Raw genomic sequence first — 67,125 nt, forward strand, 5'->3', positions numbered from 1 at the left:
TCTGTGTACTCTTGCTCTGAGCCCCACCCCCTGGGTCTGTGTACTCTTGCTCTGTCGTACAAAATGATAGAGAAAATATTAATTTCTTAAAAGACACAAACACTCGACCTGACCTGACCCAGTATCAAAGAATATGCCACACTGGGTGGATGGGTTGTAAACAAGAGTGTATCTTGTTTAAACTCCACCCCCTTGATGTGGCACATGACACATGGTGTTGTCTGGTCGAGTCTTCGTGTCTTTTAAGAAATTGATATTTTTCTATATCTTTTTGTATAGTCTTGTTTATTAGGTGATATGGGACACGCCACGCAGTCACACCAACACACTTTATTTTGAAATCATTTTGTATACTGTGATGTATACAAAGTGAAGTGAATGTCACATTTCACGCATTCACAACAATCCCGAAATTAGAAGCCTGAATAAATGAATTTTATTTTCCATTTCATTTTGTATGCCAGAGTATATAAGATAGATATGTCAAAAGTGCAGCGTGTAGAGACCCCAGGGGGCGTGCTGTCACAGTGCTGACTGGATAGGCACTGTGACAACACACCCCCTGGGGGTCTGTACACTCTGCACTTTTGACATATTTCATCTTATAAACTCTGGCATACAAAATGAGATGGTGTCACATTTCAATCTGGGCACTCTGAAAATAAAGACAAACAGGTTCTGAAAATATTCTTTTGAATTTTCATTTCGTAACGTTATTTCATCTTTATTGCAATCAACTGTGCAAATCTACAAGAAGTCCATGAAGCAATCTGCATTTCCACTAAACATTTGATGCTTGAGCAGGTCTTTGAGATTGAGCGATTGAGCGATTTTCAAGTCTTGAGATGAAGCTGTCGTTATTAGAGGGCAAGTCATGTTATTCATCTAAGTGTCTCGAGGCAATGGTGAATACCGTTATAGGACATGCATCACAAAGCACGTCGCCAGCTATTTTGTTGGTTTCTTGGGAAGAGAAAATTAAAACCAAAAGAATATAGGGTCTAAATTCATTTATTGGAGAGCCTCCATTCAGTTTTATGGTTTAAGATATTAGTAGATTTATATCGTCTGTCAGGAAATGCCAAAATGATTGTGGATCTATCTAAATATTATCTAACTTTACTTGATGTACAAATGGTTTTAACAGCAGTTCCACCCGAAAGTATATAAAATTGCAATTAAAAGCGAAACTTGTTCGCAGTCATTTGCCTTCTAGGACCAGATTCTATCAGAAAGAAATAACTAAAGTTATCTGGGATGAAGCAAAGAAACAGCCAGTCCCCAAAAAGACAGCCAAGTCACTAAAAACTTTAGATGCATTACCCGGGATCGTAAAAGTCGTCCCCACCGTGCTGACCAATGTGAAGTGCGGGAGGGGAGGCCCCGGCCGTCGAAGATGGCTCTATGGTCAGCTCTAGTAATGGGTTGTTTGAGCGTGGATTAGTCTCGTTGGTTGTATGCCCCACTAAGGCAATGGGATGCTCGGCATTCTGGGTCGTAGACTGGACAAGTAACCTGTAGAAGTATTATTAACTAGAGACATAACATGATATCAATTATAAACTTTTCCGCAATCTACATCTCACTACACTGATCAGAATCGGTATTACTTTTCACTTGTTTTTTTAGTTTTACTTTTTCAAATAAAAAAGAAAACCAAACGGAAGTCGAGGATATAGATGATACGGTGGCACACGGCATGTAGTAGCATAACAATTTTCTATAATTTCTGTCCCAAATATGGAATTCAAAAACCAAAGGCAACGAGAGCTTACAACCAATACATTATCACCGCTTAAAACCGTATTCTGCTAAAATGATGTCCACTTGAGCTAACTGCTAGATTCTATAAATAGTTACGGAGCCTGTACAAGAGATAAAAGAGATAAAGTGGCATATTGGACACGCCCTATACCGTAACACAAGTGACACAATATATTGCAAGCATAGATTTAAAAGACACAGACTAAACTACTAATGGCCCATTCGTGGCGTGTACAGGTGAACTGGTGTCTGCTGCCGGGGATAGCTCCGTGGTCGGTCCAGCAGGTGTCCGAGCTTGGATTGGTCTCATTGGCTGCACGTCCCCCATAGAGGTTGTTGGGACACTCGGCATGGTGGGCTTGTCGACTAGCATTCACCTTTGATACGACAGGTATAAAAGTATAAGTAACCAGTTAATACAGTTTCCACACAAACAATGTTACAATTATAACATAACTTGTAAACATAAAAAAGCATTGGATGCACACATTGTGTGTAGTTTTTTCCTCACTAAGACAATACATCTATACAGTCTACAGATATTTCGTGAAGCAAATAGATAGATAAAGAAATAGAGTGCTAAATGTGTTTTACTTATGTTTGCTTTGAATGCCGGTACAAACGAGCCAAAGTAGACAGCTGCCCAACTCCTGGGAGAGATGATGTCCACGAAACGGCCGTGTGGTCCTCCCCGCTCCTCACCGGTATGATGTCGGATGCCTTGCTGCAGGGAAAAATGACTCGTTCCTCAGCATGCACGACTCCTCCATGTAGCACAGACTCTCCTCCAGCGGTGATACAGGCTGGTCTCTATCCACGCTGTCCCCTTTAATACTTTTCACTGACTCTACCCCCTAGCCAATGACAGGAGTAAAAACTCTCTTCAACGCCCAAATGAGAAAATCCCTCGTTTTCATTGGTGCTCACAAAATCAGCAGTTTCTCAATATATCCTGTCACGCGACCCAAAGTGGGTGCGGTTAACATTCCTAGTCAAGGGATTCCAATCATAAGTCTAATTTTATTCAAATGCATGCGAATTCCTGCCAACTGATGTTATGTGGGGCAGACTATACTAGAAACAATACAAAAGGGGCAAAATGTCCATTGCCATTGACAAAATACCGTGTCTTCATTGGTGCTACGAACAAAATCAGCTGTTTCTTAGGGTAGGCCTGGCCTATCACACGAACCAAAGTGGGTGCGGTTAACATTCTTAGTCAAATGATTCCTTTCAAAAGCTGAAGTATATTCGAATACACGCGAATTCTCGCTAACTGATGCTGTGTGAGGCAAACTACTACGAACATCACAAAATAGGCAACCTGACCACTCGTTCGACGCCTTATCGAGAGAATGCCGTGCTTTCATTGGTGCCAACAAAGTCAGCAGTTTCTCAAAGTAGGCGTAGCCTATCACACGACCCAAACTTGGTACGGTTAACATTCTTAGTCAGTTGATTCCTTTCAAAACCTGAATCGTATTCAAATGCATGCAAACTCCCACCACCTGGTGCTATGTGAGGCAAGCTACTACTAACATTACAAAAGGGGCAACGTGACCACTCCCTGCCTCATGAACAAAATGCCATGTCTTCATTGGTGCTATCGAAATCACGCAGTTTCTAAAAAAAAAAAGAAGTCGCACAAGGATCCAAACTGGAGGAGGTTAACATTAATGTGCTTGCTTTCAAAACATGAATCGTATTCAAATACATGCAAACTCCCGCCACCTGATGCTATGTGAGGCAGGCTCCTATCTACGGACGGTACGAAGGGGCAACCTGATCACTCGCTGCCCTAATGACAAAAAATACCGTGTCTTCATTAGTGCTATCGCAATTAGCACTTTCTCAAAGTCACCCAAGTATCCAAACTGGGCGAGGTTATCATTTTTAGTCAAGTGTTTCCTTTCAAAATCTGGATCGTATTTAAATGCATGCAAACTCCCGCCACCTGATGCTATGTGAGGCAAGGCACTATGAACAATACAGAAGGAACAAGATGTCCTCTGGGTGCCCTATATGGACAATTCCCCGTGTCTTCATTGGTGCGATCGAAATCGGCCGTTCTTGAAAGATGCCTATCACGACGTCCGTCTGAGAGGTGTTATTTAAACAATCTATCCTTTCTTTTTTATACCCCAGATTGCTCCGTATCGTTCAGATGTTACACGCTCTATCGCAGGTTTTATACTGAATTGCTTTGACCATGGACATTCATCACCCGTTAATTACAGTTTCTGTCAAAAGCGTTACAATGATATTTTAAACATGCTTTCCTACTTGGATCCCATCATAACCGCCGACAGCCTAACTGAAGGAAAACAGGGAGGCGTTATAGAGTGGCTTGGAACATGAAACACCAAAGCCAGAAAAATGCTACTTTTTAAATTGTCATCCTACACATCTAGGGCCTACGCATAAATTTGCAAAATCGCGAAGAGATGTCACTTCTTTTCTAGTAACCACTTGCCTGCGCCACCAAATTGAGTGCAGATAACATTTTCTAGTTAAGTGAATGCTTTCAAAAGCTGAATTTTATTCAAATGTATGCAAACTCTGACTGCCTGTTGTTATGTGAGGCAAGCAACGGTGAGCATTACAAAGGAGGAAAACAAGCAAACAAGTCTCTTCCTTGAAGACAAATTCCTTGTCGTCTCCAGTGCTAACAACCAGAGATTCAGCAGATTTCATACACTATATTACGCAATCAAAACAGCTTGTGCTTTACATGGGGCCTGTCATATGAATCCTGCAAACTGTGAGAAATTCAATTCTATTATTACTCAAGCAATTATCTGCGCCTGTTGCCTTTGAGACCAACTTCTGTAGACATAACCAAAGGAGCAAGATGTGTAGACCTACTCCCTGCCCTCATGACGAAATCCTTTTCTTCACCAATGCAAATTGAATCAGCAGTCCCCTCCCCCAGCTCCTATTATATTTTTTATGTATTTAGTCGTAATACTGGTCTTAGCAGCCATATTGGAATTCAAACTGGCGGGCAAACCGTTCGTCAGACAGATCACATTATTCCATTTCCTATATAACCAAGCGTGTTATAATATTTATGTGCAACCAATTTCAGCGACATTCGTCATTTAGAACTTAAGATAGGGATTTTCAACTTTTTGGTCGAGGCGGCATACTGAAATTCAAAATGGCGGCCATTCGATATGTTTGTCAGACATTTCAAATCCATCCGTCACATGAATTTGAAGTTAGCATGTCCAAAAGCCCTTGTGTACGAAATATTAATGCCACAAGTCATTTAGAAGCCAAGACAAGAATCTTTAAGCCCGAATTGTTTCTTCATGGCGGCCATGAATTGGAATTCAGGATGGCGGCCGACCCAGTGGTCATGTCTCTTTGATCCTGCATTTTTTTTTTAAATCAGCGCCCCCAAAATACCTCTAGAAACAAAATGTACTCATTAAGATGCACATAATCAGGTGTTGGCGACGATCATATATTATACATCAAAGAAAGACTGCAGTGAACAGTCCATGCATATTAGGTCCATGGTAGGGCCAGCCTCCGGCAAGCTTTGCAACTTTTGTGAATCATAAGCATGCATGATATCTTAATACATTACCTGTCTATTCATATTAACAAAGAAATTAAAACAGCGAACATTTATGCAGGAGAGGAATATGAGCTTTTACGGATTCATCATCTCATCTGATTTGTCTATGGTTGTTCATTATGACTTAGCTGGGAAATCATGAAAAAAAAGCCCTGATTTCCAAATTTTCCATAATTTAAAAAACATACATCGTTAACGTGATGTTTGATGTCATTATTTTACTTATCAAAAGTCATGTTGAACGAAGACTCGATTTTCCTGTAAACGAACTATTGGGCCTATAATGCAAATGCATGTGGACTTTGCGTTGATTCATGATACCCTCGACGGCATGTGCAATGACCAAACGAATGTCTAAATACATGTCATATGTTTCATAATAGTCTTCTATTATTTTTCTTATACGCTCATAACCCCCCCCCCCCCCACAAAACCAAGATGCTACCAGTGGCCTTAGTCAGTCAATTAGGTACTAATGATTAATGAAAGAAATTGGAATGCAGCTTCCCCTAGCCTAACTGTCATGCTTCCATGTTCAAAAGACATTGCAGTTGAACACCCAAGTTATGTTCCCTATACTGTGAAGATGCATTCCAATGTCTTTTGTTAATCAAGTAGTTCCTGAATTTGGGAGCGTTGTGAATGTCTGGGGGGCTGAGAAAATAGAGGTACATTTTCTGTACTGTATACAACAGTTTCGTAATCAAAACGTCACTCTGTTATGGCGATCGCGTCTAAAATAACAGCTAATGCTCTCCACTACTATACCCCCCCCCCCCCCCCAAAAAAAAAAAAAAAGTGTTGGAGAAGGAGTGGAGTCTCTTCGCAATTTGTGCGAATAGCATATGGGTTCTATAGCAAGACAAACCCTAACGCTTACATCAGCATTTCACTGGCTTTGATGATCCATGCTCCACGCCGCTCTTCCATAGTGTTTGGATATGGAGACCAAAGTAGAGGTTCTTGATTTAAGGGATTTTTAACTGTATTTCAGAGGAAATTTTGAAATCTTGTATGCAACTTGGTGGTAATCGTGTATGGAATAATATTTTTTTCTTTTTCAAATCTCCTTGTTATTAATACCTCCGGACTGAATATTAATATCTCATAAAAAAGGTAATATTTAACAATCTTGCGTATATTTAGTGCATAATATTGTTTGCCGGGTTTAACACTCAATTATCAAATTTTTCGAATTTAGTATTTGGCAGTTGCGTGTTTCTGCCTGTTTAGTCGCATTTTACAGTTAAAGAAGTACATATTTTACTACATTCCTTCGTGTGTCCTATATAGATTTATATTCTTTGCACATTGTACAATTGCTGCTGAAAATATTAATGGGGGAAGCGCATTGCTACTGGCTAGGATGTTGTATTTTAGGAATGATGCATACTTAAACAGGAGTGCTGTCTTAGGTGAAAGCAATTTATCAACACCTGCGGTAGAGTGCATAACTTCTCGGCGGCATGGAACATGGGCAAAAGAAAAAATTCTCGTTTCTTCTCCTCTGACACCCCCATGCTACTGTCAATGACGGGTAATCAAATCCCGGCTCGCAAAGTAATGCGTAACTTGCCAAAGCGGGTAACGTTTCTTTATTCAATGGAAGCCTTTCGACCGTCGAATATCATGCAAATAATGCATGTAAAGCTCGGGGCTGTTGCTCTGCTGTACAGGGATTCGCAGAGATACGCCGAAGCTGACTTTTATTTTGAACATGTCAACAACAACAACAACAACAACAACAACAACAACAACAACAACACCTGCTCCAGTTTATCTCTGCGAAACTAGCTACTGGAAATAAAGAACGTCAAACTTGGTTTATTGTTATGAACCATTCTTTAGCATTAGCAACGGATCCGAACGCATCTCCATATTTAGGTGATACGCTATCAGCGTATCACCTATTGTGATTGTCAAAATCTCTCTTTATTTCTTTTTATTCTTCTTTCTTTCTGGACAATTTTGTGTCATCAATATCTCAAGAATGACATTACGGAATAACATGACATTTTCAGGGAACATGTCTCATGACAAAATCTAGCCACAATAAGGTTTTCATGACAGTAACATATCTATGACGTCATCTAGGCGCCATTTTGTGATTTTCGGACCATGTTACATGATCGATCATAACTTCATATCTAAAGGTCATGTCTGTATCATTTTCGGCGGACATTAAGTTCAGGTCACGCTCTATCATACATTTTAATGCTAATTACCTAAGACATTATTACGCGCGCGTACGCGCGCGTCAAACTTTTAAAAGGCTCAAAACAACTTACCAATGGGAAATCTCGAAGTTTCAGACAATTTTAAGCGTTTCGCGCGTTCGCGTCCGTCCGCACATTTTCGCGCGTAGTGCGCGTAAGCAAACTGAAAATGCACATTTTTTGACAGATTTGGATTCCTGATACATTAAGTAACAATATCCATTGATTTCCGATCAATTTTGACCTATAACAAAGGAATGCGTTGGCGTCAAAGTTGAAATTTCGTGTGCGCGTCTTTGTGCAAATATAGCGAAAAACATGTCTTTGTTTATTTCGCCATAGCTCTTTAAAACGTCTGGTTACCCTATGTTTTTATTGCATATTACAAAAACATATGAATTGGAAATAACGTTTCAAGTATTAATATTTCCATAATTACATTATGACGTCATCATATCATCATCTGAAATCAAAAAAGTGGAATTAATTTTTTTGAGGTACTGTTTCTGACATTCATTTGCTCGTATCTCTGTTGTTTAAGCTCAATATTATCCCAAATTCAGATATGTTGTACTTTGAACATTTGCCTTTTAAGTCCATGTCATGGTTTTGAAATTTAATGACGTCATCATACTTTAAATTGTGATTAAAGGTAAAGACGCAAAATCGGACAAGTTTACGTGTTATGTCTATGGGAGGGGATCTTTTTTAAAACCATGCATTGACTTGACAACGTTTAAGCACCTTTATCTCAGCTGATTCTGCTTCATTTCCTCTGAAACTTAAGTATGTTGTAGCTGAGACAATAAGCTGCAATAATCATGCATTTTCTTCTTCGAAATCTCCTCATCAGGTTGACAATTTTGCAGTTTAAAACTGAAAATGAGAATGGAATGTGGACAAAACGATTTCCGATTCAGCTTTCACATACATAAGTTTACGTTCCTCATATTTTCTCGCCGAGACGTATGGCCGAGTGGTTAAAGGCGACGTCTCAGAGACGTGAGGTTGCGGGTTCGAACCCCACAAGATCACGAAACAAAATACTTAGCTATTTTACTTTTTTTCTTCAATTTTGTATTACATATTCGTCCATTTAGAAATCACGTTCGTATATAAACGCACCTATACACACACACAGACACACAGACACACAGACACACACCATATCCCTCTTTTTTGTGTTGGAGACCACATTGCTTCGACTGCTGCAAAATTTTGCAGGCTCACTTTGTCTAACCGATCGTAGTATGTAATGACGACGACGGAGGTGTTGTACTTTGAACATTTGTCTTTCAAGACCATGTCATTGTTTTGTACTTTGATGACGTCATCACACTGGAAATTGTGATTAAAGGCAAGGTATCAAAACCAGCCGATTATAGGCTTTATGTCTACGGCGCGTATTTTTCCCAAGTTGCCAGAAATGGCATAGCGACATCAGTCGTTACAAGGCCGCATTTCCGTCTAGCAATGCAATACATGTTCACGCGGCCACGATTGTTGAGTGGGCATTGACTTTTTCCCCCTGTAATATCCATACATTTCTTTTTTGCCTTACGATTTCCGGGGATGTCCCGTGGCCGAGTGGTTAGAGAAACGGTTTTGCATGTACGCTCAATATAACATCAAGGTGCCTATATCACATTCTTTTCTTTGTCGATCACAGATGACCGACACCTGATCACCCCAAGCGTATCACCTAACTCGTCAGCGTGACGAGTTTCATATCTCGTTTAAATTCGTTTGGGCATTCGTTATCTCGATATGCCTTTAGAGAAGGAGCGAAATCTCTTAGCACTTTGTGCAATTTTTTCGTAGATTTATTGCATGACAATTCTTTTGTTTCTTGAATGCTTACAGACATTCCACTGTCTTTGACTGTGCTCTAAGCCGCTCTTTTACGGAGTTTGAATATATCATGGAGACATCCGTTCAAAAGAAATGTGGAAATCCTGTGTGGGACTTGGGGGTAATATGGCAGAGAACAAATCCCTTCAGTTTTTCTTCATAAAAAAAATCGATCAACTACCTTGCGCACAAAATGGCTTCGTTTGGGAAGTTTAGAACTTGAATGTGAAATCTTTCTGATTATGAAATGTAATTGGCTAAAGCATGACCCGATTTATACTTAAGTATCATGTTACAGTTAACAATCCGAAGTATGCCTAAATTTTTTTAACTGATTTTTGTTCACGTGTCGTGTTCTCTATCCACATTGCTGCCGAAGGTATTGAAAGGGGCTTCGAACTGCTGCTCGTTCGGTTTGCTGTGATTGAGGAACTATGCATATTTAAACAGGAACGCTGTGTTTCGTCGAAGCAAATCATCAACACCTGCGATAGATCTCATAGGCGTTTTCACATCAGCCCGATAAAAATCCAAGCTCGAAATATTTTCCGCGATTGCGAATTAGAGCGCTATTTCATTTCTTATTCACATCAGCCCGAAGAGGGGGTATAGCCCGAATAGTTCAAAAATTTAAAATAGCTAATTCGACAGCTGAGTATGTGCAAACAGCATCAATAATGTGTGTGCCGTCTCAAAAATTCCTCATGAGTTGTGTGCAGTTTGCCTCGATCGATCGGGTCACACACGCTAGGCATGATGGGATTCATCGCGCCAATTTCTCGAGTCGTTTTCACATTATCAAATAGCGCGCTACTATCCCGCTATTTCAGAAATTTCCCGAGTTGGAGTCGAGAAATTTTCTCCATCAGAGCGATACAATTAGCGCGCTAATTTGTGTTCACATTATCAAAAGCGCGCTATTTCGCTATCGGGAAAATTTCCCAAGTCAGAAAATAGCGCGCTATTTCGAAACATCGGGCTGATGTGAAAACGCCTAATTCTTCCCTGCACGGAGCGACATTCGTCAAATAGAACTTAAGATAGGGATTTCAACTTTTCGTCGAGGCGGCATGCACACTGAAATTCGAAACGGCTGCCTTTCGATATGTTTGTCAGACATTTCAAATCCATCCGTCACTTGAATTTGAAGTTAACATGTCCAAAAGCCCTTGTGCATTAAATATTATTGCCACAAGTCATTTAGAAGCCAAGACAAAATTTTTTAAGCCCTAATTGTTTCTTCATGGCAGCCATGATATTGGAATTCAGGATGGGGGCCGATCCAGTGGTCATGTCTCTTGGATCCGGCAATTTTTTTTTCTTTAAATCAGCGCCCCCAAAATACCTCTAGAAACAAAATTTCATACTCTCCGCCGATGCAAGCATCTCGACCAATCTTTACAGCTACATATCTGCGCTACTACCAGTCTTATTATATACATACCAACAGCATGCATGAATTCCTGAATCTATAATGCCTAACAAACATGCTATGTTTGGTACTTTTCCAGACAGAGTCTGCAATAAACATTTGAATCAAACACACCATTTCTAATTGTCCATTTTTCATTTGCTATTCGTCCATTTATACTACAGTGTATAAGGGTTTGGAATAAATCGTTCCACAGTATATAAGTGACTAATTACTGTACTTGCTTCGTTCAAATAGCTAACGAATCAGCGATTCCGTTAGATTTTCCATTACTCAGCCTAAACTGCACGTATATGGTATAACCCCCTGTCAGATAAACCCTTGCAATGTCGAATGTCATAAAAGACTCTATACGGAGAATAGATTCTTTGATATCATGCGAAATCAGTGCTCACTATAATTCTCGGTTGCCAGTATGTGAGGCACTCGTATAGACCTATTCGGTTTGGGTACTGTTTTTCTGGTAATTTCTAACCGGGGGCTTCAAGTATGCCTGACAAAAGATAATTCATGCACTGACATTGCAACCCACCTGACTCATCTCATAACCCATTGAAAGTGCTTTTGTTCTTCTTTGGAAGCCCCCAGTTACGGCTGCCATTTAAGCTACAGTGCTCTGAAGTCAGATTTATCCATACTATTACCATGTGAGGCGGCTTGCCCTCGGGAGTGCTAACATCGCTATAAACTATCTGTTACGAATAATGTGGTATTGTTAGGCAGAACAGTAAGGCCAAACAAGCAGATATTGGTAGAAGTTGAATCCAGAAATTAAGAATGGAAAGCTTATGACTATCGAAGTTTATTGCATTTTCCAAAACTGCAACGGCCGTCTCAAGCACATTAGTAATATGTGACGAGGACATTGTCATTGCGTCACAATTGATATCTGACTTGTTTGTTCATAAATAAATAAAAATATCTAATAAAAGTGTGGGGTTTTTTTTTCAATATGGACAGGGAGGTATCACCTCCCTGTCCATATTCGCAAACAACATTGTAAAGCCGAATGCCCCGTCCTACTAATTGACGCAGACTTATGGAAACTGAGGCAAACTGATGCAAACTAATGCAAACTCAATGCAAACTACTAGTTAATGCAAACTAACGCAAATTACTAATTAATGCAAACTAATACAAACCGTTAGCGGTGAAAATTAGGGAGAATTACAGCACCTGGACCTGGCTCTTTGTAGGCCACTTAGTCGTCTCGAAACAGACATCGATCAAGTAAACCGGGCTTACTTCGTTCCTTCGGGTGTTCGCGTTCGCGTCGGGTGGTCGCGTTACCCAACATTTCGTAGATTAGGTGCCCTAATATACGAAGGGTCGGGTAAGGAGGGGTAAAATAATCACAATTTAATACAGAATGATCCTTGACATAAGGCTGATCGTTTAACGCGACTATACGTAAAAAAGAGTCATTCAAGTGACGAAGTATCGGGTGAATCAGGGGCGGCGAAACCAGTGAATAAATCAAAGTAAAAGACATTAAACAGGCCACAAAATAGCACAAAAATGGCAATAACAAATAAAAGACTATAAAATATCCTCAGAAACATAATTCTATTTCTAAATAAAACAATAGCATTACAGGATGGAGAATATGAATATTTAAACTTGCGATCAAAACAGCAAATCTAAAGCGTTGAAATAATTAAGAGTTTTATTGCAAAACGCGCGCTAACTCCATTCTTGTTAATTTGATTGATTGATTGATTGATTGATTGACTGATTATTGTCCACTCTGGAAATTCTTTGTACATCGGATATCACAGCAAAATAAACATTAAATACATCACAGGTATACACCACAGATATATCACAGAATACGAATGAAACTAACTCATACTAACATGCAATTATAGCATATGCAGGACTCCACACTAATTTTTATCTTTGGCGGCCCGATCAATTGAATTTTTAGTTTTTGGTGGCTCGAAAGTAAAATCTGGTGGACCGAAAAAAAAATCAAGAAAAACTTAATCGGTCCTACTAAACATAATATTATAGAAAAAGAAATATTAAGTATTACTGAAGTGATACAGATACCCATGGCATGTCTGAAATAAATGAATAAAAAATTCAATCATATTAGCAAATGGGCTTATAGATTATTATAAAAGTTGATGCCTATATTAAGTGGTGAAAACTTACATTTGAAATGATAAAGTGGGAGCATTGCAGATATTGGTAAACATTCGACATTTTGTTTTGCCATTGTAAAGATCCGAAAGTTACCGTTATTCACTTCTGCTTGTAAAAGCAATCATCCAACACTTACTAGTATTTTAACACCTTACGGCAGCCGAATGCTGTACAGTTAATCATTTCAAATGTAAAAGCAAATAACTGAAATTTCATTTTAGCATCATACGGAGCTGAATGTTATCCTCATTCATTCCCGCACGTGAAAACAAATAGGGCCTATCCACTTTTTATTTTAGCGTCTGAGTCGATTGATATCATTGATTATTTCCAGATGTAAAAGCAACATTTTGTTATTCATTTTAGCATCGTCCGGAGCAGAACATTACCGTAATTTCCAGATTTAAGAGCAAACATCCAACATTTGTTTTATTATCGTACGGAGCCGAATGTTATTGCTGTCTACTTCCGAAAGTGAATTGAATCATCTGACGATTATTTTAGCATCGCACGAAACCGAATGTTACTGTTTTTCATTTTTGAACTTCAAGGCAGACATCAGACTTTTATTTTACCATCAAACGCCGCTGAATGTTACTGTTATTTCGAAATGTAATAGCAATATCCGACATTTATTTTAGCATTGTAAGGAGAAGAATGTTACTGCTATTCCGAATAAAACGTCAAAGCAAACATTCGACATTCATTTCAGCGTCTTCCGGAGCCGAATGTTGTCCTTATTCATTTTCAAGCGAAAAATCAAATATCTGACACTAATTTTAGCACCCTACGAAGCTGAATCTTACCGTTATTCATTTCTAAAAGTACAAGCAAACATCCGACATTAATTTTATTTTAGTATCATACGGAGTGGAATATTACCGTTATTCATTTCCAAAATAAAAGCAAGCATCTGATATTTATTTTGGCATCTTACGGAGCCGATTGTTACTGCTGTCCATTTCCAAAAGTAAAAGGCAAACATCCGATTTTTTTTTTTTTATTTTTTTTTTTTTTTGGTGGCTCGATCGGGACACCGGTAACTAGATTCTGATCATATCAGAAAAGAATTCCATCTTTTCAGCCAAACAACACAAGTATTCGCAGTGATCTGAAAGAATGTCTCCATAAATGATACTATGTGGTTTTGTACAATAAAGGACGTTTATCCTGAAATAGGTCCCCACTCCATTCACCGCCATTCAGTTACACGTATATAATTTGTATTTCGTCATAGTGCAGCCGGTGACTGCTATTTTCAAATTCTTATTGTAACAAACAACATTCCACTCGTCTACCTCAAAAAATTTGTTGCGAAAGCCTCCAAATCCAAAATGGCGTCCAAGATGGCCGCCATATTTACTGAATTTGCTATTTGAAAGATAGAATTTGATAGAAACATCAGATTTCAACAAATGTGATGTCATATGAAAGAGAATGAAATTTCCTACAAGTTGATACCATTTTTGTGGGAGATTGTGATAACTGGATTGAGATTTTAAGGAAAAATACTCATTTTTGATATTTTTCTGAAATAAGGAAAATCATGAAAATGCTCGATTCAGCATAAATCAGAAAAAGACTGAAGGATTATCTTGAAACATTTTAAAGAATTTTGCTTAACATATTATTAATATTTGGAGAAAATTAGGGGTCAGTACCATATGCGGTTCAGGAGTTATAATGTCTCAAACTTGAAAACTCACTATGTAAAAATTTCCACTTTAGCTGTGACAAGACCTTGTTTGTCGTAAAGAGAGTCTGCATGCGCCAAGACTACTACACGCACCACTGGCACTGACGCTTGCAGCAGTGCCCGTGGTGCGTGTAGTAGTCTTGGTGCGCGCAGACTTTTTTTTGACAAACAAGAGTTTGTGCCTGCAAACTAACTTTTTGTACCAAGTGGTAGCTCAGGTGACGCTGATCGTTATTATTTCAAAGTAGATTGTTCTGATAAGTTTTTATGCCTCCGCCAACGAAGTGGCCGGAGGCATTATGTGCGGTGTCGGGTCGTCCGTCCGTCCGTCCGTACGTACGTCCGGACGTCCGTCCCTTTTTGTTTTTGTCGATATCTCAAGAACCGTGTGGTGGTTTTACATCAAACTTGGTATGAGGGTATATCCTGGGGGATAATACTTTGCTTAGATTTTAGGGTCATGGGTTCAAAGGTCAAAGGTCATAGGTTATTTTGTGAAAAAAGGTTGAAATTTCATGTTTTTCTCCATATCTCGCAAATGGTTAAAGGTATCTTCATGGAACTTAGTATATGCTTGTACCGATGGGCAGTGATTATCTAGGAAAGTTGGGGGTCATGGGTCAAAGGTCGGGGGTCAAAGGTCAAGGTCAACTCCTCAAAATATCACTACTTATATTTATGCAATGCCTGAAGGGTTTTTTTTTAACTTGATGTATGCATGTACAGTACTCTCCGCGTAATCGGGTATCGCTTAAACGGGTACTCCGTTTAATTGGGTAGTAAATTCAAAATCAGTTCCGATGCACATCAAAACTACCTGATAATCGGAATGCCTCTCCGCATAAACGGGTAAATAATTGTCTTCTAATCTAATTTCTACCCACATTTCATCTCAGAAATAACACTTTAGGAAATTAGGAATGTCAAATTTTCCTCGGCTAATCGCATTCTCTGCTCAATTTGCAGAGAAGACCGATCAATTTGGGAGTGATTAAACATGAAAACATATGTACCAGTATATACCGACTTGTCACACCTAAACGAACATTACACATGTAGCTGGCACTCACAACTGCATAGACAGGAATTGAACACACTTGCGCTCATCCCTTGCTCCGCAGCAACATTCACAATACGAGAAGCTTGCAACGAAAATCAGGCCGTGCACCAGCTGCATAATTTTGCTTTTCCCCGGACACTTCTCGACAAGTAACCGACGTTCTACGTGACTGGTGTATACGCAAAGAGATGTGTTCATTTCGGAAAACGCCTGCATGTTAGCGAAGAGTCTATAGACAAACGACAAAGTTCTCTGAAGATTTATTTGTCCATAAAAAGAGTGTAAATTATTGTTCGTGACTGAGAAAGTAAGGTATGTATAATGTGCCGTGCAAGCACGCGTGTTAAGCATACAGTGTAGGTGTTTGGTGCAGTGTAAAAGGCATGTATACTTACATATTGTGTGTGTCAATTATTGTGAGGGAGACGTGTTCTTCTGTTAATCGGGTACTCCGCTTAATCGGGTAAGAAACGCTCTGCTCGAGCCTACCCGATTATGCGGAGAGTACTGTATTACCAAATATATATTCTGTGGGAAGTTTTTGCCAAAAGGTCAAAAGTCAAAAGGTCAAAGTCAAGTGAAAGTGCTTAATTGCACTTTTTCCTCCATATCTCGAAAGTAACTCACGGTATCATCATGAAACTTAGATATTTATGCATGTTCTACATGACAGTGATTCCCTATGGAACTGTGAGGTCAAAGGTCAAAGGCCACGTTTAGATAATGCTATTTTACCATTTGATACTGAAATTATACTTTTTCTCAATACCTTGAAAATTACTCAATGCATAAACTTATAAAAGGGTCAAAAGTCAAGTAAAAATCATCAGTTCCCCAAATACCTGCACTCCGACGTTTTAATCATTCATCCAATTGAACCTAGTTCTAGGAAAGTGAACATTCAGCACATTTGTGGCAAACCTGTCATTTTAATATTTTGCCAATTGTGTGAAACTGTCATCACACATTGTCAAGACATTGTACTATATACTTATTGGGAGAACCATGCATTATGGCGGAGGCATACCAGTCGCCGTAGCGACATTTCTAGTTTTTTTATACTAAGCTGTCAACAATTATCAATGTTATGGTTTCTTGAAAAGAAATGGTGATATCTCCGTATGTTTTAGGCTTCATTTTATATATATATATATATATATATATATATATATATATATGCTTCTGTACCAAAGATATGCTTTTGTACTTGTATGTTACTCTGCTGTTGTAGAAACGTGAATGATGATGGCATATGTGTAATAATATCTGATCCGTACATGTCCTTGAAAGCCCTTCTGATCCGAGCATCCCCCCCCCCCCCCGAAAAATCCGACATGGCGGCAATTTCTCAAAGTTGCTTTTAAATGTGTTGTGCGAAATTACTTTTCAGTATATTGTTCAAATAACACTGTCCAAAATGATTATTCATGCTGTATATTCATATTTCTGAGGGGTCCACATTCTACAAGACTTGTCTTTTTAGTGGGTCCCTCCATTTTTCGAATTATCCACAATGTTTACTTACTTCAAATCACTCGAGTTTTATGATAATCTGTAATGATTGTAAGGTGCTACAATTATTGTATTCTTTTCATCCTACATAGTTTTGAGCACCTGATTTTCTGTTACCAAAAAAAGAAGAAGTGATGTTTATATGTTCTTGTCAAAAAATGATTTCCATTATTAACTCCTCCAAAAATGAAACTTCAACTCGATTTTTTTTCGGAGTAGAATATCACTGGTTTTAAAAATATCTCCATAAAAACCCATGACGGTTTGAAATATCACTATAAATGTTCAAAATATATAAAAACTATAAATAGCTGGCACAACAGACAAAATTGTACCAAAATTAGAATAATACATTTAATTTGGCGCAATAAACTATGTCAGCTTTGATGGCCTGCAATCTTGAAGTTTTTGAGTGATTGATCCAAATTTTGTTTTAAACTTTCTTTAGCATGGCTGTTTCAAGCTTCTACCTCTATTTGAAAGACATTTTTTGCTTCATCTCATCTGCTCCAGAACAATCTACTTTGAAATGATAGCGATCGGCGTCACCTGAGCTACCACTTGGTATGAAAAGTTAGTTTGCAGGCACAAACTCTTGTTTGTCAAAAAAGTCTGCGCACACCAAGACTACTACACGCACCACTGGCACTGCTACAAGCGTCAGTGCCAGTGGTGAGTGTAGTAGTCTTGGCGCGTGCAGACTCTCTTTACGACAAACAAGGTCTTGTCACAGCTAAAGTGGAAATTTTTACATAGTGAGTTTTCAAGTTTGAGACATTATAACTCCTGAACCGCATATGGTACTGACCCCTAATTTTCTCCAAATATTAATAATATGTTAAGCAAAATTCTTTAAAATGTTTCAAGATAATCCTTCAGTCTTTTTTTGATTTATGCTGAATCAAGCATTTCATTGATTTTCCTTATTTCAGAAAAATATCAAAAAATGAGTATTTTTCCTTAAAATCTCAATCCAGTTATCACAATCTCCCACAAAAATGGTATCAACTTGTAGGAAATTTCATTCTCTTTCATATGACATCACATTTGTTGAAATCTGATGTTTCTATCAAATTCTATCTTTCAAATAGCAAATTCAGTAAATATGGCGGCCATCTTGGACGCCATTTTGGATTTGGAGGCTTTCGCAACAAATTTTTTGAGGTAGACCAGTGGTATGTTGTTTGTTACAATAGAAATTCGAAAATAAGCATGGTCTACTTAGTCTGTAGAGAGAGTGGAACTCACTCGTTAAGTAAGCAAGTTTTGGGGGTTTGGCCCTCCGGTTATTATGACATTTATTAATTTCGGGAGCTGCGTCTGGCGGCCATGTTGGATTTTCGCAATAAAAAAGAAACTGATTCTAATTTTAATCCACTGAATCTTATTTCTCTTACCATTTATCATCAAATAGAGTTAAAAAAAAACCATCCCCAGACAAATCTTAACCACAGAAGGCACTTTTTAGGTCCTCTGGCGGCCATCTTGGATTCAGGACAGATTTCAAGATGGCGCAGAAGCTTATTTTGTTAAGGTCTAAAGTACCAGAATCAAGTGAGAAAACCTTGACTGGAAAAAAAAAGCAGTTTTTGCCTGGCTCTGTCCTGTCTATAAATTCAACTCGCGCATTGCCTTATACAGGGAAAGATGAGAATGTTATTTTTTTGCAATAAAAAAAAATCATTAAAAATCAGTCAAGTGAAAAATTGCCACCTTTTGTGGTGTATGACATTGCTTGAGGACAGGAGCTTCTGCAGGCCATGAAGAAGTTGAATGAATCAGGATTTTTGTATTTTTAATGAATTTTTATTAATATACCCAGGGCTGCCAACATTGGAAACTAGTTGAGAGTGAGACTCCCATAGGGCAATGCTGTAATTTAGGAGTCAAAGTGAGTGAGATCAATATAAATACATGCAAATGAAATAAAGTTTTATAGTGAGAAATGACCAAAATGAGTGAGTCTCCGGTTACGTCACTCTCAATGAGTGAGAGTTCAATTCAATTCAATTCAATAGAACATTTATTTCCAGATCAATTCGTGTATAAACAGCAGTAACAATTCAGTAATGACAAACTGGAGGTGACAACTCAGTAAGCACAGCTTGAAGTGAGTGCACCTTTAACATTTGAAAATGTAGTTGAATCTGATTGAAACATACAAAATGTAGCTAAAAAGACATTTTTGTTTAAAATACACATATTTACAAGACGAAGTACAGATACACAAGAGACTAAAGCTAGGGATGCAGGAGGGAAAACAGATAGGAAGAAGGAAAAAAAGAAAGAAAAGAAAAGAAAAGAGAAGAAAGAAAAAAATACATTAAGGAGAGGTAAAGAGAACCTAAAACACACACTTGTAATACTATAACAAACAAGGCAACATTGTACATACATGTACATGTATTTCATTTTAGTATAATCAAGAGAAATTTAGCAGCCCTCACTATAGACTACCTTATATGGATGAATACAACTTTCTCTTGAGTCTTATCTTAAAACAATTTTGAGATGGTGCATTTCTTATGTCTTTAGATAAATTGTTCCATTTCTTGGGGCCCACAAAACGAATATTATGTTGGTAAGACATGGTTCTGGGTCTGGGCAAATGCATTAATGATGAGGAGCGTGTATTGTAATTATGCACATTCTGATTGATATCAAACAATTGAACAAAATGGTCAGGCATAAGTTTGTTGACACACTGATATACAAAAATACATTGCTGATAGGTGGTGATATTTTTCAAAGTAAGCAATTTTAGTTTTGAGTATAACGGGCCTGCTTTAGATTTCGGGTTCGCTCCATGTATAACTCTTACTATTTTATTTTGCTTTGAAGTCAATTTCTTTAGACTGGACTGAAAAGTACTTCCCCACACCATGTTGCAATAAGACAAATAGGGCAGAACAAGAGTGGAGTATAACATCCGTAATACATCAGTAGGTAACATGTAGCTTAGTCTGGATATAATACCAATGCTCTTTGATATTTTTTTCTCTGTCTCTTGTATATGAGGCTTCCATGTTAATTTGGAATCTAAAATAACACCAAGAAATTTAGTTTTCTCTACCCTGGGAATTTGAACATCATTCAATTCCACTTTAACAAAATCAGTGTCGTATGATTTGTTACGATTACTAAAAACAATAAAGTTACATTTGCGGGGGTTAACAGATAATCGATTTGCCTGAAACCATGTACACAATTTTGAAAGGCTACTATTTACTTGATCTTGCAAAGAAGGAAGATCCTTACCACTGAACAATATATTAGTGTCATCAGCATATAATATGTACGATAAGGTATCGGAATTAGAAACATTTCCAATGTCATTTATGTATAATATAAACAACAGTGGTCCTAATAAAGACCCTTGTGGAACTCCACATAATATTTTCTTTAAGTCTGATATACAACTGTTATATTTTGTACATTGGTATCGATTGGAGAGGTAGCTTTTAAACCAATTGTATGCTACACCTCTAAAACCATAGTGCTTAAGTTTAGCTAACATAATATTATGATTAATTGTGTCAAAGGCCTTTGACAAGTCAACAAAAACACCAATAAGAAAGGAATTTTCCTCAAACGTATCAACAATCTTATTAGCAATGTCAGTTAGGGCCATGGAAGTTGAATAGTTGCTGCGAAAGCCGTACTGATAACTACCCACAATATTATTTTGATCAAGAAACTTAACAGCACGGTTGTAGACAATCCTTTCCAAAATTTTCGAAAAACAAGGAAGCACTGAAATTGGTCTGTAATTTGACAATTCACATTTGTCACCATTTTTAAACACAGGGGTTACACGAGCAATTTTCAATTTATCTGGAAAGACTCCTGATGATAAAGATAAATTGAATATATGACATAACGGTTTACTGATTTCTTTTATTGTATGTTTGATTATACGAGGACTGAAATCATCAATTCCAGAGGCAGTATTATTCCGAAAAGAGTTGACAATGCTACATATTTCTGCTTCAAATGTTGCATGAAAATAAATGGTATTCAAACAAGGGTTCACCAAATAACTCATAAAATTAAAATCATTTTGTGGTATCAACTTATCAAGATTTGGACCAACCTGAGTAAAATATGAATTAAAAGCATTTACAATTTTGTGAGGGTCAGTAGTTAATTCACCATTACATTTCATTTGCATATCAGTAACACATTTACCACCTCTATTCAAAAGTGTATTTATAAGATTCCAAGTTGCTTTAATATTACTTCTATATGCAACAAATTTCCTTTCAAAATATTGTTTCTTCACATTTCTTATTGTAGCATTCAGAGTATTTCTAAAACGTTTATACTTTAATTCATTAAAGTTGCTTGGTTTACGCATATATTTCTTATATAACAAATTTTTATATTTAATAGAACGTAAAATACTGTCAGTCATCCAGGGATTAAGCTTTCTTGCACACCTACTTTTTTCTTTAGGGGAAAGTGTTTATATAACCCTGACAGAACAGACTCAAAATAATCATAAGCTTCGTTAACATTTTCCATAGTATACAAATTATCCCAACAGTGTGAACCAAGTTCAGTCCTGAAGGCGTCAATACTGTCTTTGTTTACAGTTCTCACATAAATATCACTTCTTGGTCTGTCACTTTTTATTTGATTTAGATCAGTTAGCTGGAAGACAGGTAAATGATCAGTAATATCACAATACAACAATCCACTTTGAATAGGCTTATTGAACTGGTTGGTAATAATATTGTCCAACAGAGTAGTAGTGGCATTGGTAATGCGTGTAGGCCTCGTTATAAGAGGGAGACAATAGTTACTAAAAAGTGTGTTAACAAAATCAGTTACATCATTATCCGTGCTATATTTTAATAAATCAATATTAAAATCACCCATAATATAAACTAATTTGTTTTCTTTCAGTAGCGGTGAGATCTTTAAATCAAAAGTAACATTAAAGTTATGCGTATTTATACCTGGGGGCTTATACATAGTGCCTATCACAATATTTTTTCCTACTGATTGACAAATCTCAATAAAAATAGATTCACACATACCATCATCACTAACCAGATCAGGTCTCTCAAAATAGGAGTAAGAGTCCTTTATGTACAAACCAACTCCGCCACCTAATTTCCCACGTCTATTATAACACACAGAGTTGTAACCTGGTATATTAGGCAGTTTGTCGGCATCTTTGAGCCAGGTTTCAGATAAACCAATAACATCAAAGTCAAGTTTAAGCAAGTTTATGAAGTTTAAAATTTGATCAAAATTCTTCTGAACACTTCTAGAATTGAAATGTATTGAAGAGAAAAAAGCTTGACTAGCATTAGCATCCTTAAAATGACTAACAAAATCATCAATATCATAATACTTGGATTGTAAATCATAGCAATTTTGAAAAAAATTTGCATCGGGATCAAGACCCTGATTTTGTAGTAGGGCATCACCAGCTGAGAGTACGTCAAATTGTAGGCCGTCCAATCTATTCTGGCTGGCACTATTTCCATGCCTATCATTTAACACAGATTGAAAATTTAGTTCATCAAGATGATTGAAAGGTAATATATTAGCAGAACATAAGATACAAGAGGAGTAAGATTCATTCCATACCAGCGGATCAACATAACAATTGCATAAATTGCAATAAGGGATTGCATTCAATTTATCCATAGACATTGGTAATAACTACAGTGTTCAATAACAGTAAGTCATTTGACGAAATACCAGATACACTTGTATTTGAATGGAGATTATAGTGGGTGTTGCCATGGGAACTATACACACAAAACACTAAAACCGGAAGGACACATATGCACATGTACAAAAAGTCACACAGCAGTGTGGTAGTAAAAAAACTAGCAAACATGTCAAAATCTGACACAAGCATTCAAGGTTAAATGTAAAAAATATCTCCAGCCACCACTTGGCCTGGGCTGGCTATAAACACCCAGGATACACAGTGTTGTTATTTAGTGTCAGGATAACAAAGCCCTGTATACCTGTTTACGAGGTAATTTACTTTTTTTATCGTTTTTGAGAGTGACTGGATGACTAGTCTCGTATGGAGGCTCCAACTTTTTTATGAATCAGGATTTTTGTATTTTTAATGAATTTTTACTGATATAATATGAGCTAATTTGCTATTTTTATCGTTTTTGACTTGAGAGGGACTGGATATGACTATAGTCTCGTATGGAGGCTCTTAACTTTTTTTAGAGCTGGAAAACATCCCAAAATATGTTGTTTACTTGAAAGCAGAGAAAATTTCCCTTCATCTGCTTCAATTCAAAAAAAAAAAAGTCTACAATTCGACTGATTTTTTTTAAATGATTTATGGAATATGCTGCATAGAGCAAGGGTTTCTATGGGAGCCCGGAAAAGGAGCGTGAGGCCACATGAATTATACAGTAAATGTAGTATACACAGCCCTGTCGCTGTACACAAGTGTAAGTCGCGACAGGCAAGTGAACGTTCTACAGGCAGCTAGCTACAGCCGATCATCTGTCCTCCCGAAATGTCGGCACATTTAGTATGCCTCACCAACGAGGGAGGAGTACCTTTGTTCACGAGAACGAAAGGCGACGTTAAATCTGTAAGTACTTTATCTCAGGCAAGATTTTTCTGACTGTCTCTTCTCGTTGGGCTTCCTAACCCGACCAGACGCTGTGCGACTGGGCTGTGTAAACCCGTAGGCGTAGGGTATAAACTGCTGCTGCGGCCACTGCTGCTACATTAGTGCTAGGCCAGGGCCACTTTTCTGGCACTACTAAGCTACATTTTGTGTCTTTTTGTTGTCATGAACATGTATTTAAGTGAAAAACCATCGTATTTCATGTAAGCATATTCAGTTTTATCAAACTAATTCAGAACAAATAGGTTTCATCATAAAAGTGAAATTTTACAGCTAAAACTGACGTCAAAAATATGTATTTTTGCACAAAGTACCACATAAAAGTCGATATATGGGACCACACAAACATGATTTACAATATTACATTGTACTTATAGGCCCTATAAGCTATGCAAATATAGCTCAGCAGGGCAGGGAAAGGAGATAAATACCATGTTAAACTGGTATGACAATATAAGGGAGGCAGGTGGGACATACTAGTAATAGGAAGTCTGTCCATTACCTCCCTCAACAAATTTAGATGCAAGGCAAGATAGAAAGGGAAAAATGTTAACATTTATTATAAAGCATCCTGCCTCAGGGAAAAAGGGAGGAGGCCTTTTTTTCTTTTCTTTTCTTTGTTTAATATTACATTGTTTTGTTTTGTTCTTGCTTCTTTTTTTTTTTACAAAAGTTTGTCCGACACAAAATTTTCCAAGAGAACCTCAAATCTCTTTTTTTTCTTTTTAAATTAGGCCCTACTTGGACTTAAAGGATATGATCAGTTTAAGAATATAATCATTTTGAGCATAAAATGTGATCTTTTCTTCTCCCAAAAATCAAAGTTTTAGAAAAAGATGAATATTTTCCTCTTTTTTTTTTTTACAGTTTCACCAATTAAAAAAAAAAGAAACAAAAATGCAGGCAGCCTAAAAAAGGAAATAAAAATGGGGAAAAACCAGAAAACAAAGGGTGTGGGGACACTAAACAATTTTTTCATTGATTTTTAACCTTGCATTTAATTACATCATCTCTTGGTTAGGGGAAAAAAGTTGTCATTCCGACACTGCATATGTTTCTCAGTTGCAAATTCAACCACTTGAAAAATTGTCTTGCAATTACCAATGCGCAAAATATTATAGTCACATAATTTATGGTGAACTCGTTGAAGACGAGTCCCGAGTATACTCGGGCAGGTGTCTCTATGGGAAATGCGTGTTGTAGCAAAATCAGCCCGTCCTCAACGGGTTAAGCAGCAGCACTACAAAAATAATTCTGCTTGCCAGCTGTGCTCAGAGCTGCTTGATTAACTGTATAGCATACATTGTACTTTCCTGGATGTTGCACCTACAATACCCCTAGCTTTTCCTGTTCTTATATGCAAATAGCACATATATTATTTTGAATAAAAATGCTGAGATTCAATTTGTCGTGTACATAATGTAGGATGTTCCAGGGTATTACCCTTAAGGTCAATTCCACCGAAAGGTTGCATTTTCTGAAAATCAAATTATTGAGTATAGATGATTAATGAAGCTTAATTAGATAATCTGGTATTGTTTACTCAAAGCAGCCTTTCACAACGGATATTTTGATACCTCATTTGTGAACATCGGTGAACGTGGAAAGGAGTTATGTCTGAAAAACCTTCATTTTTCATGAAAATTGCCAATTTTTGCAGAATTTATGTATCATTTCTGATACACTATTATGACCATAATACAGCTTGTGTAATTCTCAGATGGCTTATTTTCTGAATGTTCTTTGGTCATAGATTGGTTTTATGATGTTCTAGAACTTGTTCCGGCATCAGTAAATATTATTCTCTCAATCTCAAAATGTGGTAGTTGATAGCGTCCCATAAGTCACGTTTTTGTGTCCCATCAGTCACACTGGTTTTCCCTATCCTGCTACTGTACCAATGAGTAGATATTCATACCACTTGGCTCAGGGTAAGCACCAACCCTTTGCTACATTCAGGAAAGAAAATATCTTTCCAGAGACTCTGTGTGTAAGAATATTTCAGAACTTACTTTCCCATGTGAAAAACGGTGGTCCTCAGATGTCCCATAAGTCACGACAGCAATTTTTCGTTGCTGTATGTAATGCAATGATACTTTTCAAACTAAGTATGGTGTTTTCATAAACTGTGATATGATAGATCTAACCATGAACTGAGAAAAATGCATTTGATGCAACTATTTTCTCAAAATACTGGTTTGAAATTGCCGAAAATTGTCACTTTGTCCCATAAGTCACAATGGAATTGACCCTAATTATGTACTCACATCATCTTGTTTGTCTTGATTTGCAAATTCTAGCTTGCATTTGCCGAACAAGGCATGCTGTATGGAGTGCAGATGTTTGCCCAGAACCACGATGTAACGCTGCTGAGTACCACGACTGAAGAAGCCAAAGTTACGTGGCAAGTCTTCCATGACAGGTGAGTACAGGCACACCAAGTAAGGAGGTGCACACAAGGGAGGAGCAGGGATCATCTCATGATGGAAGCAGAGCTGTCAAGCCTTTTTGATTCTGCAGGGGGTTCCTGAAAATTTTGATCTACTAGATTGCTAGCGAAAGAATATTTAAGCATCACTGATGTTGAAATTAATTTTTCATATTGAGATGAAAATGCAATGCAGTTCTCATGTTTGGCGGATTGCTCGTTGGAACGTACCTAATCATGCTGTGAATGTTTCAATCCCAATGAAGGGATGTGGTCTGTTGGATCTCCACACCTTTAGGAAGAAAACCTCCACTGCCCATCCCCCTCCCCTATCATCCCCATTTCAGAAATTGCAGAGCTGATAAATACAGTAGGCCGTACGTACATCTGTGGCAGGCTACACTATGTATTCTTGTTGCAAATTCAAATTACTGTATGAGCTGTTATTTTTGTGTACTGATGTACAGATATTTTCGCGAATGAGATGGTCAAGGACATTTTTGTGTGATGTTATTTTTGTGATTTTGACACCTTAGCTATCATAAGTGCATAATGCCTGTTAGTCTGAGACATTTTCGGGTGTGGTTTTAAGATTCGCGGTCCTACAGTTATTTGCAAAATTCGCAAAAGTTAAACCCTAATGAAAATAACAGCTTATACATTAAAGCTGCCATGAATTGAGAAAGTACAGGCGTACATCACATGCCATGTACAACTGTACGTTGTTTCATACTTTTCTATTTCAAAGTCTTTTCTTTTCTTGAGCCCACAATGTTTATTTAATACTTGCCATGTTTTGTTTATTGTACTGCCAGTGTCACTCTGGTTTTAGTCACGAGCAATGATGGGAGTTGTGATGTCCACTACAACACACTCCTAAGCCACATTTTCCATGCTATGGTGAGTAACCTTGTAAATGTACAATGTAGATAATTTGTTCTCCCCAACCAGTTAGAAATTCTTCCCCAGTTTAGTTACCTAAAATAAAGTTCAAGAGTGTAGACAACAATTGCTGTGCAATGAATACTAATTGTGTAATAAGACTTTCTCACTGTTATTTCTGTCAAGAGCATGATTTTTTTTTTCTGCTTGAAAATGGCACTTCAATGCTAAACGGAACTTAAACTAGTGTAGCAAGTTTCTTCATTCACCACTGAAAAAGTACATTGTACTTTGCTTTTCCACTTTACATGATTTCAGAAGTTCAGTGTGCAGGTCTTGCAATGAAGGATTTATGGTTATTTTTTAATAAAGGTCTTTAATTGAGACAAATACATAATTATTTCTATGTCTGTTCATCTTTTAAGTGTTTATATTTCATGACATGCATTGACTGAATTTTCAGGTAAGATTCTTCACAGTGCATTTTCACAAAGAAATATTGGTGTCAATTTTTCACATATTATCATGTAGGTCATGCTTATTGGATTAGACAGTTTGATCAACTTCAGGAATGTGGAGAAGCTTCGCAGGGAACTAAAGGTAAGACGATTTCAGTTCCCTGAAACAACTGAATTCATAATTTTTGCCTTTTATGACTTGGGTAATTTGCTTTTTTTCTCTCCCAAAATCTGGGGTACATTTACTTACGGAAACCATGAACAGCACCAGTCAGCATTAGTGTGCATTGAAGCGTTGTGATCGGTAACTGTGAAATCAGTCAAGATTTTGGGGCTGTGTGTGTACTTACATGTAGATCAGTGATAAAGCTCTACACAAGTCATTTACAGAGATTCTCCATATACCAAACTGGGCCAGCCTTCCCACTCCATGCACCCTCACTCTTCAGGGTCGTTAACCTGTTGAGGATGGACTGATTTTGCTACAACATGCATTTCCCATAGATACCTGCCCAAGTATACTCGGGACTTGTCCTCAACGGGACAAATGATAGATCACAGTGTTCGCAGATTTACCATACAATTGATATGAATGTATGTACACTGTATGCTACAGTACCTCTAAATTTGGTTTTGTGGTACTGTATCATGATTGTAAACACTTAAACAATGGAATAATAAGAGATAATAAAAGATAATACAATCTTGATTAAACTTGTTTTTGAGGGCTGTCTAGCAGTAATCAACTTCGTAGTTATGCCAGGAAAATAGATCACCAATAATTTGCCTGCATGTGAACAGCAGCTTGTGCATAGTATTTGTTGCTCATTGAATTTCTCTTAACGGCTCTGTGGATTGCAAACCTTGACAGCAAGTAGGTCTAAAGCAAAATTTTCTCACCATGTCAAATTCAAAGACCTATATATATATATGTTTTTTTTTTTCCATTCTGGAGAGATATGATTCACAAACAACACAGTGCACTCCCATTGCAATGAGCATGGTTAATGAAATTCTCATTACAGCAAGTTGAAAATTTCAAGTCTCAGAATTATCACCTTCAGTATATCTCTGTACATACTTTACTGTTTGGCTGTAACAAAATTTCAATATAATGAAAGAAAACTGCTGACCCCAAAGACTTTTTATGGGTGTTGCCTGTACCTTGCTACCATGGCACATTCTTCTTTTTTTTTGACAAATACAACTGTAGTGACTAGTGTAAAGACACAGAAGCCTGTAAAAATCTGGGACTGTAACAGCAAACACCTGGTGTATCTTGTGAACAGAGGATCTTCATTTGTCAAGTTTCTCCCACACTGAAATATGTATTACATGTTTATGGGCTTCATAGTACGTCAGCTGGTCAGCTGCCTGTGTTATAACTGCCTTTCTTTGTTCCAGGTTTGCTACCCGGTCATTGACCTCCTCCTGGAAGAGTCTTCTCTCTTTGGAAGCCTGTCTTCCTCCGTTGATGTTATTGCCTGTCCAGAAAATGCTGTCTTGCAGGTAAGTTTACTGCTGAAAGGCAAAACATAGTTCTGGCATGCCTGCAAAATAGTCAAATTTTGCTCCAAAATGTACATGTATGCCTACAAAATGTGTGGAATAATGCTGTAATAACAAGATATATTCGTTGGGTAACAACAAAATTGTGAAATATTAACCAAAAAGGTTCGCATCTCAGAACTTACCCGATCAGGGTCAAGCTAACTCGGAATCGAGAACAACTCTGCCTCGCTTTGATGGCGGGGCCGAGTTGTCCCTCTGGATTGTACAGTGTTGTGCTATGAGAGCACTTCGCGTTCTGGCTGGTTGCAGTTACGGGACAAGTAGATACAACATCAAAGAACCTCTTTTGCGCTTTCAAAATGAACATGCACCTATGTATACCAGTAGAATACGGCGATCATGAACTGTGTGTAAATTGTCTGAAATAGGCCCGAGTTGTCCCGGAGACCGAATAAACCTGGATCCTTCTGGAATAAAAGTCGGAATACTGACTTTTACTTTTGATCTTAAAACACTCCAAAACAACTCATCATCCTAGCAAATCATGTCAGCCAGGTCAGTTTCTTTCGATATATTGCAAACATTTATGAAATGGTGCAAGACAGGTTCTCATACTACTAGAACTATGTTTTCACTTTAATGTCCTCATTATTTGTGGACTGTTATTTTATATGTTCATTTCAATATTTGTTCATATTTTCTTCGATACGCACACTGTGGGTGACACAAGAAAAGAAAATAACCCATTGTCATTGTCATCTAGAAGAAAACTGGAATTGCTGTCAAGACAGTGATATGCTGTACACTTTGCAATGTCTGTAGCTCCGTTGCTTGGGTCTCAAATTGCATGAGATGTATATATATATATATATTACAGGCTCATGTGCTCAATGTCTTGCACCAGGAACCCCTTGAAGAGTTTGTGGACAGTGCCGGCAGTGCTTTTGGTTGTCTCCATGCCGACGGGAAGCTGGTAGTGGCCACGCCCTACTGGTGGTCACTCAGTGGTCAGGAGATGATGCTGGTGGCCAAATTCATCCAGTCACTGCCAAGTGGAACATCCAGCGATGTCCCAATCTATCTTCCTCAGGCCAGTCCAAAGGTAATAAGTAGTGTATTAACTAAAAGGTAAATGTATGTCGGCCTTGTACTCATTATGGCCACACCTTAGGCTACTTGCAATGTTACCTATTGGAAGGACACAACCATATTTTTTAGTATGTAGATGGGACTAAGGCTTACTTTGTCACAGTATGGGACACTTTATCACTTTATCTCATTATTTTAGTAGAAGATGTATATGTCTATAAATTTTTAAAAGATTTTAAAGAATCCAAAATGCACTTATTTGGTGACATCATTGCCTTTAGTTTACATGTATGGTTGCTGCTAATACCTATGTTGTAAACACATGAAGCACTGCGGTGTTACATTTAGGTCAGATTTTGATGAAATCTCTATCATTTAGTTTGTTTCATTTTACTGTGTCTCTTAAAGCCAACGTGATGTGATTTGCTCTTTAAGCTACAGACTTACTTTCTTGATGCAAGATCACACTGGAATATACTACTAGTTAAAGGACGAGTTCACCTTCATAGACATGTACGTTCAGTGAATGCAGCAATATTAGTAGAACACATCAGGGAGAGTTTGAGGAAAATCGGGCAATCTGTTCAAAAGTTATGAATTTTTGAAGTTTCTGCTCAGTCACGGCTGGATGAGAAGACTACTATGGCTTGTGATGTCACGTGTGTACAACGATATAAAGAAAGGATAAAGAAAATTCAACATATTTCACTTTTCTCGTATATCAAACAAACACTTGACTTCTCCCTTTCAGAAGGGAGGGGAATATTATTACCCTTAAGATACATAAGTTGAAGAAATGAGCACTCTATTCAAAAAGTAAAGTCTTGTGAAATTCTCTTTTTATTTTCCTTATATCGTTCTAGGCATGTGACATCATACACTATAATAGTCTTCTCATCCAGCAGTGGTTGCACAGGTACTTTTAAATTCTTAACTTTAGAACGGATTGTAGGATTTTCCCCAAACTTCCACTGATGTGTTCTACTAGTATTGTTGCATTCACTCAATCCACATGTATATGAAGGTGGACTTGTCCTTTAAATAGCAGGGTACCCCTCTGAAATTCATTTCTATACCCCATCTTACTCTAGGACCCTCACCGCCTACTCAGCATCCACCTGCTGCCCGGAGTGGTAGTGAGTGTGCTCTGCTATGCTGAGCCAACGCTGTCTGATGCCGTGAACGCTCTGGTCGAGCCAGCCTGGAGACCCCACCACGACTCTTTGCGGGCCCTCCAGAGGGCGCCCTCTTCCAACATTCCCCGGTCAATCGCAGTTGATGGCGGAGTCTTGGGGTGAGATTTTGTGTGGTTGTAATCTCCTATTAAAGTGAAATCTGTTACATGTAGGTGATGGCCCAGTGTCTTGATTTTAGTGGAGCTTCACATATTAAAGTAAACTTTATTTGCCTTTAATCTCTAGCAGGGGTTTATTCGTTCATTCGTTCATTTATATGTACTTCCATTTCCAGTAGAAACATATAAATATTATAGAGAAGTTAACTGCATCAATTACATAACAATGTGTAATGAAGGAAATGTTCTTAGACATGTTGTTATTGGAGGAGAATTTGGCCTTTATAAATTTGTTTCTACAGTACTTCTTGTATTTACTGTGCAAATCTTGTGTGTTTCAGGTTTGTGTTGGTAAACACAGAGCAGCACAAGTGTCTCTCGTCGGTGCGACTCCCACTGGTATCTGGGAGTGCTGCGGAGGTGAAGCCGCTGCCCCCCTATGCTAGAAGAGATATCCTGGTGGCTTCCTACCGTTCCATTGTAGGCAATCTCTTCCCTCCAGCCCTCAGCCCTGAGAGACATGGTAAGTGTTCACCTGCCTAGGGGGCTCTTGTGCTTCATCTGTTAGTTTCATTGTGGTATCAAAGTATATGTTAGGGAAATTTCTTCCTGAACCGGTCATGTGGCTTTGTGTGAAAACAGAACATATAGAGAAGTAGGTCTTTGAAAATTTTTTAGAACAAACAACAACAGAAGAACACATACACACACAAATTACAAACCGTAAGACTGGCATCCCAAACATGGTGTACATTTAGACCACAGTTTATTTTACACCATTGTCTATGTAGTCCAAGGTTTAAATCAAAAGCATGGGGCATTTCCCAAACGGTAAACTAAAGAAACCATGGTCTAAATCTAGACTTTGCTCTAAACCACTGCTTCTCAACCAGTGGGCTGTGAAGCTCTCACAGGTGGGTTGGGATGTTGGGCAAAAATAACATAAAAAAGATTAGTATATGATCTATCTGGGCCTCAAAAATATTTATAGGAGCCAAAATGGGCCTGAGGTTGAAAAGCTTGAGAAGCACGGCTCTAAACCATTGACTAAATGAACTGAAGCCAGCCGAAACCAACATAAGCTGAACTGAGCATGATCAATGTACAGTAGAGGAATAAAAAGATATGTCAGTATATAAATGAGATATGGTAAAGTAGATAGTTAAAGAGAGAGACAGAGAGCATAAGTTGGATACCAACCCTTGTTGAGAGAGTCATTCTCAAATCTTGATGTTTACATTTAGAGGTGAAACATACTCTGTGGAGGTTCCAATCAATTTTCCAATTCTTTTGCAATATCTTTTCTCAGAGTTGCCAGTTTCTTCATGGCAGACAACAATTTCCTTGCTAAGCAGAAGATGAGGCAGATTCAAATCCTAGGCTCATTCCTTCTCTTTCACTTGGGTGTTCATGATGCTCTACATTCAAAGCTGTCTATAGCAGCCACCTAAGGGAGACGAAAAAGTGGCCATTATTGACAAATGGCCACTATAGACAGGTTCATTAAGACATTTTTCCTCTTGGAGGGAGTTGATTTTAGTTGTCACACACTGGTGGTCGCAAAGACAGGTTTGACTATAATACAGATTGAGCCTATAATATTATGTGGAGAGAGTAAAATTATCAGACAAAGAAAAGAAAACATATGTTATAACAGTTGCCTTGATTTCCTGCCTTTGATGTTTCAGTGACATAGATTGTCTTTGCCATTATTATCCTCCTTCTAAAGATTCTTCTGGTGAAGCCTACAAAAGTATGCCACACCAAGTGGAGGAGACCTACATGTGTGGAGAGGACTACAAAACCTACGCCACCAATTCTGGTGGATTCCAGTTCTTTGTCCTCTTCTCATCAGCCGTGCCCCAGTATGCAATGAGGTGGGTTAAAGGATGTCTGATTTTGTAGAGCCTCCTTAACAACTGCATCATAAACTGAAAGGGTAACTCATGTGCTACAGCAGTGGAATTTGTAAACTACAGTCTCTTGGAGTTTGGTACAAGTTGCACTGGTTCCTACATAATGTGCTTTTTGATGTATACTGTAGCCAGTAGTTGATATGATGTACCAATGTTGCACAAACACAGAGTGGCCAAGTCTCCCTGATTCCGTACGAGCCTCCTTAACAATTGAAATCTCTCTCCATGTCATAAACAGTAAAATACAAATACTGTACCTCCCTAATTTTGGGTGGTTTTTTGGGGGGGTTGAGAATATTGAGTTGCCTGTAATACAAAGTATGTTCCTATTAATTGCTCTTTTGAATCTCCCTGCTTTTGATGTGGGAATGTTGGCGGTCTTGCGTACATGTCAATATACATCGTACATTGCAAAGGAAATTGGTGTTTAGCCATTTGTGTAATGTGTGGTTTGAAATTGTCAGAAAGTATGAACAATTGTGTGCATAAAAGGTCAAGTTGGTCTCCTTGTGATATGAATTTGTAAATACAGTGGAAACTCGATATAACGAGATGGTCGGGACCGAGTCATTTTCCTCGTTATAGCCGATATCTCGTTATATCAGTAGGCATAAAAGAAGGCATAAAATAAAGACATTAATTTGCACATGTGGGACTACCCATCATATTTCAATCAATACTGATAACTTGATATTGTGTGTGAGGTAATTACTCACCTTTATGGGTAAGAAGATGTTTTTCGCCAAGGAAATCCAATATCAAGAATGTGTTTCTTATTAATTGTAGATGTTTGAATTTGTAAATTTATATAGCTTGCGATTGTATCAAGATCGTCTGTGGATTGGTACGTGGTTATCGTATGGCTGTGTGTTGTGTGGAAAGCTTGAATAATATGGTCTGCACAATGCTGTGTGTGTATGTGACACATTCTGTATGTACATTATGACTGTGTGTGTGTGAAGACGGGGAATTCCCTAAGTAGAAGGCCAATCACAGCATCCGATTGCCTCACACCTGCTGAACGTCATGATGATGTCATGTATACATATGGCCGTCCCACCACATTTTCTGCATGTATCAGTGTGCGTGCACACACACACTTCACACGTACCGGTACAACATGCAGTGCTAGCTGGAGTGCACTGAAGAAAATTATTATGTGTGTACAAGACAGTTTTTGGCGCATCAAGCTTTACAATCTCGGAAGATGGTAGCACAGGCAAAGTAAAGCTTTACCGAAGGCATTTTGCTTTACCTCGCTATAGCAGGTTTGATTTACTATGTTTTTCTTTGTTTGGAAGTCACAAAATTTATCTCGTTATAGCAGTTATTTCGTTATAGCCGATCTCGCTATAAGAGTAGCATTTTACATAGACTTGTGTGGAAAGAAATTTGGGACCGAGAAAATTTCCTCGTTATAACCGATATCTCGTTATAACAGTGTTCGTTATACCGAGTTTCCCCTGTACTTTGAAACAGACAGATTCTGTGTTCACCTCTCATATTGAAAATTTCAGGTCAGTGACAAAAAATCTGCTAGCTGCTCTCTCAAAGGAGAAGATCTTTGCAGACCGGAGGACAAAATCGTCATGACAACGAGGACACTGATGCCATACCCTTGTCACGATCCAGACAACAGGAGAAACATGCATTCTGATGGCCACCATAGTTTGCTAGCTCCATAGAGCCTGGACTGATGAGGCTGTGCTCAGATGGCATCATGCCCTTTGCATTGCTCCGTGTGACCAATGTGTGTAGCCACTCTTTCTGACCACTCTGTAGTGACCACTCTGTAGTTACCACTCTGTAGTGACCACTCTGTGTGGCCACTCTGTTACCACTCTGTAGTGACCACTCTGTGTGACCACTCTGTGTGGCCATTCTGTAGTGACCACTCTGTAGTGACCACTCTATGTGGCCACTCCATGTCAGCAGGATGGGTCAAGATGTCAGTTACTTGATCACTGACAAGGCAGAATGCCAAAGGCACCTAGAGGAGATTAAAGGGCATTCATCTGCTGGTAGTTATATCATTGTATTCTTGTAATGAAGGACATAAATGACCCTTTGCAGAATCACTACATGTAAACCATCAACTTCTCACACAGTTCTCCTGCTGGTTGTAGTGATGGAGTTCACACCTTCATTCTTCAGTTATAGTCGTTATTTATGAGAAACAATGGCTATGTTTTAGCCGTGAGTTAGTTTACAGGTGTTGGTGGAGGTGGTTCTTACAGTCTGTTTGGAATTTGAGTGATTAAGATCATTATGTGGCACATCTTGGTTGAAAGAGAGATTTCATTACTGCAATACTTCAGTTGTCCTCTTGGTAAATGTGCTGATGAATGCTAATGCTAGAGATTCCTGTATTTGTAGGCTGTCAATTTTCACTTTCTGAAGTGGAGACTGACTTGAAATTCTTAGACCTGCTAACCTTCTGTTATAAAATTCTTTTAGCCATGAAACAGTTTCATTCATTCAGAGCCTTGCTAATCTGACATACATATCAGTGATCTTCTTTCTTAGAGTGCTTACAATATCAATGTCAGCATCTTTCAGATCCTTAACATTTTGGCTCTTTGAGCCCCTCCCATTGTTTAGCCCATTAATGTTTGTCACACTTCTCTCTTCAAAGAAAGAGTGAAGGGGATATTAGGAGATGGGTGCCTATTGCTGTAATATCTCTGCATGTCCGTGGTTGTAGGACATGCTCCATTACTGATTTCATTTTCGTCCAATAAAGTCAGTTTATTGCTGGGAATACAAGGAAAATTGTGACTTTTACCATGGTGTTCTTGGGAGAATGGTGGTGTAATTAATAAGGCTCTCAAATCAGTGACTTCAGACCATGGTTTGAAATCTGGCCAGGGCATTTGTCAAGATGTACTGTGAAACATGATATACAATTGTATTCACAAATTGGAGCTGACGACCTTCTCTGTGGCCTGAAATTTTCGTGAATTGCCACTGGCATTGAATGCATACAGTGTAGACAAGAACTTTCATGTGCACTTTAATTTCGCGAATCTTGGTGCTCACGAAATTCATGTAATTAAAATGCAGTTGTTTTTTTTTTTTACTTTTTTTCAATATAGTATTACCCACAATGTCCTGCTTGACTCGTGTAGAAACATTGACCCTACAATGCTGGTGTAATACACTGGCAGGACCTTTTTTGGGGAAAAAGAAACAACGAAACAGTCTGGGTTCCCGTCACTTCCTTTCTATCATTGTTACTACTCAATGCATTGTGAAATATAGTAATGTCAGAGGATGGTTGTAATTATAGCAATGATATATGTAACTTATATGACACCAAATCTACCCGTAGAGTGCTCAAGGCACATTGGAATAAAGTGTAATTAGTATGAAAAAAATCCCACGCACTGAAAAGAAAGGAATATAAAGAGTGATTGCATTGAGGCATCTCAGATAATGAAATGTGAAGATGCTATGTGGATGTTTAAGCAAACAATGACAATGTGGTAATTCAGCATTACCATTTCTATTGCTACAAACAGTACTAACAGGGGCCGCGGAAAGTTTCAGTGTGGGGGGGGGGGGGGGTGTCAAGGTCAAGCCCCCCCCCCCCCCCCCCCCCCTTAGATGCACCGGCGCGGCGTAGCCAGGATATGATCTTAGGGGCGGTTTAATGCTGTGCGAGGGAGTGAAGCGACCAAGCCCGAGCGAGCGGAGAGAGGGGATGAGAGGAGGAGGGTGTGGGAGGGGATGTCCACAGTGAGGACTTTTTGCATTTTGATGTTGTAAATGGTGCAATTTGATGCATGTTTTGTTGACTTGAAACGGCCCCACTTGTTTAAGGTAGCACGGTATTTTTGTTTTGAATTATTATTTACCAGTTTGCCTACAGAGTGGTAGCATTTAAATAAATGCTTGTATTAATTCTTACAATGAATTTCATGAACCCTGTCTGTTAAGCAATCAAACAGAAAAGTCATGCACACGATGCTCTTCATAAGGCGTATTTCTCCTCCCACTCGAAGGTGATTTTATATTTTCAGACCTGAAATTCAACGATATGGTGCAAACTTTTGGTGCAATACTTTGAATTTTTTCTAGCCCCCCTCCCCCCCCCCCAAAAAAAATAATGGAAATAGGGCTTTTTTTTTTTTTCAGGGAAGTGTTAATTGCAAAATCACAGCGTTCAGCTATCATTCCGCATATGCATCATTCTGTGTGTGTGTACAAAGTCTAATGAGGTAGAGGGGGAGGGTGTAGGAGGGGGGTGCCCCCTCCCGCTCGACCGAGCTTTTGCGTTTTTAAAATTGAAATAAAGCGATCTGAAGCACACTTTTTATGGGAGATTCGGAAATTGTCATTCCCCAAAGTGTACCAAGTCAATAGAGGGGACCAATCAATGGGAGGGTGGCAAGATACCCCTCCCATATTCGAGGGAGCTTTTTTTTTTTCATTTTTAGAACTGAAATTCAACAATTTGGCACACACTCCTGTTGGAATATCTGTAAATTTGTCAATCAGAGAAGTGCGAGTCTGTGGAAGGAGACATTATATAGATGATGACTGGCGGGGGAGGGAACATTTGGTACATGTTCCCGACAACAGAAGTCATCATCTGTTATATTAAATGGGTTAGTCAAATCACACTTTTGTAAGCATTACAATAATCTGTCATCTGCTTTTTATGCCTCCGCCACGTAGTGGTGCCGGAGGCATTATGTTTTCGGGTTGTCCGTCCGTCCGTCCGTACGTCCGTACGTACGTCCGTACGTCCGTACGTCCGTACGTCCGTCCGCTTTCGTTTACGCGATAACTTGAGTAATATTTACTGGAATTTTACCAAACTTGGTCCAAGTATGAAGTATGATGGGGCAATGATTTGATTAGATTTTAGGTGAAATCGGCAAAAGGTCAAAGGTCAAAGGTCAAGGTCATATCATGAAATTTATCCGTTTACGCGATAACTCAAGACTGTATGGAGCAAATTTCACCAAACTTTGTTGGAGGATGATGTATGATGGGACAATTACTTGATTAGTTTTTCAGTGAAATCGGACAGAGGTCAAAGGTCAAAGATCAAGGTCAAATCCTAAAATTTATCTGTTTACGTGATAACTCAAAACTGGATGAAGCAGCTTTCACCAAACTTGGTCCAAGGATGATGTATGATGGGACAATTAGTTGAGTAGATTTTAGTGACATTGACAAGAGGTCAAAGGTCAAAAGGTCAAGGTCAAATGCTAAAAATGTTGCTATTTCCCCCATATCTATGCAATGCCCGCAGTTATTTTCTTGAAACTTAGTGTAGACATGTAGTACTGCATAAAGATTCTCCAGAGAGTTTCATGTCATAAGGTCAAAGGTCAAAAGGTCAAAGGTTAGGTGAAAATGTTGCAATATCACATTTCTCACAAATGGTTCAATGTATCTTCATGGAACTTGGTACATATGCATGTACTGACTGGCAGGGATTATCTAGGGAATTTAGGGGTCATGGGTCAATAGTCGGGGTCAAAGGTCAAGGTCAACTCCTCAAAATGTTACTATTTCCCTCATTCACTAGTATATGCAATAATTGCATTATTAGTTTTAAAATTTAATATATGTACATGTATTACTTAATGGAGATTCTCTTGGAAGTTTCCAACCAGAAGGTTAAAGGTCAAAGGTTAAGGGTCAAAGGTTAGGTTTGAATGAAAAAAAAAAGATATATTTTGTACTGTACACTCTTTCTTCATACCTTGAAAATTATACTCAATGCATAAACTTTAAGGTCGGTCAGAAGTCAAGTAAAAATTTTCAATTCCCCAAATATGTGTACCTGTACTCTTTAATAGACAATTATAGCAAACCAAGTTCGTGGACAGTGAACATTCAAGATATTTCTGATAAACCTGTTATTTCGATATTTTGCCAGTTATGTGAAACTGTCATCACACATTGTGAAGACATTGTACCATACACCTATTGGGAGAATCATGCATTATGGCGGAGGCATCAGTCGCCGTAGCGACATTTCTAGTTCAAATTGTATGGGATAAGCAAATTTATCCAATCGGTTGCGTGAAAAATGTGATTGCTCAATCGTTTGGTATCGTTTGTCATTTGTTACTTGAAAATGTTTTCCCATGGGAGAACATTACAAAAATGTTCTGCCCATTGGCGAACATAACCAATGTGCCTCCATCACGTGACTGTGTTTAGCCAATCACAAACCGGTATTTGACTAACCCATTTGATATAGCAGGACGATGTGGGAGGTGATAAGCCCTATTCTCCCTCCTACATGAGGTAGATTCTGTATTTTCTGATCGCAGTTAAACGTTTTGGTGCACACATTTTTGTGGCATATATTTGGAAAACTCAAAGTGTAGCCATAGTCTACTTGTATGCACAGGACGGGGGTGGGGGGGGGGGGGGCAAACAGGGAGAAAGCAGGGGAGAATGCTATCCCCACCTTTCCTGTACAAGGGAGCTTATTGCCTTTTTAAAGTTGAAATTGAGATATCTCGTGTACGGTATATGCATATTTTGGAAATTATCCACAAAAAAAAAAATGATCAGGGAACTAAGAGAGGGAAGGGTTGATTAAAAGGGGATATTCCCCTTACGTACACGATGTAAGTGATAATTGTCTTGTGCACTCAGAATTATTCAGACCGCCCCATCCCCCCCCCCCCCCCCTTTGCTACGACAGTGCTTAGACGGGAACTCTTTATGTAAGGGCGGAATCTTTGGAAATTCGAATTCATGGGTGTTGTGATTTTTTTCCCCCTTTTTTCCTTCTTTCTCTCTTTTTTTTTTTTTCATGTACCAAAAGTGGGGGGAGGGGCTGCCCCCCCTGGTTCCGCGACCCCTGACTAATATGTCACAGTTTCGATATGGGACATTTCAAAGACATGCATTATGGTTATAATAGTTTGCTGTCATGCTGGAGTTACAGCTCTACCTAATTTGGCTGTGACTCCCTTTGTGTTATTTGGATGTTTTTTTTTTTTTCTAGAGGGCTGTGGGAGGGGGAATAAGAGAGAGGGAGTGTATTTTTAGTGTGTAAATGTTCCTGTGTATAACACATATATATGTGTGCATGCTTGTTTGCATTTCAATCCACCTGCTGGTATATATTGCCCAAGTGCGTGTACTCGTCTAAACCACCTCTCATCCTCCTCTAACTTCTCTTGTAAAGTTTTGAAAATGGCATTCTAGCCCTGCAAATGTATCCGTGAATGTATGTGTACTTGAATTTTGAAAAGCAATCAATAAACATAGCATATTATACGCATACCAAGGAATGTTTGCAATAGATGCAATATTTGTTTGTTAGTTTGTTTGTTCTTGTAACTGGTTGTCTGTTGTGTGGCTGGAAATCTTCAAACACTCTGTATTACCTCATTTTGTTGACTGTATATTTAAACGATGGGTAGGGAGAAGGGTGACTTTCTTTGGTTGTGTTAAAATGTCACAACCAAGTATCACACTCCAAAGAACTGCCCTTCATGCTATGATGCTCGATGCAAATTGGCAACTTCCCACTTTTTTTAAATACCATAGGTCAGGCAGGTGGTCAGCTTGTTGCTAATTTGTGGATCAAACTACAATTGTACTTCTCCGGTTTTTAGGCGATATAAAAGAAATTTGGCACACATGTTTAGCTCAATGTAGTTTTTGTGCAAGACTCGTTTGTCAACAGAAACAGAAAGTGCATTGCCATGGTAATGGGAAATTATGGCTCCAAAGTCAGGTTAAAGGCTTGCCAATCAAACGACTCTCCAGTTTCTTTTTAAGGGTTTTTCGACCAATCAGATCACACAAAAACTTAATGTAGAATTGTGCAAGACACATTTTTCAAGAGCACTGGAAAGTGTGCTGCATGTATCAGCACTTTATAGCCCCCAAAATTAACAAAAAGCTTTACAGCCTATCGAAATTCACCAGTAGGCGAATCAGAAGGAAGTATGCGCTCATGACCACTGTGTTATTAAATTGCGCAGGACAGTTTTCATGGGCAGGGAAAGTGCATTGCCATAAATCAGGAAAAAGCCTTGCAGATGGACTTTCTCCGGTTCTAAAGCAAGTCAAATCAAATTATCACGCTTTTTTCACTTTATGCAAAGTTGTGCAGAACAAATAGTTCGAGTAGCTGCGGAAAGTGCATTGCCGTGTTAACAGTGCATTCTGTCCCCCCCCCCCCCCCCCCCAAACCCAGGGCCACGGATAAGTGCTGCGGACTGAATTCTTCTCCAGTTAGCAGTGGTTAGTAAGCGATTCATGAAAAATCTAGCATACCTGGTGATTGTGATGTGATTTTGTAAGCAACATGTTTCTCAAGAGTGGGAAGTATCTCGCCATGGTAACAGTGTATTGTTACAAGGGGGGGGGGGGGGGCATTAATCACCAATGATATTTGTTGTTCTTTGACGTCGAAACTTCGTGTGCTTCGTTTTACAATAATCATGAAAGCTGTACCCATTGAGTATAATGTAACGCACGTCAACGGATCTTTGACAGAAATAGCTTGGACAGCTGTAACTTGTGCAGAATAAGACATTGTAGGTGTATCTTGAAATTGAATGATCTTTTTTCATTGTTCACCCGATCCCCACCCCTTCCCCCCACATGCATACACGTTGTTTTTTTTTTTATATAATTCTTTATTCGAATTTCGTTCAATTTCATATCACAGAAACAGAAACGTTCACAGAAACAAAAACAAATATCATACACAGCCAAACTGCATTATACACAAACATTGTACAAAATAACGTCAATCTTAAACTATATAAGGACACAATGCAGTAACACCAACATTGTACAAACTAATGTCAAACTTACATTGTAACTATTTTAACCAAATAAACGAAATCCGCTTTTTTTTTAAACACATGTTCTCGCAAAAAGCCCGCGAAACGGGGACATATTAGATAATTTGCTTAAAAACAAAACGGGGCATATTTCATTGCTTCTTGAAAGAAAGAAAAAGAGAAAAAAACGAGGCCATTTTCGAGAAAACATACACACATGTACACACACACACACACACACACACACACACACACACACACACACACACACACACACTCACACACACAACGCCAACATGCACCCCACCCCATGCCTTCAGCCCTCGGGGTTTCAGGTTTTATTCACACTTTAGTAACTCTGCCGTGTAAATTGCCATTTTGTTTCTCATACAATAAAATGCATCCTAATCATAATGTGGAAATGATGTGGAAATGGTAGAAGCGATAGAAAGGGGGAAAAAACCCCGACAACGATGTGACGATAACTCGCAGATACGGCAAAATCAAGACAGAAAAAGAAAATCACATATACAGTAATTATCATCCTCGGTGTACATCATGATATTATACATGTATTCCCAATTTAACAAATGCATTCCAACTGTTCCTCTCTTACTCGCTATCTTATTTTCTTCTTTCTGTACACATCTTAAAATACTTCATAACATCATTAAACTTTGGTACCTTCCCTTCTGATCTCTCTAAATATAAGATATATTTAATCACCAATATAATTGTATTCCATCCTTTGACTTTTAACGAGTTTCCGGATATACCTGTATAAACAACTTCCCAATTCATATTTCCAAGTTCTTCTAAATTCAATTTAACAACTTCCCAATTCATATTTCCAAGTTCTTCTAAATTCAATTTCTGAAAATAATTTGCCACAATTCCTGTACTTTAATACACTCCCAAAATAATTGTGAATATGTCTCAGTGCTCTTTTTGCAGAAAGAACAGAGATCATCCGAAACACGCTCGCACGCACGCACACACACACACACACACACACACGCACACACACACACAGAACTGAGCTATCATTGCTCCTTTGTAGTTTTAGAATCATTGGCGATACAGCAGTAAGCATCTTGGAAGTCTTGATAATTGAGGATGATCCACACAAGGGCAATCAGGGGACCGTTTTATGAAACTTTTTGTCAGTGATTTACACTGACAACTGTTAAAAGCTACTGAAATCCTTGCGTCTGATTGGCTGATAGCAAATTTGTCGGTGAAAACCTCCGACGAACTCGTTAATGAAACGCCCCCCAGGAAAAACCTACTCATTGGCTCTCCTTATTCATTCACTGCTATTCCAGAAACACATCCAGCAATTATGAGCTCCCTGATGAGTTGTTTAATTTTGTGGTCAACAAACAAGCTTGTGAATGGGATGTCTGGTAGGGTGACCATGGCATTTCATGCCATTTTTATGCCTCCGCCACGTAGTGGTGCCGGAGGCATTATGTTTTCGGGTTGTCCGTCCGTCCGTCCGTCCGTCCGTCCGTCTGTCCTTCCGTCCGTCCGTCCTTCCGTCCGTAATGAATTTTGTGGACAGCGTAACTAAAAAACCTTCAGAGGTATCCTAATGAAACTTGGCATGTATGTGTATTAGGAGGTGAAGTTGTGCCTATCAACTTTTGGGTGCACATGCTCAAGGTCAAAGGTCAAAAGGTCAAGGTCAAATACATAAAATTTCACTATTTCCACCCTATCTATGCAATACCTGAAGATATTTTCTTAAAACTTAGTTTATACATGTATTACCCAATTAAAATTCTCTGGTGAAAGTTTGGGGTCATGAGGTCAAAGGTCAAAAGTTCAAGTAACAATATTAAAACTTCACTTTTTTCTCCGTGACTTGGAAATTGTTCAAGGTATCTTCATGGAACATAGTATATATACATATACTGACTGGCAGTGATTATCTAGAGAATTTAGGGTTCATGGGATCAAAGGTCAGGGGTCAAAGGTCAAGGGCAACACTTCAACATTTACTATTTCCCTTATATTTATGCAATGCCAGCAGGATTATTTTTTTTTTACACTTGGTATTTGCATGTATAACCTAATAGAGATTCTCTGGAAACTTTTTTTTTTTGCCTCAAAGGTCAGAAGGTCAAAGATCAAGGGAAAGTGCTGAACTAACTTTTTCTCCATATCTCAGAAGTGGGTCAAGTGTGTATCTTGAAACTTTCTACATATTTATGCATGTTCTGCCTGACAGTGATTATTGAATTTTAGGGTCAAAGGCCAGATGAAAATGGTAACAATGTACTTTTCAATACAGAAATTGCACTTTTTCTCCATACCTTGAAAATTACTCAATGCATAAACTTGTGAATGGGCAAAGTCAAGTTAAAGTCCTTAAATCCCCAAATACATGCTCTCCTATTCATCAAATTAAACCTAGGTCAAGGAAGGTGAACATTCAACACATTTGTGACAAACTTGTCATTTTAATATTTTGCCAATTTTGTGAAAACTTCATCACACATTGTCCACATGTACTATAGATCTATTAGGAGAATCATGCATTATGGCGGAGGCATACCAGTCGCCTTAGCGACATTTCTAGTCTTGTTTGCCTTCATTCTCTCGAGGCAGCATGAAGTTTTTGAAGATCACCTTTCATCGTATCAATGCTTGCTTTTGTACAAATATTTAATAACTGGGATAAAATTCAACTATTTACAAGGTTCCACGACACCACATAATGTTTTTGCCTGAGACGCAAAAACAAATCACGTGTACGCGAACCACATACTCGCTTGGCTATTATGGGATGTGTAATGTAATGCTTACACGCTCGCCAAAACTTATGGGAAGTGGTATGGGACCCCTCCCCTCCCTCCCCCCCCCCCCCCCACGCAGTTTTTGCCCCTCAGGATGGCCTGATGATGTTACTGGAACCTCGTCCTTACAGTCTGAATTTATGGCCGTAATTTTGAATTAAGAGATGACTGTCGTTGCATGACCTGAAAATTGATTCAGTCTAACTAGGACAATTTTGGCAAATTCATCTAAGGCGCTTACCACAGTATCATATGTTTTTCTATGGCCACCATCTTGAATTTCAAGATGGTAGCCTATCTAATGATCCACAATAGGAAACAGCTCTGCTGGAACGTTGGACACCACAAGCATGTGCATTACTGAAAATTTGGTGCTCCTACAATAATTACAACATGAGATATGGGCAAAAACGCTATGGTGGCCATTTTGAAATTCAAGATGGCAGCCTACAAATTGTATCAAAACAATCCGCAATATCAAAAAATGATATGTCAGAGTGTCTGACATCACAACCATGCATTTTGCACCAAATTTGAAGCTCTTACAATGCTCATTGTAAGAGGTATGGATAGAAATATAGTTTGCTACGGCGGCCATTTTGAAATTCAAAATGGCGGCTGAAGACGTTTTCGGTAAAATTGGAACCAAAGTTTTTTGGATTCAGGACCCCAAATTGACAAAGTTAGCAAAAAAAAAAAAATTGGCACAAAAATCTCACGGGATTACATAGTAGCCTCTACTAGAACATTAAACAATAACTGTACTTAACTCCAATTAACTCTATACTTAATATGCACCATTGTTCACTACGAAAATCAGATTAAGTCCATTCTAACCAAATCTTCGTGCTCGTATGGTATGTTAGAATTTTCTGCAATCCTTCGCCCCTGCTATATGCAGGCTGTCAAAAACGTGCGTAGTAATTACATGTGTGTTTTTAACTATGCATATCTTTGTGTATGCTATCAAACTGGAAGAAGCTGGGAATGACGTCTCTTGCAGACGACAAGCATTCGCGCGCGCTGATCGATAGCCACTTGAATCAACGTTATTTTCATCCACCTCTCAAGTCTGTCATCGCTGTTAGGATTATCATTCAGTGTATACGCATAGTGAAAGATTCGTGCGTACACTGCACATTTTTATTCATGTTATCCCATTTGGATGAATATTTCCTCAACTGCAAACAATGTTTTTACGAGTATTGCGACAAACGTTGCACCGTAGTTACTCGTTTACATAAGCCTCTCTATCGTTTGAAAGTATGACGATGGTGTCGCCAACCGATTCCGATGTCGAACCATCATCTGTTGCTCCCTTGGTCGTCGCGTCTTTCCAGATCGTCATCGGTGTGGTTGGCATCCTCGGTAATGGATTGTGCTTCTTCGTGCTGCGTCTTCAGGCCAAGACGAATAATACAAACTGGCTGATTGTCAACCAATGTTTGACTGACCTGATTACTTCTGTGTTACTAATAGCAGCCACCGTCCACCTCCAATGGTTTGCTACTCCGCCCGCAACTCCGGGACTCATCGCTGAGCTCTTCTGTCGTCTCTGGGACTCGAGAGTTATCTACTTCGCCGGCTTCGCCATCTCCTCCTTCAACCTCACACTTATCTCACTTGAGAGATACTTCGCCGTCCTACATCCCATCATTTACATGGCACGGTTCAAACGTCGGGCGGTGTACCATATGGCTGTAGCGGCCTGGCTCACCGCCCCGATCCCCCAAATTATTCTCTTGTTCACAAAGTTTGGGCAAGAGGCTGGTCAATGCGTCTTCGTTTCCACTGGCCAGGCAGTCGGGGTACTGATCTTCTTCTGGGAGTATTTTATTCCCGTTGCCACCATGTCCTACTGTTTTGTGTGCATCAGCCTTAAGATGAAGGCACTCAATCGTATATCGCACCTATCTGCATCTCTTGAAACTTCGACATCGCCTCGACAAGAAGCGAGTATGAACGCCGATGTCAGCCCCGTGCTGGCGATCGAGCATATTAGTGGGGTCTCTGACCGAGGCACTGGGCGGACAGCGGCTCCGCATCCACCAGAACGTCAGGGTAACGTGCGCCGCCGAAATATTACCATCACTCTCCTCATCATATACGTGAGCTACTTAGTGTGCTGGACTCCGAATCAATTTGTTTTTTTAGTCGTCAACTTTGGTAAGATACCGGGCTACATTGGAAGCACTTGGCACATCTTTACTACCATTCTAGCGACACTGAACCTCTGTGTGAATCCTGTAATCTACACCTTGCGATACAAGGAAATAAGACATAGTTTAAGAAACTTGCTAGGCCATTGCCTGAAGTAACTATATGTTGTTCTGTTTTTAAGTTGACCTGAATGAGAAGACTGAATTCAAACATTAGCAATGACAGAATGACGGAAGTAGACATATGATATCTAAGAAAGTTGTGTTTTTTAGTGCCTCGCGTTTCTTTATGGAATAATGATGTTAGTGACAACTGCAACCATGCACCTATGCATAATAATTATAGATGAAATGATAGTGTCATTGATCACTAGGTCTACGCAACTATCGCATCAACTTCAGTATAAATTGCCGCTGAATTTTCTTTTCTTTCTATTATTGAAAATGAAGTAAATAGATCATCTGTATTACTCACTTTGTGTTTTTGTAATGCTGACGTGTGAAACACGTCAGGGGTAGTGGTTGTGGTTGGCCAAATTATTGTCCTGAACGTTATTTTCTTCGATTATGTTTTTTTTATTTGTTTTATTCTCATTTTGTATGTTTTTTTTTTTCTGGGGGTCGCGGTTGTTCTACATTATCTAAAAAGTGTCGTTAGAAGATGGAATTCGACACCTAACGTTCTTTACATTTGTGGTTCTGACCACTAGAACTATTCGGCAAAAGAATTTTGAAACGATGAAATTTCACAACCTTCACATTTTTATGATCTCAAAGAGACATACGCCATTCTGTGTTTGGTTTTACTCTATTTATATCGAAGCAACTTAGAAATAATGTGAATCCACTTGTAAGTCATCATGGTCATCAAGACACTGTAATGACATACTGTTTTACCTTTGTGAAAGATACACGTATAAGGAACAAACAAACTCGTGACTTGTTAGGCAAAAAAGAAAGAAAGAAAAAAATTATGTTCATGCACTCCGGTGAACCACGTTCACCATGTTCACATTCTATCTTTGCCTCATCCAATTCTACAATAATACTCTATATGCTAAGAAAAATGTGCTATGTTACCTCACAACGTTACTGCAAATTTAGACGATTTGTGAATTTTAGTCCTCCAGAATGTGAGCTCACTTTTCTCAATGCTTTTATCATCATGACCAAGTGAAGTACACGCTGCTTAGAGTATGGAGGATATGGCACGTCATTTTCTTTCTTTCTTTCTTTCTTTCTTTTTTTTTTTGATTTACAATAATCCTCACGAGTCTTCAGGGGTTATGAGACCTAGGAACGCGATATATTTAAAACTTATATGGAATTCCTTTTATTTTCACCTCTGCTAAAAGATCCTTAGACTGTAGTATTCAGGGTTGTTGCGTTTGGGGTACATTATTTTGCATATTGATTACAGATTGCATCAAAGTCTTGCTAAGATAATCAAAAGCTGATTCTCTCTTTGAAGTTTGGATGGTTTGTAGAAGGTTAATACACGGATACATTATAAGATTTGTAATATGCTGTTGGTTACATTATCAATCGGACAAGATGAATGGGAGATGATTTGCTAAACCCATCAGAAAGATTGGTGGAGAAGGTTAGAGCGAGAGATAGGATGGGAAGAATAAATGAGACAAAGAGATAGTACGTACATTAGAGAGGAAGAGCATAGAGAAGAAGGGACAGATAAGGAGAGAAAGAAAGAAAGAAAGAAAGAAAGAAAGAAAGCAAGAAAGAAAGCAAAATTTGCCTATAGAGAGATAGAAAGAATAGAAGAGAGTGAGGGGGAAAAGAAATAAAGCATTTGATTACTCACATGTGTGTGTGCTTGTGTGTGTGCGTGTATGTGTGTATGTGTATGTGTGTGTGTGTGTGTGTGTGTGTGTTTTAAATAAAAAAAATCAAATATTTTTGTTGGGTCCGCTCATTTCACAAATTCAGACAATGACATGACTAAGTGCGCTGAAGAAACCAAGACAAGGACGTCGTTCAATGTTACTGTGATCCAATAAAATAATGTCAAAACTCAACACACATCCATTCGGGGTTTTTTCGGTTTATGTTCCAGTTAATATGGGGAAATCTGGGTTAATTTTTGAAAAATGGCTCCCCAACATGGCATTTAGGGAGAAAGAATGTTGGGCCGATGGAACGACTCTTCACAAAACTGTGTCAACGACAATAGTGAATATTATGAGTATCCGAAGTTCGCATGGTGGTATACTCGCTTTGAGAGATTTCCATCATTTAAAGATCACAGGAGAGTGGACGATCAATCAAACGTTGTAACATAATTATTTCTATCAAGTAGCTGGAGAAAAGAAACGTTGATGTCACGCGAACTGTGACTAACACGATAAAACGCACGATGTGTTTATATAATGCGTACATTTTTTTTTTTGGGGGGGGGGGGGGGGGTAAATCATATTTGAAATCTGTGATGAATACTGTTCTCCTTCCGTTATAGGATGGTTGAAAGTGAAATTCGCACGATGTAAGAAATATGATATTAAAGATTTTTATCAAGCCAGTGGGGTTTGTACATTTTACAACTAATACAACACTAAACGCATGTGCATTCGACAGTGACAGATTGAATTTGAGCGTTTTATTGCGCGTTCAACAGTTAAACTCAGATATGTTGCAAATGGTATAGTAGTATATTGTCGTACACTGCCGTAACTGTCATAACAAACAAACAAACAAACAAACAAACAAACAAACAAACAAACAAACAAACAAACAAACAAACAAACAAAAAACAGAATATGCCAATGTATACTGCTGCTGCCTTGTGTACATGTATCCACAGCAAAGTGGACATTACATTGTCAGCATTAGTATGATTATGTACACGTTGTACGTACGTATAGAGTCTAGTATGTGACTTCATGTTTGCATGGAAGTGTGGATGTCTCTATATTTTGTTACAAAATTTGATTTTTTTTTTTGTGGCAGAAATTGAGAAAATTGAAGAAGAATGCGGCTCTATACTTTGTAGAATCTGGAAGAAGAATCCAGTCATATCTATGGAGGTGACGAACAGGATGGCGTTACCATGGTAACGATGGCTGATCACATAACCCTCACAGTGCAACGGATATTAGACCACTATGAGCAATTACTGTAGTGGATGGTGGTGAGTATTCCCATGAAATTTGACTTGATTGCTACCCCTGTAAGACCCAAATGCATATACACTGTAATTATACCTCAGCTCCAATACCGCGGGGAGTCCGCAAGACCCAGTGGGTTGCCGCCCGCCGGGGTTGCCGTCGGGAGCTGATTCATAAAGCCTGGACGGAAGTGGAAACTATTGCCGTGAATTCAAATACAGCACAGGCTATTTCCCAATGTTCTACAGACTTTTTTTTTTTTTTTGGGGGGGGGGGGGTTATATGTAACAATTGGTGTCCTTTGAGTAGATCTTTTTTTATTATATCAATTGATCATGTGTGAAGATTTATATATCTAGAAATTTATACCATAAAATATTATCGTAGATGACGTTTCAGTTTGATATAGCACATTTCATAACTCTCAAAACTCTCATAACTCATGAAATTGTGTGTTTCAAATTTGTGCCAGGGGACGTCCAGATTTCCTTATATTACATTTAATATGCTATTGACATATTATATTATCGTCTGCCTGTTCATAAAAATGACAACTTCTGTCCAGATTTGTTTCTTCTATTCATGGTCTATGCTAAAATTTTGTCGAGGCATATACAATAAATTGCAGACACGTGTGTGATACGAATACACGTATAAGAAAAGCTTATGAAATCATAAAGTCGTGTTCGCTGAAGTACAACTGTAGCTGGAATGAGAGGGTAACAAGGACAGGACTCCGTCACCTCACAGTTTGACTGGAATGACGACCCCGAAAAGAATGAATCACAGCGAGGAATAATAGCTATGTGTGAAGGTGCTCGATAAAACTGGTTCTGTCATCTTTAATTTCACGCAATCGCATATATATCTAGCATCATCCTTACGAGAAATGAACACACTTCAGGGGGGTGTTTCATCAACGTTTGTCAGCGCTGACAATTTCAGCGAAATCCTTGGTTTTGATTGACTGAGATGCGCTGGTCCCTGACTGTTACTATGGTGATTGTCAGCGATGACAACTTTTTGCGCTGACAAACGTTGATGAAACACCTCCCAGAACTTAATTTTAAAATACCGAGAGGGGCTGCAACTGATGCCACGTTCAGCAGTAATTACATGTATACAGAAACATATAGATTGTGATGCCACCTACGGCTATAATATAATAAACATGCCAAATATAACTAAGTTATAGTTCCTGTTTAATAATTGATTGATTATTTCGTTACTAAACGGGGTCTACAATCTTATCAAGTCATAAACAACAAACACTTACAATCAGAACAAGCAACATTGTACAACTGCATCGAATAAGGCTCCGATTTAAAAGAGAATTACATAGTCCCAAATATGCCTATGTCAAGTTGCGCTGAGCTGAGTGGGAAAGTCGCAAAATTAGCTCAGGGTATTATTAAACAATGGAAAGGAGGGAGAAGACAGTAAGTACGAGCGTGCTTTCGTTGGAAAAATGTGACAGGTTAGATGTAATTTCATCCCTGTCTACACGACGTATCTTCTTCTGATTCCAGGAGCGTGCTTAAACGTAGTGTATGCATGGATACATACAGTGACAGCGCAAGCGATAACAAAAATTGTGATTTTTTTCCCTCTCTCTCTCTTTCTTTCTTTTTCTATAGCGCATGACACACAGTAAAAAGAAAGAAAAATACTCAGTATGGTATTACTTCTCTTGCCTGTCGGTCGTTGGCATAATTTCACAAAGGGAGTAGAGACGGTTTTGCCCCATGTATCGATTTTTAGGATTTGACAGACCGACAGAGCATGTTGAAGTTCTACGGTCGCCTCTCAGTCTCTTGATGGAAGAAACTCGAGATGGTGAAAGGAAAATGAAGGGGGAAAAGAAAATGCTGGAGCTTTGATTGATGTGGATATTACAATAGATCTCTTCCTGTGCATGCCTGCCGCTGAACGAACCCGATGATTTACCTGATGAACTGACATTTAAAACCTTCTCGTTTGTTAAAGTTTTGACAATCAAGACCATTAACGGACCATTCGGACGAGATACATCTGAAGTACAATAATGTCTATGAAGAGAATTTTCTGAAAGCCGTTAATGCTATACTGTAACCATTTATCATAGTACACATTATTTTCATCTATTCATATACTGTAAATTTCACGCATAAAATTAATGACTGTATGAAAACACATGGTGTTTACATTAAAGGAACATTTCGTGTTTTGTGTCTGACCATTATTGGTCATCTTGTGTGTTATGTACATAGATGGCCTATGTGAGATGCGTATTGGATATATTGTGGTGCATTTTATAAACATACATCTCTTGATATTTCCACGCACTTGACTTGACATCTTATTACGCCATGCGTATTTACGTCATATAGATATGCCGTTGTGTCAAAAACTATTATGTCATATAATATGACACGTTTATGAATCCACTCAGTCCTGTTGGAGCTGCTTATCAACTGAAACGCACTGAGACCTAATTCTCCGATTTTGAATATTGCGATAATCAAATGGTTATGCTAATCATCTTTCTTTTTTTCTTTCTCTCCACCTATGAGGCCTTTGTCTAACTAAATGACGTGTTGTATACAAATTCTATTAAAAAATATATATTTTTCGACGGACAAATTGTCCTGTCAATGTTGATGACAAGTAAACTTGTTTATGTTTGCCTATACAGACTTAATCCAAGTAATAAGCAACATTAGTGTACCTAAACATGGATATTACATTGTCATTTTCTTGCTATAATGTTCGTCTATAGTCATTAGGGAGGCGAGAATGACACATCATTTTATTATTCTATCATGCCAGTTCATCATCTTGTGTCTGCATCTGATTTACTGAACTTTCATGTTTACTGTCCAATTTATAAGCTAGCTTCTTATATGCCAATAGGCTGACAAAAGAGACTCCTGAAGGCAATGATATCCATAGAAATGTCTCGGTGGAAACAGTCATGTCAAGCCGATCAAAATCATTAATATGACATTTTTTTTTTCCTGGGGGTGGTGACACGATTACATCGGCGTCAAGTGAGGACTCCGGCTCTGCGAATATTATTGTATAGTGCGTAGCTGTTCGATGAGCTTGGGAAGCGCTGTAGCAGAGCAAACAGAAAGAAGATCCGAGATTGTGTAGTCATGGTAACCTGGTCTGAAACAGCGCTTTCTGAAGAACTTATTCTCTTATCACATCATTTTTCGTCTGGTACATGCATGGACCCAGTATTAATGTTTGCAGTTTATTCATTTTTCATGCTCCACAAATCATGTATGAAATACATGTGTGCATGTCATGATACATTAAATTTCATTTGGGAAGGGAAAAAAAGAGAAAATTGTAAATCAGATCTATATAGATTGTCATGTATAGCAAGGAAAAAGAGAAAAAAAGGTTCCACTGAGAAGCTTAGCAGCTCGGAAGAACTCCCCGTGTATGACTACGATGAGTTAAAAAAGGATCAATATGAACAGTATAGAAACACGTTAAAACCAGCAAATTTCGTACAGATAAAGAAATAGAAGCAAAAACTGTATGTGTATGCCCTCTACAACCAAAAATATTTTGTCATATTTTCATCACCGTTTGGACTTGACCCAACTCCACTGACTGTATGAAGTAGAGGATGAGGAACTGAATTTAAATTCAGTTCCTCATCCTTTACTTCATAATACAGTCAGTCCGCAACGATAACTTTAAAGATAGAAAATCAATCCAAATACATTTTCAGGGTTTGAAACTGTAACTTACCCACATCTTACAGAAAACCCCATCCGATTTGCTTCAGCGGTCAAAGAGAAATGAAGATCTTTGTAGAGCATTTCAAGTTTTGTCCATTGTTTTTACAGTTCCAAGAGTATCCAAGTGCTGAACTTGGAAGAAACGGACCCATGACATGCTTTAGCCTTCAACAGTCCACATGAATTAGACGCAAGGTTTGTCCGCAACATTTGTTTCGTTTTATCATTGGTGTTCCTGCCCCATGATGGCGGGAGCAGCGAATTTTATGCGAGATTTTATCTCAGATGAGGGCGAAGGTGCCTTATTCTGAGGGTTCTGGAGATAGGGTAGGAGATCTGGGCCCTGTTTCATAAAGTTGTTCGTAAAGTTACGAACGACTTATGAGCGACTGGTGATCAGTTCTTGTGGTGAATTATTGAAATTCTAGTAAGTATAGCACATTGCAACTGATCACCAGTCGCTCGTAAGTTGTTCGTAACTTTACGAACAGCTTTATGAAACACCTCCCTGGTAGGAGATCGTGCCTTGCTGTCACTTGGCCGAGCGCGCAGTGAAGATGCGTTGTATAGGGACAGTACGTTATTCGGAAGGCTCGTTTATCCGAAAAGGATAAAAGATTTGTTATTTCGGAGGTTTGTTATCACTAAGGTTCGTTGTTCCGGTGGTTCGATGTATTTTGAAAGTGTGCTATTCTGAAATTGAAATTAGGTTCGTTACTTCGAAGGTTCGTTATTCCGAATCATTCTTTATTTGGTATATATTTGTTTTTGTTTACCATTTTCTTATTTGTTGAAATGTTTGAATATGTATATGCATGTAAATATATGATATCTTTTCATTTTTGAAGCGCCATGAGCACTGAAAAGTGGACCTGTGCGCTATACAAGTAGCCACTATTATTATTATTATTATTATTATTATTATTATTATTATTATTATTATTATTATACAAATTCCCAATAACTCACATGTTCGTTAACCCGAAAATGAAATGGGACTTGTTAAACCCGAATATTTAGGACCTTATATGGCGTTATTTCGGAGGGTGGAAGAAAAAACAACTCGTATCTCCCTACAGCACGTAATAGAGAAAAAATGCAAGGCTATGTTATGCTAAAAAAAATTAAGGGAAAACATGCATAACAGATCAGCGCAGCTCGGAGTGTGCATGCTCATTACCACTGCGCGCTTTACTATGCGTATTATTCAAAGTTGCGCGCTACAGGAAAACCGCGCAATGGGAACTCTATGCATAATCGCATACATACTGCTCTCTCCCACTCTAACCCCGACGAACAAGAATTCAGTCTCGATTCACGATCTGGGAGTAAAACTCGTGTGGTTTCAGTCTGTCTTGTGGGTAAGTGTCACTGAACTACTAGTATTGGAACACTTTGGTAACAGCAAGAGGTTCTGTTAGACACAATTTATTTGTGTTCCGGGGAACCAATGCTTGCAATGGAGAGGGGGGTTTTATAATTTGGGTAAAACCAGACATGTTTGTTTCTTCGTTTATTAAGTTGGTTTTTTTTTTTTAGATTTTAGGCATGATGGAGCCATCGAGTAGATGAAAATACAAACTAATATCTGATTATGTAATAGCACATCACAAAAAACAAATTTCATATTGATTAATGATGCCATTCAACAAAATGCTGAATCATATTACAATATATTATCATAGGTTGTATCATAGGTTATCATAGGTTGATGACCTGGCTGTTCTTGGGACGTAAGAAAAAAGATGGAGATAGGTGTGTGACTTTGTAATATCGATCGTACATTACATAGGGGTGACATTCGCCTAAGATCGAGTTACGCATACACTTTTTACGTTTTATTTTGTTCCTTTAGACAGAATTTGAAAGGTGCATTGAAGAGAAATGCAACCTTGATTTCTCCTGTTTTGAGTGCTTCAATAATTGAAGAGGTTTCTTCTGCATCATGTCTAATACTGTGTGAGAGCTTCACCAGGACCAGCATGATGAGTGGTCGTGTGTACGCCTATCTATGGTGATTCGTGCTTGGAGAGGGACGTGAATATCATCCACAAGCGTTGTTCTGTTTGACTTTGTTCTGTTTCACTTTTCACTTTCCTCTTTTTGTCCTTTCTTTCTCACGCGAGAGGATTAATAATTGCCTCGTTCTCTCTGGTCAGCTAATAGACCTACTAGTATACATCCTGCCCAAGTCCCTGCATAATGTATTGACTATGTCTATACCCCGGAGCATTATGTTTGTCGTCTTGTCCTTCCTTGCATGTCCTTGCCCTTTGTGGTTGCCCGGTGTAGACAAAGAACACCATGACAAAGAAATGACTATTACCATCATCATAATTGGACAGCTTTTATCCTACCAACATGGAGATGGAGGCATCACTCTGCAATAGAACCATAATTGTAGCTACTCGTGTCATTGTTGGTGAATGGGAAGGGGAGGGGAGGAATATATACGGAGGAGAGAATGCAGGGGTAGATCCAGGAATTCCGTAAAGGGGGGAGGGGTGGGGGAGGGCAAAAATACTTCTGGTGCCACTTCCAGGTTTCATTGGCTGACAAGCAAAACAAAAAACAAAACAAAAACAAAACAAAAACAAAAACAAAAACAAAAAAGAGCAAAAAAGAAAAATGCTTCAGCGCGAGGTTCATCGGCTGACAAAGATAGTTTCTGTAAAAGATTAAAGATTGGATTTCTTTTACATAAAATAAAACAATAAATAAAGGGGGCGCACTCCCGGTGCCCCCCCCCCCCCCCCCCCCCCCTTCCCCCCGCTTGGATCCATCACTCGAATGATTTTCTGTCTCGGAATCGAGGTTCAGTGTTTTGGCAACACAGTGTGCTCTCTGCAAACAGTGCTTGAACAATCATAAGTCCCATCACTAATTTGTTCCGTTGTATCATGTTTGGCGATGACCGTTGTTCTGTCGGGGTCATTCTGACAACATGGCTGTTGATCGAGGCGTCAAGCATGACGCTGACCATAAGACGAGCAGTTGGTACAAAACGTATAGCTGAATTCATGAGGTTGTAAAATTTGTTAGGTAAATATTTGACGGAACAAGGAGAGGTAGGCCTGGCATGCCTGGTGAGGACCGCAGTTTAAAACTCGTACGACCAGTTGAGTCCACATCACGAAACCTGACATGTTCAGGTTATTTGCACCAACATCGTAATGGAGGACTTATAAGTGGTTTGGAAAGAAAGAAAAGAATGACCATGATGATCGACATCCTTGCAGCACAAACGAAGATATGGGAAGACGGACATATTACAAAAAAAAAAGATACAATTGTTAACAGCAACACAACGAAAAAGATAGATTCATGGCAAGGTGAAAGAGACCATGACAGACTATACAGACATAAGGACATTTATAGAGGTAACCATAGAGACTGAAATGGAGCTACGAAATGAAAATACAGATGAAGAGATTGAGCGAAGACAAACTAAATAGTGATTGATGGATCATGGATAGATAAGAAAGACAGGTCAATGGCAAAAGGAACCAGCAAAGAGCCACTAAAAGGTCACTTACAAGGAAGTCATCGGTATCATCATCAGCAAATAATGATTGAAAATGAACATGCCTACTTCCTGAGGTTGAACATTTTTAACCTGTGATTCATGGCGCGGATCGAAGAGCTAGATATGCACACTCACACCCGGAGAGAGAATGAACAGTATTACTTCATGAATACATTTAACTCAAGGCATCAATCGATACTTTGAATGACAGAAAGTGGGTTGCCCAAGGCATGCCTGCCTCTCGCTACTTAATTAGGTGATCCGAGTATCCTCTCGGATCACCTATTGTATCTGTACGGATTCTTTCTTCTTCTTCTTCTTCTTCTTTATTTCTTTCTCCTCAAATCTTGTGCAGCGGTTAACTCAAAAAGTCCCCCACCTATCACTTTCAAACTTATACCATGCATGTATCATGTCCTAAGGACGACAGATCTAGTGTATCAATGTGATCAGTTGACCGTGACGTCATTATGACGTCATTATCTGAAATCACGTTTACATCAATATCTCATTAATGGAACGGAATTTTTGAATGAAATTAAGATATCATATGGTTCAAGTCAAGGTCTATTGATATATTTCATAAAATTTGGTCACGTTCATAGTAAACGAGCGCGTACGCGCGCGTTGAAATTTAAACATGCTCTAATCAACCTCAAAATTGTTTTGCACACGTTTCAGGTCATTTACAGCATTTCAAAAAAAATCGACGGACGCGTACGCGCGCGCGCATATACGCACGCACAGCTCATATGCAATAGAAATTTCCCGTCTTATCGCACGGATCGAATGTCTGAAATGTCAAGGAATATTTCTACCAAGTTTCAAGTCGATCCGACTCAATATGACGTCATACGGGCCAATCAAAGTTTAAATTCCGCGCGCGCGTCAATGGCGATATACAGTGCAACTATGCCAAAAAACCGCCAATTTTAAATCCGATTTTACTCGTCAGGATGGACGGTGACCCCCCATTTTCTTTACATATTTTGAAAGCTGATGAGTTGTACATGTCATTTCATGGGGTGGTAATGTTGACAAAATGATCAAAAGATATCAAATTTCTTAATAAAGTAAAAAAAGTGAATTTTCAAAATGACGTCATCAAATTTCAAGTTTATTCGAGCATATCTCACTAGTCCTTTGTCAATTTTCACCCAGATTTCAGTATATTGTAGCTTATTTAATGTTCTTACAAACACAAAATTACAAAGTTTTGATTGGATAACGGTATCACCTCGTAAAAATGGATTGAAAGTAATCTTGTCAAATTTGACCAGTTTACGTGTTATCTCTACGGGAGTGCAGTTTTTCTGGAAATGAAAATTGACATGACTATCTTTATCGAGCACTAGCTCACTTACCCTTCGGTAAATTTCTCCCAAATTTTAATATGTTGTAGCTGAGACTTAACGCTACCGTAAGTGTGCCCTTCATTTTTTCATACGCTGTCGAGATCACGTCAAAGATTTTGGTTGAAATTCAAGCTTATCTTCGATGTATTGAGATATTTCTTTCTTTCTGCAACTTTCTTTGCAATAACTCAAGAAAAACGGCCTCTATCACTTCCATATTTTGCACATGTTAAGTTCATGTCACGTAAATTATTTCATAAAATAACAACTACTTGATCAGACACCATCTTGGGTATGTAAATTAGGGTCAAAGGTCATAAGTGTTTCATCCTGTATCTTAGTGAATACCTGTACTATCTTTCCCATATTTTGCACACGCAAAGACCATGTTACAAGGCTCATTTCACAAAATAACTACTTTTTACTCAGATGCCATCTTGTCTGTGCAAATTGAGGTCAAAGGTCATATGTACTTCTTTTTGTATCTTCGTTATGACGTGTTATCTCTATGGGAGGGATTTTTTTTAAATGTGAAAATTGACATGATTGTCTTTATCGAGCACTAGCTCACACGGCCAATGTCTCTAAACACAGATGGAACTTGTATGGTCATGCCTATTGCAATCAGGACTCTAATCATTGATAAAAAAAAAATCGGATCACCTTAATTTGTCAGTGATGACAAATTACAATCTCTAGTTTCTCTTTCTTACTTTCCTATGTGTTATTCTTTTTCATCTTTGTCTTTTGCGTAGCTTCCCATTGACTGAATCTCGAAATGTAAACACCCATCGTTTACTTTGAAGAATGATTATAAATGTACAGCTAGTATGCGCCCTTCGGCGCATTGACCAGGTCCATAGTGGCGAGTGAAAGGCGATCGAAGAGCAGGCTTGGCCATGGAGGCCTGAGCGCTCTTTCCCAGACCTGAAGGACGATGAAACAAGACATGACATTTTCGTTTACTTTCCCCCCGCGTTGATCTCGCCCACAGCGCGAGGCGTACAAAGAGATCGGTAAATATGCACATCATTCATCAGAACAAAAAAATTTCGAACTTTTTTGCTTCTTTTTTATCACGTCTATTGAATGGTGGCTGTTGACATTCGTATTCACTCGCTCTTCAAACAATCATGTCAGCCTCGATCTGTCCATGGATACACTTGCCGTCGTGTTATTGTCTATAACAACACAGTTGGAAAGTTAATGGACTGTCAATGGTGTAAGTTAACGCGCCTTTGTCTTCAAGTGCGTTGTATGCCACTTTCGTTGGCGTTGGTGTTATGGAGCCGCGACATTCTCCGTGACATTTTGAATGGCAGGCTTCTCAACTCGGCCAAATTACTGATGTATCTTACAGGAGAGAAATAAGAGTCTTATAGTCCAGTGCTGTATGTTCTTCGTTCTATTTATCCATCAGCTGCCAAAGCGAAGCCAGAAGGTAATGTACATCGACTGCCTCATATCTCTGTGACTGAGATGTCGATTAGGAGTAATCCACGTTTTGGAAGAATTCTGCTCAATTACATTGTATGTTTCGTCATTATATACATGTAGATAACACTCATAGTATACCTCAATATGAATTTCTGTTTGAATAATCAAATAAACTTTGCTGTGTGTTTACGCACGGATGATGGTATTTACAATGTCTTTGGGAGAAAAGACCCTAAACAAAACAAACACATAAAAGGAAACGTTGAAACAGTCTTTGCTACAGAACATGACAAGCAAATTACAGACAATATGCATCGGAGAAGCAATTAGTCCCTCTCGTCACAAGCGTACATATACGTTGGCTTCATATGATTTCAGACAATACCGAAAAATATCGATACGGATTCAAATGAGCAGGCTGATTCCTTGCAACTGAGTGATTCCCTGTAATGATAGCCCCCATGGTCTCATGCTCAATGTCACATGTTTAGCCAATACTAAGAATGATTTGACTGAGTACATCAATTCTTTTGCCTCTTTTTGTTTTCGATGCATCCTTTGTCCTGCTTCTGCTCTAAACGTGGTACTACACATAAACACAGAAACTGCTGGTGCAAGACACTAGTGATATGTATCTATGTGTCAGTGGAATGGGTGCATCTCACGAGTTTGACGCCCACGTATCATACAGCCCACGAGTTATACAGCCCACAAGTCATGCTGTCATATTATAGCCCATGAGTTCAACGCTAAGCAAACAAGCTCCACGAGACAGATTACACGAAGCCCCGTGTTGTATGTCGAACTCATGGGTTGTTTTTACCTAGTGTCGAACTCATATGCCTTATGTTGCCTAGTGTCGAACTCATCAGGATGGGCTGTATGACTCATGGGCGTCGGTCTCATAGGATGACTCCACGAGATGGGACACAAAGACACATTTGTATGAGATCAATAGCCTTGTCATTTGAGCAGGGGGAACGAAATGTTTTCCGATTTTCCTATTGGATCAGAGTTCCTCGAAATGAAAATAATTATTCACATATAAAGCTACACAAAAGGAGACAGGGTGAGGGATTTACTTTACACATGTATACATACATATGGAATTTATAGGTCTCTCAATCCGATCATATGAAACTTATGATATAATAGGTGTATCACAATTAAGTTATATAAAATTAGATTAGCATACTAATTGTTAGACTTCGAATTCTGGTCTGGGACGAAATATTCAGATTATAACGGTATCTGCCTCCTTTTTTTTTTGAAAAGTGACAAGTTTCAAGTTCTTCTAAAACACTGCGTTTTTATGCTTTTGAACGCATCCGTACTTACGCTCTTAGTTGAAACAAACACTAACGTCTATCGGTCCTTGGGGACGGGGGGGGGGGGGGTATTTCTCGCTGGCCCAGCCCAAGGGCAACATTCGTCGATATGCACGGGCCATTGTCCACGAGAATCGATCGCTTTGACAAGAACATGATGTCGGGTAATGGAGAATCGATATGAAGAACATCGAGGGTCCAAGAACACTGTCTGTGCTCATTGCTTCTTTGTCAAGCACAAAAGCGGCCAGGCGCCAGGTGTACACTATTATGAATGCAACTAACCGCTCCGTAGAGCCATTATCAAGCACCTTGATAATAGTGTGATATTATTGTATGAGGCAGGGGATTAATGTTTATTTTCCGAGTATTTTTCCCACTCCTTTTGAGGTGACCATTTCAAGAGAAGAGGTTACGATGTCAAGTATCTCGTTGGGATATATTTTTAACCAGTTTCAACTGGTTGATATTCGCAAAAAAAAAACCACACACCATAAAATCAGAGTGATTACTTGAGAGCAACCGTCAGTTGTAATAATTCATAATACCAAAAGAAATTCAGTAAAGATATTATTCCCAGAAAACTATCGAAAAGCGAACGACTATGTAGACAAGAAATGGGCGCTATTGAAGAACAAGAAAAAGAATATATCCACTTTAACTTTAATAAATCATTTTTCGATATGTTTGTCACCTGTCAGTGCAGTTGTAAATTGGTTTAAAGTAAGTCAATGTTGTCATGTATGACGCTACTCATATCATAAGTTTATTGCACATAGCACTCAGCATTTGACCATGTTATTGTCTTTGAGGTGATCGGTATTTATTCGAGCAATAGTCTGATAGTTAAATCAACGGATGTATTATTTTTTCATTCGTCTTATCAATGTATGCAGGTGAGCACAAGGCTGGAAATCATCGCGGGTAAACAACGTTGGTATACTGCATCTATATCCCACACGGCATCATGCTGGGTCGCTATGGCTACGAGGTGGATGACCGCGCCGCTCCTCTGGGTAGAGGAAGACACTGCATTGTGAAGCTCGCAACGTCGACTCGCCACGCCCCTCATCGGAAAGTGGCCATTAAAATCGTGAATGGCACCCCTACCGCTGCCAAGGAGGCCGAGATCCTCTTCAGACTAAATCACGAAAATGTGGTAGAGATTTTCGATTATTTCGTTCACAATGACCGTGCTTACATCGTACTTGCTTTGGCTGAGAACGGGAATCTTCGGACGTTCGTTAGACAGCGAGCCCGTATTGGGCAAGCCCTGGTGAGAAAGTTTCTTCGGCAGGTCTTCGACGCAGTGACTTACTTGCATGATACGGCCGCGGTGGCGCACTGCGACTTAAAGAGCGAAAACATCCTCGTGGATGCTGACGAGGATTTGAAGATATCAGACTTCGGACTGGCGGTCGAGCTCGGGCACAGATTGTCCAAGGAATGCGATTCTCAGGATACTCTCGACAAATCGTCAGAAACACCTACCGGGTCTTCGAACGACCTCATCAACTGCCATAAAAACGTATCATCCCGTGCAGACAGCGGTACGATTTTGCTGGGTGGGTCACCCTCTTACGCCGCCCCAGAAATTTTGGATGGATGTCCAGCTGTTGACCTACGAGCCGCTGATGTCTGGTCCGCCGGAGTCATCGCATTCTACATACTGACGACATACCTCCCATTTGGTTGCCATGGCAGCAAGAACATTAGGGAAGCAATGAACATGCCGCTTCGCTGGCCACGCCCTCTACGGCAAATCACAAAGGCGAGTAGAACATTCGTGCAGTCGGTACTGGTCGTTGAACCAAGCCAGCGACCGACCGCAAGGGAAGCGTTTGGCTTGATTTAGGTTTGACAGCTCAAGTTTGGCAAACAATTCCGCAGCGGAACATGGAAGATGAGGAGGTGAACGGGACGAGTTAGTAACGCAATATGAACACCAAATCTAACAAGAGTTACATTTCTTCCATGTTGTCGTTTGATAAGTCTGGTACTAGGCCCTAGTTACTAGTAACGCAGTTATGCAGAGACTTAATCTTGGTGACGATGCTAGCCCTTTCTGTCATACTTAGCACTTGTCGCTTGTCTTCAGAAGGGGGAGGGGTGGATTTTACAGTCCTGCTCATCTGTCAAACTCATACCCCCTTCTTCCCTCCATTCCTTTTCTTGCAATACCCCCCCCCCCCAACAACAACAACAACAAAACTTCCAAACAACAACTACTAGTACTCTCCTTTCCGAGGTATATGAGTGTGGGGAAAGAAAGGACAAAACAGAGGAGAGAGAGAGGGAGAAAAAGAATAGATTGGAAGAGAAAGAAGATGGGTAGGATGAAGTGGAAGAAGAAGAAGTTAAAGGATTGGTATAGTATTGGTTGAGGTGAGAATTCAACTTTTAACTTTTTTTTTTTGCGAGATACTAAGAAACCACTGTATGAATTGTTAAAGAGCATACAATGCTAAGAGGAATTCAAGCTTTATTTAGGAAAATCGGTTTTGAAATGGCCGAGATATCCAAAATCAAAGTAAAACAAAGCGATTCTAATAAATGGTGGGCCCCACCTTTTAGTAGGATCGCTTTGTTTGGGATACCTCAGCCATTTCAAAACTAATTTTGATGAAATAAACTTTGAAAACTTTTTAGAATTATATGATCTTTCTTATTTTATAACAGGTTTCTTATTATCATTATCTAAAGCAATCCTCATAAAAAAATGTTGTAAACCTGAAGCCCCATCTCAACCCAAACTGCACCATCTCAGAAGACAGAACAAACTGAAAGCTCTTAAAGAGATGAAATGCATGGGGCTAAATTTACACTCAGCACGGTCTGAAATTTCATGTTGCATTCTTGCGCCAGCTTCTGATGCACTTTTGTTCTTCAATATGCAGGAACATGACGTTAAATTTGCACTTTCATAGTCACCAGGTTTTATAACGCTATCTATTACAATGTAGTGACATAATACTATCACTTGTTGACATCTCAAGTTGCAGGAGATTTATTCTAGTGAGAGGAAATGGTTATCGCAACAAATAAACTAACAACAAATCAAAGACTGTGACTATGTGTTTTTAACGTCTATATTGACGTCTGGTGGTACAAATGTACTTTATTATGCTGAATGGTTGTTTTTGCAAAAATTTGATTCCACCACGGCAGTGAGCATGTGTATTGATGATGACATGAAGCGGGGCTGGATATCCCATGGGTATTGTGTGAGTACAAAGCGAGATAACTTTGTCTCGCATCTCGCAGCCCTCTCGGATCCTACCCCACACAATGTAACCTACACCGTACCATGAAAAGTTTCCTACGGTATGGAGAGAGTGAAAGCAGGTAAAAAGCTCGGTGAAAACTCATTAGCGAAATGGGCTCCCCCCCCCCCCCCCACAAACACACACACACACTCCTGAAAACTCCTTGAGTGCCAGCATAATAATTATTATCATCATTAGCGCCCCCTTGTGCTTCGATTCGGGTGAATTGTCACAGTCGGCGAAGGGTTCCGATCAAGTAACACTAACAGTTTCTATTGTTGTAAACGGTTTTTCTTGTCGCAGAGAAATTTTGAACATGTTCAAAATGTCTTTTTCTTTGAAAATTTCTTCTTCTTGTCGCGGAGAAGTTGCGGCAAGAAAACTGTTTACAACAATGAAAACTGTTTGCGAATTGGATTGCAATTGTTTACGACTTTGATTGCAACTGTTAACGAACCCTGGCGAAACCTACTAAATATTCCCTAAAATTCACTACGCTCGCACACATGCCGCTCAGTGAGATACCCTCTTATGTTTCGTCGGGGTTTGTAAATAGTTGCGATGAAATTCGCAGACAGTTTTCATTGTCGCCAAACAGGTTTTCTTATCGCAATTTGCGTCAAAGAAACTTTGAACATCTGTTGAACATCTGTTGAACATGAGGTCTTTGCGACAAGGAAAATTGTTTAGTGGCGATGAAAAATGTTTGCGAACCCTAACGGAACGGAAAATTCGCTTTAAGTCGCTAAGTTCGCAAACATTCGCCGATCAGTTAGGTACAGTACTCCTTTGAAGGTTTCCTCAAAATCGCATGAAACAAAATTATGGAATTATCAAGTCGTGCATATTTTCATGAATATATATATATATATATATATATATATATATATATATATATATATATATATATATATATATGTGTGTGTGTGTGGGAAAAGGTCGATAATCTAAGTGCAACACACACACACACACGCACACACGCACACGCACACACACACACACACACACACACAAAATGGATGAAAATTTTCGTTTAGTTTCACATCATGCCACTGATGTTAAATTTCGTGAAGACTTGTATGAAGGTCAATGAAAGTCTTTTAAAGCCATACTATGTTACTACAGGTATTTCCGTTTCATGGGAATATGTGACACATGAAAATTCATAACTTGTCTTGTTTTCAGCTGAAGTTTTGACGAAAAGGTTACACTCTATCATAATCTGCTTAGCTCTTGAACATGAACAATGTGAGAACATTGGATACCAAAACATGAAAATCACAGATAAAAAATATTACTCTGGTGTTCGGGAAGACTTGATATTGACCCAAATTCAAGTGATGATTTATATCAAATCAAATATAACTGTGAAAATGTAGTCAGAAGACTAGATATGCCGAAATTGGGCGATAGTAACTCGTTCAAATACCGGTAGGCGCTCCAGCGTGTGTTTATGATTGAATACCTGTTGGCGCATGTGCTGTGTATTAACGCTGTCGTTATTCGTATTCTTATTTTTTTTTTTAACCCTATCTTTTTTTTTTAAAACCATATCTATTTTTTTAAACGAAAACATAACTTCCACACAACTAACACGTCAACATACTTGGTGAAATTGATAGGTTTATTCCTTAGATGTTAATGCAGAATAGGATTACAAAATAGATTGGATGAAAAGTGCATTTTATACAAATGACTGTACAACACATGCACGAAATATCCATTTTCTTCCATTATTGCCAGAACATAAAAGTCTATGACGAATAGCAACACCTAACAATGTGTTTAAGGGCAATTTTTTTTTTTTTTTTTTTTTTTTTTTTTTTAAACTGATCTGCAGACACCCAACATCAAAGCACATTTAATTCAAATGCAGCATGCCAAGCCAATATTTTCTAAAAACTCACTGTATCTGCATGGAAAATAAGGATATAAACACGGAGAAATTAATGTTTACCAAAATTTATGTTGTGGACACTCCCAACAGGTCAGAAAAAGGAAGAAAAAAAAATCTTCTATTACCAACTGCAGATCAGTCACTGTAATGTGGTTCAGTTTTGACTGGGTAAACTCTACACACTCGGAATTGCAGTACTTTTGATTTTTACTTTGTTCATAGCAGTTCATTACATTACTACCAATCCAAGC

General features: G+C 38.8%; 3 protein-coding genes across 3 annotated transcripts; all 3 read left to right on the top strand.

Annotated features, from left to right (window-relative positions):
• Nucleotides 1-23,730: 23,730 nt before the first annotated feature.
• LOC139742698 (protein fuzzy homolog) lies at nucleotides 23,731-35,229 on the top strand. The gene is made up of 10 exons (XM_071653226.1): nucleotides 23,731-23,848; nucleotides 26,188-26,309; nucleotides 27,131-27,215; nucleotides 27,729-27,797; nucleotides 29,060-29,164; nucleotides 30,072-30,269; nucleotides 31,348-31,550; nucleotides 31,892-32,073; nucleotides 33,280-33,427; nucleotides 34,984-35,229. Exons 1-10 carry the CDS (start codon nucleotides 23,771-23,773, stop codon nucleotides 35,057-35,059), a joined length of 1,266 nt encoding a protein of 421 aa, XP_071509327.1. The 5' UTR covers nucleotides 23,731-23,770; the 3' UTR covers nucleotides 35,060-35,229.
• An 11,089-nt stretch (nucleotides 35,230-46,318) lies between these two features.
• Nucleotides 46,319-47,365, top strand: LOC139742702 (allatostatin-A receptor-like). Its single transcript, XM_071653230.1, has one exon. The coding sequence runs from the start codon at nucleotides 46,319-46,321 to the stop codon at nucleotides 47,363-47,365; it is 1,047 nt and encodes a 348-aa protein (XP_071509331.1).
• A 15,313-nt stretch (nucleotides 47,366-62,678) lies between these two features.
• Nucleotides 62,679-63,566, top strand: LOC139742690 (uncharacterized). Its single transcript, XM_071653220.1, has one exon. It carries the CDS (start codon nucleotides 62,679-62,681, stop codon nucleotides 63,564-63,566), a length of 888 nt encoding a protein of 295 aa, XP_071509321.1.
• The last annotated feature ends 3,559 nt before the right edge of the window (nucleotides 63,567-67,125 follow it).

Source organism: Diadema antillarum, unplaced genomic scaffold (assembly GCF_040938485.1).
Source record: "Diadema antillarum isolate AM-2024a unplaced genomic scaffold, OU_Dant_1.0 seq00001014_RagTag, whole genome shotgun sequence".
Classification (NCBI taxonomy): Eukaryota; Metazoa; Echinodermata; class Echinoidea; order Diadematoida; family Diadematidae; genus Diadema; species Diadema antillarum.

What these genes read in the sequence shown, in the direction of transcription:
- LOC139742690 (XM_071653220.1), top strand. Translation starts at nt 62,679, where the DNA reads ATGCTGGGTCGCTATGGCTACGAGGTGGATGACCGCGCCGCTCCTCTG.
- LOC139742698 (XM_071653226.1), top strand. Translation starts at nt 23,771, where the DNA reads ATGTCGGCACATTTAGTATGCCTCACCAACGAGGGAGGAGTACCTTTG. An exon ending in GCCACATTTTCCATGCTATG is followed by an intron (nt 27,216 to 27,728) that starts GTGAGTAACCTT and finishes ATTATCATGTAG; the next exon opens with GTCATGCTTATTGGATTAGA. An exon ending in CCTCAGCCCTGAGAGACATG is followed by an intron (nt 32,074 to 33,279) that starts GTAAGTGTTCAC and finishes CTCCTTCTAAAG; the next exon opens with ATTCTTCTGGTGAAGCCTAC.
- LOC139742702 (XM_071653230.1), top strand. Translation starts at nt 46,319, where the DNA reads ATGGTGTCGCCAACCGATTCCGATGTCGAACCATCATCTGTTGCTCCC.